The sequence below is a fragment of the Melospiza melodia genome, chromosome 16 (genome assembly GCF_035770615.1).
Source record: "Melospiza melodia melodia isolate bMelMel2 chromosome 16, bMelMel2.pri, whole genome shotgun sequence".
Classification (NCBI taxonomy): Eukaryota; Metazoa; Chordata; class Aves; order Passeriformes; family Passerellidae; genus Melospiza; species Melospiza melodia.
The window spans coordinates 14,173,393-14,242,204 of NC_086209.1; the positions used below are offsets into that span (position 1 = coordinate 14,173,393).

At 41.8% G+C, this 68,812-nt stretch overlaps 3 protein-coding genes across 5 annotated transcripts; 1 reads left to right on the plus strand and 2 right to left on the minus strand.

The window, feature by feature from the left end:
• Positions 1–3,469: 3,469 nt before the first annotated feature.
• On the minus strand, positions 3,470–15,093 carry ZC4H2 (zinc finger C4H2-type containing). The gene is made up of 5 exons (XM_063170729.1): positions 14,879–15,093; positions 12,300–12,471; positions 10,883–11,055; positions 9,519–9,681; positions 3,470–7,735 (listed from the first exon to the last, which is right to left on the minus strand). Exons 1-5 carry the CDS (start codon positions 15,019–15,021, stop codon positions 7,622–7,624), a joined length of 765 nt encoding a protein of 254 aa, XP_063026799.1. The 5' UTR covers positions 15,022–15,093; the 3' UTR covers positions 3,470–7,621.
• A 3,272-nt stretch (positions 15,094–18,365) lies between these two features.
• ZC3H12B (zinc finger CCCH-type containing 12B) lies at positions 18,366–39,839 on the plus strand. 2 transcript variants are annotated; one of them, XM_063170730.1, is made up of 6 exons: positions 18,366–18,621; positions 30,034–30,799; positions 32,069–32,208; positions 32,928–33,162; positions 33,250–33,356; positions 33,909–39,839. In XM_063170730.1, exons 2-6 carry the CDS (start codon positions 30,198–30,200, stop codon positions 35,327–35,329), a joined length of 2,505 nt encoding a protein of 834 aa, XP_063026800.1. In that variant the 5' UTR covers positions 18,366–18,621; positions 30,034–30,197; the 3' UTR covers positions 35,330–39,839. The 2 variants fall into 2 exon arrangements, with proteins under 2 accessions (XP_063026800.1, XP_063026801.1); XM_063170731.1 differs by lacking the exon at positions 18,366–18,621 and adding an exon at positions 19,099–19,381.
• A 1,426-nt stretch (positions 39,840–41,265) lies between these two features.
• Positions 41,266–52,730, minus strand: LAS1L (LAS1 like ribosome biogenesis factor). Of its 2 annotated transcripts, none has more exons than XM_063170732.1 (13): positions 52,534–52,730; positions 51,787–51,912; positions 51,531–51,600; positions 50,317–50,398; positions 49,095–49,286; positions 48,461–48,507; positions 47,988–48,097; positions 47,579–47,664; positions 46,480–46,695; positions 45,125–45,260; positions 44,168–44,547; positions 43,098–43,239; positions 41,266–41,642 (listed from the first exon to the last, which is right to left on the minus strand). In XM_063170732.1, exons 1-13 carry the CDS (start codon positions 52,728–52,730, stop codon positions 41,552–41,554), a joined length of 1,875 nt encoding a protein of 624 aa, XP_063026802.1. In that variant the 3' UTR covers positions 41,266–41,551. The 2 variants fall into 2 exon arrangements, with proteins under 2 accessions (XP_063026802.1, XP_063026803.1); XM_063170733.1 differs by having other exon boundaries at positions 52,611–52,666.
• Between the last annotated feature and the right edge of the window lie 16,082 nt (positions 52,731–68,812).

The following is a 68,812-nucleotide window of genomic DNA, read 5'->3' on the forward strand; positions in this document are numbered from 1 at the left end:
TTAGCTCTTGGGCTCTGAGATGTAATTACAGTGTAAGGAGGTTTGGGAGAGCTGAAAAGTCACCATAGCAACCTCCTGGCAAAAATCTTCACTCATCCAACATAAAGCAAAATTTATTTTTATCTGAATGGCCATAGTGAGCCTGAACGTGTTCTGTGTTCTGGCTCTCTGCTTCATTTCATTGTACTCCTCAGACACAGTTTTTTCCTGCTCTAAGTCCTAAAAAACATCTTCTAAATCTTCTAAATGAAAGTTTTGACTAGAAATGGGTGCAGGATGCTGGCTGTTCAATCGGAGTCTGCCTCTGAATTAAGAGAGAGAGTCCCTCTCGTGGCGTTCCAGACCCTTTGCAGTCACCTCCAGTGAAACATAAACAACCAGTGCTGAATAATTTTAAGTATGGATGATGATGGCATAAATGCCACTGGCTATCAGGTGTGGCTTTTCTCCTTTCAGGAAGGACATTTTGCTGGATGTGTGTTGGGAAGCCTCATATTTAAGCCTCATTCTCCATGGTCTGAACAAGGTCCTTGCCCTGAAGTGAGACAAGGACACTTTCTTCTTAAAGCAATGCTACTGTAGCTGGTAAATCCCAAACTCCTTTACCTAAAACCAGGATGGGTTTGTTTTGGTTTTTTTTTTTTTTTTTGATGGTGGTTTTGTTTTTGTTTGTTTGTTTGTTTGTTTGCTTTTTGGTTTTGGTGGTGTTTTTTTGGGGGTTTTTTTCCCCTTAAATTATCTTGGCACAGCACATCTCATTCCACTGACTTACTTGGGCTTTCACATCCCAGAAGTTTGGTAATTCTGTACAGCGAAAAATAAACTCATATTAGGACAGTTCTAGGTGATAGTCAATGTCAACTAGTGTAGAAGAGTGTATTGAAAACCAGTATATACCATTTTTATATGTATGTACATAGATTTTGGATTGGATATTAGGGAAAATTTTTTCACTGCAGGGGTTGTCAGAAACCAGAAGGGGCTGCTCAGGACAGTGGTGGAATCACCATCCCTGGAGTTCTTAAAAAAATGTGTGAATGTTGCACTTGGAGACGTGGATTAGTGATGAACTAGGCAGTTAACAGTTGAACTTGTCTTAGAGGTCTTTTCCAACCTTAAAAACTCCAACTTCTATGATTCTTGGATATCCTCCAGGCATCTGGTGAGAATGAAAAGGTGGCTAAAAGCTTTCATCCCTTAAGTCTGTTTTTCCTATTGACAAGATCGTTTATGCCAATATTATTTCAGTAATGTTTCAAAACAGAAACCTGGATCATATTGAAGCAGTTTATATCTTCATTAAGAAAGGGTTTTTTTTTTTTAGGACCACTAAAATGCAACTTTTCTCTTGCCTCAAGACTTAATAATTATACAACTGAAAATGGAAATTATTCTGAGAAAGAACATCAAGAGATCTTTGGGGTGGTGGTATCGATTTTACAAATACACAGTGAAATCCTGTTGCTAATTTTAACAGCCTACTTCAGCTAAGAAAGGAAAAATACCAGAAGATGTAGCAAATGTTAAGAGGAAGTACTGCAGAGTGAACCCAGAGGATTGCTCAGAGAGGAAATGACTCAGGCAGTTGCTAAGTAAAGGCAGCTGCCTATTTACAGAGGAATTCAAAGAGTTAAAGGAGAAATCCCCAAACAAAATATCCACAGCGGAGTGTGGATGGCATGAGGATGCACTAAGAATAAATGTGTCTGAATGAAACCACAGAATTGCCTGAGGTTTGCCATGAGGGGCAGGGGTAAAACAGCCCCAGCCATGGGCAGGAATCAGAGGGCACAGGACCAACCCCTCCAGCCTCAGCAGGCACTGGTGATGTGGGCACTGCTGTGCCCTGGTCTGGGTGAAGGAATCCCTGGGGCAGCCAGGACACATCACCTGTGTTAGACAGTGAGCTTCTACTCTAAACCAACCTACAAGTGCCAACATCACAGCAGAAGATGGAGGCCAAGAAGAAGAAGAAGGAGAAAGGCTGGACACACCCAGATTCCTCCATCTTGCCCCCTTGAACCCCCACTCTAGAACCCCAAAAATCTATTTTTCACCCCGCGATAAATTCACTATCCTTAAACTGTCGTGCCTTGCAGATCTTCATCTAAGGTTGATCATTTGCTCCATGGGTCATAATCAAAACCACAGGGTTCTTGGGCTCTGTGCCAGGGTCTCTGAGCCCCTGGGAGGGGTCTCGGCAGTCCAGGACAGCCAGAGGGATGTCCTGAATTCCAACAGAGACAAAAGCCGACTCCCATGACCAACCCTTGAAATGGTTCTGGGAGAGAGGGGGGAGCGGGGTTCTTCCAGCGGTTTCTAACCGGGGGTGGTCCCTCTTTGCCCGGCTCGGAGGGGAGGCAGTTTGGGTGGGTTTGGGGCTGGATTTCTTTACCCGGCTCGGAGGGGAGGCAGTTTGGGTGCGTTTGGGGCTGGATTTCTTTACCCGGCTGGGAGGGGAGGCAGTTTGGGTGGGTTTGGGGCTGGATTTCTTTACCTGGCTCGGAGGGGAGGCAGTTTGGGTGGGTTTGGGGCTGGATTTCTTTACCCAGCTCGGAGGGGAGGCAGTTTGGGTGGGTTTGGGTGCTGGATTTCTTTACCCGGCTCGGAGGGGAGGCAGTTTGGGTGGGTTTGGGGCTGGATTTCCGCGGCTCGGAGGGGAGGCAGTTTGGGTGGGTTTGGGTGCTGGATTTCCGCTGCTCGGGGAGACCACGGTGCGGCCGCGCTGCGGCCAGCGGGAGGCAGCGGCGCTCACGGACAGCACCGTCTCCAGCTCCAGTACTCGAGATTCTTTCTGGCGGCAGCACTGAGTGTAGAAAGGGTAAATAGTGTACAGAGTGTAAAAAGAGTAAGAAAGTGTACGAAGTGTAAAAAGCCCCGGCGCCTCCCAAGTCCCTGCGATGCTCTCGTTCACATTTCTGGGCTGCAGCGCCGCCTTTGACGCGCAGGGGGCGCCCGCGAAGCGTCCGAGTGGCCGCGCAGGCGCGTTCGGGGGCGCGGTGCCGTTCCTGGCCTGCAGTACCGCGCGCGGCCACCAGGCGGCGGCAGCGGCCCGAGCGCTGAGCCCTGCAGCGACACGAAACGCGCGGAGCTGCTCCCGCTGCCTGCACAGAAATCGGGGTTTTTTCTCCCGTTTTCAAGCCCTTTATTGTTTCATTTATATAATTTATATGTACAGAAGTTGCATTTGTATTTTCAAGCCCATATGTATCTTTATTTGTAGGACCAAAACAAAAAATGTGACCCAGAGACATAGGTTAAAACCTGTTCTGTTATCTCCCTTTCTATTTTCTAAAGCCCACTTGAAGGGATCTTTCTTACCCCATATTTATTTCCTTAAAGTTTCTATAAAAGTATAACAGAATTGTGGCTAAGTGTATTCTTTAAAATCAGAGAGCTGAGTTTTACCACCAGGGCTTCTTAGCATAAGCAAATAACAGATGTGAAAGTACTCTGCAGGAAGAAAGCATGACATGAAACAAACATTTATTTAAAAGGACTGTACAGACAAATTAAACTCACACTGTTACTCCTATGAGGCACAGGAGTGAAATACTTAAAACACAGAAGCCAGTGAAAACACCAGATATTGCTAGAATACCTAAATACTAAAATGAAAATGTATGCTGGAGGAATTAGGAAACTGTAAAATAAAAGAATAAAGCACTTTTTAATGTATTTAAAGTGCTAGTGAAGTCTTAATTTCTTGAATAGTATGCTATTTAAAGTAACACATCAATGTCTACTCTTTCAAATTTAGATTATGTAAATTGAAGCCACTGTCAGGTTCAGTCAGGGTCCTGTTTATAAAGCTAAGGTTGAATTCAGGAAGTGCAAGTATTTAAATTTGCCTTACATTTTCTCTGTAGTTAATGTGTCCTTGGCACTGAAGTTTGGACAACTGATCCACCCCAGCTTGGGTGTGAAAATTTCTGTAGCAAAGCATTTAGATGCAGTACAGTGTTTGCATCCTTTTACTTATGAGCTTAGGGTTGATGGCAGGGTGAAAGTCTTGGGATTTTGGTTTTTTTCTGTTTGGTTGCAGAACAACAGGACTATCCTTTGAGGCAAGTGATGAACAAAGACCCTGAAAACCATCTTTACCAAGAGAATCCAGTTCTTTTGTTGTTGCATGGATACCCCTTTTAAAAACAGAACGACAAAGACAGGGTTAAACCAGACTTCAGTAATATTAACGTCTCCTAAGCTTTGAGGAGGGTCTCATTGTGGCTACTCAGACAATTTGACCCAAATAAGAATAAATTTAAGTGAAGTGGAGACATACCCACAAAGACTTCAGGTACAAACGAAGAAGCCATTGTTGCTCCATGAAGCAAAAATGCAGCAGACTTGTGTTAAGAGCTGTACTTCAGACAGCTTCCTCTTCTGTCTGAATAGCAAGAAATCAATATTTCATAATTACTCCTCCAGTCTCTTGAGGGAGTTGCCTGGGAGAAAAGAGCCTGGGGCTGTCACGAGAAGAGTTCTTCAGTTAAACTTCTGTGATTGTTCCATGAGAGAAAAGAGAACTCGTTCCCTATGAGAGACACTGCTTCCCTCCCTGCCCCCACCCCATGGTCCCCTAATGCATAACACATATTTTATCTCCTGAAATGGCTGGAATCATAGAATAGCTCAAGTATGAAGAGATCCGTAAGGATCATCAGGTCCAACTGCCTAGCATTAAACTGTATGGCTGAGAGTGAAATCCAGGTGATGCTCCAACCCTGACAGGCTTGGTGCCTTGGCCACTTCCCTGGGTCACTGGGCCAGTGACCAAGCACTCTCTCAGAGAAGAACCTTCTCCTGGTGTCCAATCTGAGCTTCCCTCAATGCAGCTTCATTCTATCTCCTCATGTCCTGTTGCTGGTCATCAGAGGGGGATCAGCACCTCCTCCTCCCCTGGAGGAAGCTGTAGGCTGTGATGAGGGCACCCCTCAGCCCTCTTTTCTCCAAACTGAACAAGCCAAGTGTCCTCAGCTGCTCCTCAGAGGTTTTGTCCTTGGGGCCTTCTGCAGTCCTGGTCACACAGGTGACTCCAGAGTAACAGTCTGATGTCCTTCCTGCACTGGGGCATCCCAAACTGCCCACCAGTGCAGAGCAGAGTGAGACAATCAGCTGGCAATGCTGTGCTGCATGTACCCCAGGCTGTGGTTGGCCCTTCTGGCAGCCAGAGCACCCTGCTGACTTATCTCCAGTTACACTCACCCTCAGCAATGATGCTATTCGTATGGCAGAATAGCCTTTGTAAAGGATGTAAAAATTGTAAATACTAGTACAGTCGATGCAAACACAGTGTGTCAGATTCACTTTAAAAAAACCAAAAACCAAACTCTAACCTTGTAAACACAAGAGAACATGAAACTAGTTTAAAAAAGTAAAAGTACAAAACTGTTGTACTAACTTAGTAAATGATGCATCCTTAAGTATACTTCAGTTCAGGGATCTCTCAAGAAAGAAAGAACCTGGCAAAGTAACAGGAAAGTGAGAACAACTATGACTAACCCTACCTATTTCAGAACTGTAAGTACAAATCAATCCTGCTATTCACACTACATCATTGCAGACCATTCACCCACTTCATTGTCACTACTTCTTAAATTTATGTACAACTACCATCAAAGTATGCTGCTCTCCTGCATGCACTTTGGGGAAGCCCACATTCTGTCTTTTAACTCTGTGCAGTTTCCCTTCAACTCCATAGGAATTGCTCTGAACAGGGCACACAGCATGAGACCACCCTGACATTTGGAACAGTAAAATCCAGTATTTGTGCTACAAAACATACATAACACACTATTGCCATTTGGAGCATGGAGACTTTCTTCCATTATTGCTATCTCAGAGACCAAATCCCTGTAGTTCAGCTGGCAGAATCTGCTTTTCACATAATTTCAGGGGTAGATAGTTCACATTGTGTCTGCTGTTGACAGATGTTGATTTGTAACATTAAAACATTAAAGATGTTGATTTGTAGCATTAAAAGATATTGACTATGTAACATTAAAATGGGGGAATATCTCCTGAACCTGGTTCAAGTTTTAGGACTATGTTCAGTAAATCACCATGTACTTCGTGGCAGACTTAGGAAATTAATGGCCACGTATGTGATTTGGCCTGCAAAATTGCATCACGTGGATTTATTACAGTTGCCAGCATTTGGCAAAGTTCTTGGAGCAGAGACTTGGGGCTTCCCTGTTCTTCCTGTCTAACAAGCCAAATTCCCAATATAACCACTCTAACATAATACAGAGAGAAACCTGGGCTAAAGAGAGAAGTGTGATCAAGCAGATCCTGCGTCCCAGAGTTAGTGAAAAGAATATTTAACACTTGAAATCAATTTAGGCAACAGAGGTGGTCACAAAACTGGGATTAGAGATGAGTAAATTTCAGGTGCCAGTCCTGTAAGTGGATCATTGCCATCCTCCCCACTGCAAGAACTGTTGTTAAATTACATGAAAGAAAGGGAAGACATACAGGGAGTGATCAACTCCAGATACTTTAGTCAGGGTTCTTTTGGCACACAGGGAATAAGAAAACAGACTGGCCTGAAGTAAAGCTTATTTGAAAATGACCTATTAAAAGACAGAAAATTAGAAAGTTTTGATTGAGGGAGGACAGTGACACCAAAGCTTGTTGGTTCTGGTGAAATACATAATTTTTAGTTGACACTGCTCCTCATGCATGTTCCTGAACTTTCCTATGCTCCAGTGGAGGACATGTCTGCCAGATTTTGGCTGTAGAAACCAGGAACAGAGGACATGCAGAATGGGTGATGTGCAGTCTGTGCACACAGAGATCTGGGATATATCATGCATGTTTCCTAGAGAACCACAGAGCATTGGTCAGCCATAAAGACTAGGAGGACCACCAATACAGTTCACTTCAGCCTTGTTCTTAAGTCAATCAGTCTTTTGACTACTGAAAAGAATAACCCGTTAAGATGTTAAAGCATGACAAATTACATCATTTTTAGAAATTCATACACAGCCAGCACCTTTTCAAGTTTTAAGTCAAGTTTGAGGGAATGGTACAATCAGCTTCAGTAAATCAAAACCCACGTGTGTCCTTAGTGCACTGATTTTCTGTATAACAAGTCTCCTTTTCCCTGAACATTTTCTGTTTAAAAAGAGTTGCATTGGATACCCAAACCTACCCAGTCTTATGAGATTGGAGAACAAATTGTTCTTCAGTGAAACAAACAGACAGTCTGCTCTTTCAGCACTTCAAACAGTCCCCTGTTATCAGGAGAAAACAGAATAATCTTTTAGTAACATCTGTTTTTTAAAAAGGGAACATAAAAGCATTTGTGGTAATCACATTTGATCAAGAGAAATAGCCTGACATTTAGGATACTTGCACAAAGAATTCCAGTTTGTTTAGGAGTACAAAAGATGGAGAAATTGAAATGTTAAACTGTAGCACCAGTAATATTTACTTTCCTAAAACCAAATCTTAAAGACTGGAAGGAATTTAGAGCAGGATCATTGTGCTTACATTGCATTTAAATAGAAAACAATGAGACAGTCATACTTGAGTCTGCAATTCAGCAAAGTCTGGGCAAATTTGCCATTCTACTGGAAGAGTACTGGGACAGGAGCTGGTCACAATCTTCTGGATTTCATTCATCCTGTTTCCTCTTGGGCTTTTTGGGGTTCCGAGAGCGGCTCTTGGCTTTGCACAGGGGACAGATGGGCGCGTTCCGGTGGATTTGCTGGTGACACGACAGACACGCCTGAAATGCAATTGCAGCCTCTGGTTACAAACACCAAAGTGGCCTTGGCACACAGGTTATTTGTTGGGGAAGATGAAACAGGAATGCCTTATAAATATGATTGCCTGGCAAAAGATTTTGAGAATATGGAAACTATAAGCAAGATTGAAATGAAAGCAAGCTTTGAGATACCAAGCCTTAGTTACTGAACAAGTGGAGAACAATGGTGTGGCCAGGTGAAGGTAATCTCCTTTTGATGGAACAACACCCTCTGCTTGCAGACAGGCCCAAGGGTCAGAGCAGACCCTGCCAGCTTGGCAGAAGGGGCCCAAAGAGGAGTTTTTAGGGTTTAAAATGTAACACAGTATAGTGATGTAATGATTCTTATAGGCTGTATGGAACTGCTATAAGATTTTTATCTTGTACTAGATTGGTTAGTGAGAATTAGAATATTCAACACAGAAGAAGCTTTATTGTATTGTAACAGGAACCTCGCTCTCTTACTCTCTTACTCTCTTACTCTCTTACTCTCTTACTCTCTTACTCTCTTACTCTCTTACTCTCTTACTCTCTTACCCTTTTACTCCCTTACCCTTTTACTCTCTCACCCTCTCATCCTCTCTCCCCTCTCTTCTCTCAGGCTGCTCTGAGCTGTGTTTGGCAGCTCCCAGCAGGGCCCTGCACCCAGGCCCTTTGCAATAAACCCCAAGTTCCTGACCTGGCTTCAGAGATCTCTCATCTCCATGCATCCTGACTGTCCTAGAGTTGTTGAGTTCCAGTACAGACAAAACCAAGGCTCCTTGCCTGCAAAGGCAGACTGCTGCTGTAGTCTATACTACCTAGGTTATGTGGATTGTAATTTCAGGCTTACTGAAAAACAGAGCATCTCATTGAGTTAAAACTGCATTTCTGCAGACATATGGCTCACACATGTACCAGTAACTTTAAATTCTATTTTGTGTTAAAGGTTACAGTGATGTTTTAAAGGTGTTTACCTGCCTAATAGCTCACTGAGTCAGAGAAGTTACAGTGATGGCCAACTGCAGTGTCACAGAGTTGGAGGCAGGAGTAGGTGATTGGATGAATTCCACATATTTAACACAGGTACAGAACTCTGCCCTTTTGCTCCAGACTAAGCCCTGTAATTTGTGTTTGACTGAAGCCTATTACTGCAGAATGGCTTTTCAATTGCCTAGCTACAGATAGTAAGTATATTACTTTGGAGTGTACCTACATCAGTTCGCCTTCTTAGTGACTCTGGAACCTGGGTGGGAGGAATACCCCAATGTAACTACTTAACTCTTCTCACTACATAAGGAGCTCAGTAAAACTGTCACTGAAGTGCCTGTGGTTATGTTACATTAATCCACATGTTACTCATGAAGATCCCTAGTGCAGAAGCAATAGCTTTTCCTGGTAATTTACACCATTGGTAATTTCCCACATAAAATATGTGCACTGTTTTTAATATGATTCCATATGGCATTAAATAAGAGCCACTACTTTTTCTTTTGCCAAGTTTTTTCTCTTCCTTACATGCCTTGCTCCCTTGTGAGACACAAGAGGAATGGGGATTGCCTACATCTCTGCTGAGGGTGACTCTTAAGTCCTAAGAGATTCTTATCCTTAACCCTTGATGACTGGTGCTACTACTTTAGTCTACTGCTTGCTCTTGTTTTGAACCACTGCGAGGAAAATCGCAATCAGAACACGTAATTTTTCCTTTTCACAAACGTCAATCACCTTCTGAACACAATGCATTCCAATGACAAAAGAGAAAACCCAGCACATTCCATCTGCTGACCTTCATTGGAGGTGGCTGCTGTCTGAAAGTTGCTGTCTGTCTGGTGTCTTGCTTCCTGGCCACCTGCAGCTGTTGGGCAGCTGCTGCAGCTGCAGCCAGAGACTCTGGGATGGGAGGCTCCTGTGGTTCTGTCTGCCATTCTGCTTTCTGCTTTTCAAAGTAGCTAGACAAAAGAATGACAAACAAAAAAAAATGTAACCACCTTCTGCAGTATTTAATTAGTCTGTAAAGGATATTTGGTGTTAAAATACAGTGGATCACATTTCCCTATCGTGTTCCTCCACTAGAGTCAAACTGCCAAATTGCCTACACATTGACTGGTTCATAAATAGAATATGTGGTGTTTCCTTCTGCATTTCTACACTTCAGCCAGATTCCAGACTGGATGTAAATCCAGTAAGATGAAAAACAGACACACATGTACAGAAGAAAAATAGGCAACAGCTTCAGATGCACCTCTGTCAAACAGTTTTTCTATTTTTTCTGTTAAAATTAATAACTTTTGCACACAACAGATTAATAAACAGATCAATACATTATTTGTAGTGTCAAGGTGTTTGGAATGTAAAACAACATTTCTATAGAAATACAAGGGAAATCTTGAAAACTGTATGTGTGTGTAAATATATATATAAAATATATATTAATTGTATATAATAATAGTACTATAGTAATTGTACTTATACTGTATAGTATTGTAAAAGTATATATATTAATTGTGCTGGGCAATAAGAGCAGTACATGCTTATTAAAACATCCCTTGCATTTAAAACTGGTCTGTTAAGCAAAGGACACTGTTCTTTGAATAGTAGCTAATTCTGCCACTCTGCCCTGCCTAGGTTATATGTAAAAATGAGACTGTGATTTATTATCCAAATCCATTCCACATCTCAGGGAAACTTGTTGACAGTCACTGGTATTTGGCTAAAAGCCACTGCCATGTGCAGGCAGCAAAAAGTAAAACTGACTAGGAGCAGCACAACCCAACTGAAGAACACCTGGTTTGTACCCCTCTCATGTATTGCCTCCTGCTATCGCTCGCTAAAGAAGTAATTTTCAAGGAAAAATAAAAATATAGAAAAAGCAACATAGAGTATAAAACCTAGAAGGCTAACAACCACCCTTGAATGTTTGCATGTGGTATGTAGAGTTTGCAGCCTGGAATAACCTAAATTTAACTTGAAACAAATTCAGACTGAATGTTATCAAACACGTCCTCCACATCCCTTTTTTGTTAACTTGTGTTTTTCATGCTTACCTCTAGGGTCGTTCTTTTCCACCTACCAACAAAATTAAGATGAGAAAATAACCAGTAGAATGGAAAGAAAGCACAGGGCCAGACAATGTTTGCTTTGGAGACTTACTCGAGGGACAGCTTCTCTTCCTCCTCACACAGGTCTGGCAGCCTCTGCAGACCCAGGGTCATCCTCAAGGCATCCACGTGCTCCTTGAGGGGCTTGTACTCCTCGTGCAGCCGGCGAGTCGACTCCAGGAGCTTGTTCAGATCGTTCTCAGACTGCTTGATGGTGTTCTCCATCTGAAACAGCAGGTTGGGCATGCATTTAAAGAACTGCTCCTCTCTGACTGAGCAGCAGATTGGACCAGAAACAGGAGATTTTTCTCACTCAAGTTGGAGGAGATTTGAGACAATGAAATAGTAAAGCAAAGACTTAAGGTATTGGGAGGATGAAAAATGGGCAAAGGAGAAGCAACAGAAAGTGACATATGAGATGCATTTTCATTTTTAAAAAGTGCACTCAACCTATAGGACCCTCTGAACAACAAAAAAAGCAGAGAGACAGGCTACAAATAAAGCTGGCAAGTGAGGAGCTATGGAAGACTCTCAAGAGACATTAAAAAGAACTTAAAGTAGCATAAACTAATTTTCTGTGTTTCTAAGATACCTGAACACTGACTGGCAGAAGTTAATAAACAATCTAAGGAAAGGTTTCTGCTTCTCTTATGCAGCAAGTGGGAAAAGCAGCAAAGAAAAAGACAATCTGATGGCACAAAGAGAGGAGGACGGAACAGAGGCTGAGGTTGTGCAGCTGGGCAGGGGAACAGACATTTGAAGCCATAAATAAATGCAGTCTGCACAGCCAGTACATAGCTTGTACTTTTTCACTTGTTGGAGCCTTTTTCTTCCAGTGCAACACAAATACCTTCAGAGCTAAAACGTCCATGTAAATGCTCTAATATGACATTAAAAATGTATTTAAAAATATATTCCAAATTCAGCCCCTCTAATTGGCTAATCTTCCCTGTTTATAAATTGTTTTTTTCTCTTTTTTGTATTAATTCCCTTCAAGCTGGTGCTTTTTGATGTTTGGTGATTCCACTCTGGGATGAAGGTCAGCTCTTACTATGAATTTAACAAACACTGTATTTTCTCAAAATCTCCTAGTCCCACCTAGCTGCCAGAGTTTCTGTGTGCTAAATGAGAAGGGACTAACAGGAAGAACTGTTTTCTATGGGACAGCTGGTGTGGTATCACTGTGGCTCTGGTAAAGTCACAGCCACAACAGGCTTAGTTATCTTATCTATCCTCTCAGTGCAACAGCTTATCATGCCAGCATTATAAAATATCCTGCCCTACAAAGAGACATAACAATTATCCTGAGGTGTATTTGCTTTGCACTCTCTGCAGGATCCCAGGATGGTGTTGTAAAGTGCACGTTATTGAACCGGTGATGCTTCACTCGTGCACAGTTCCACAAGCTGGGGGATGATTCACGTGCAGCTGTGTCTGAGTCAGAGTGTCTGAGCCGGGCCGGCACTCACCACGTTAATGTCAGCGTGGATCAGCCTCAGCTCCTCCACGTGAGCCATCTTCTCCTGCAGCAGCAGGTCCATTTCTTGTTTGTATTCTTTCAGGTGCCTCTCCTCAGACTCCAGGGCTTCAAATTCTGCTTTCAGTCTTGCCTTTATTTTTTCCATCTGCAAAGTCTTATTCCTGAATCCCAGTGACGATTAAAACATAGAGAGAGACAGCAGTAAGTCACTGACACATATTTGTGTGGGGTGTCAGTTTATATGGGATTAGGTAGAGGAAAGAGGGCAATAGCAGCAATAGACAAGAATGAGACCAAATGAGTCTGAGAGAAGGTGAATACAAGGAGAATACTGAATTCTAATGCCAGCTCTTTTGCTGAGCTTTTCAGTGATAAGAGAATCCTTGCATAGAAATATGAAATTAATAGAATGTTGTGAGGTTTTGACCAGAAGAGCATGGCAGAAAGCATGGTCAGTCACTTGGACAATTAATTATGGCTACATATTCCAAGCCTCTGTCTGTAGAATACATGAAATGCAGATTAAAATAAAGTCTGCTAAATCTATCAAAGGTGAATCTGTAAATATAAGGAAATCTCATGTTTGTTTTGAAGGAAATTCTTCACAGAATGCAAGCTTCAAATGAATAAATAGGTTTATTTGATCAGATTTTGTTAAAGGTGACTCAAAATGGACATCAATGTTGCAAGTAGGACTGGCTTTTCGACACTGATTTTTTTTTATTTAAAATACACTCAAGCAACTTGTTTGATACTTCACTGTACACTAAAGCTAAGCATCACCTTTGCTCTACCTTATACCACAAAATAATAGCAAAAATCCGTCAAGTGCAGTTAATACTTCACCTTTGAATGCGTGATTAGAAAACTGAATGCACTGTAAATTTCCAAATACAGGATACCACTCACTGAAAAATTACTATAAGTGTTACAGTAATTGGACCACACACTGTAGTAGGCTATACTTAGATCTGTTTTCTAAAACAGAGCCTGTGTACCTGTTGAGCACAAAATCATTGTTCTTACACTGTCTCATCTCAAATAGTTTGGGGATACTAGACAGGCAAATATCTTGGCTTGATCTTTGTTCACCTCTGTGGTATTGTGTGAAGAAGGCTGAGGCACATACTCTGCTGCCAAATTCACTTGTTCCATGAATAAAGTGTTCCTTAGAGATGCTGTAACCAGCCACAAGTGCCTGTGATCACCTGGGAGCTGGGAATCCTCTCTGCCAGCCCTCTCTCCTCTCTCTGCAGCCCCTCTCTGGCTGTCATGTCCCAAACACTTCTCATGGCTCTGGGTTTCACAGTCAGCATGCCTTCCACTCCGAGCTGCATTCAAAACCTCTGCTCTCTCTAAGGTGTTTTGGCTCCAACTAAACAGAGAGCTCAGGCCTAATGCTGAAAATCGGTGCCCCAAACCAAGGAGTGGAAACACCCTGCCGAAAGTTATGGAAAAGGTTCCTGATGCAGGAACCCTGCCTGGCTTTTAATGAGCCCCCTCTGCCACAGCATCCTGCAGCTCACCCTACAAAGGACAGCAAATTCCCGGTGCTCTGCACGGCATGAACCGCAGCCCCCGGGCCTTGTGGCAGGAGGGCATGGATGAAAAAGCCCGGTGTGTCCCCCATCCCCGCTGTGTCCCCATCCCCGGTGTGTCCCCATCCCCGGTGTGCCCGGTGTGTCCCCATCCCCGCTGTGTCCCCATCCCCGGTGTGTCCCCATCCCCGGTGTGCCCGGTGTGTCCCCATCCCCGGTGTGCCCGGTGTGTCCCCCTCCCCGCTGTGTCCCCATCCCCGAGCAGGCAGGGACATCTCGGCGGGGCTCCCCGGTCGCTCCCCGCCTTTGCCCGAAGGAAGGGTGGGCAGGGACAGAGAGAGGATAGCACAGAAGCCGCTGAGGCTCAGCCGCTCCCCTCTCATCCCGCACGGATCCATCGCTCCCCGGCGGGCCTTGCCCTACCGCCGCCCTCTGCGGCGTACGGACGGACGGACGGACGGACAGACAGATGGGTGGATGGATGGACAGATGGCTGTCCTGCACCCCGGTGCCGGCAGCGCTGCCCAGCCCTGTCCTGCCCGAGGGCACGTCCACCTTTGGATATTTGGGTGTCAGACTCTGCTGTCCTTGCCATACCCGATTCCTTCTCAGCCCGGGAGCGAGTGGGGCAAAATAACACATTCAGAGCCTCATGAATATGAAATACTAACTCAAAGGACTTAAAAACAAACAAACAAGCAGCGAAGCCCCTGCACAGCCCGACACCACTCCCCCGCCGCCGCTCGGTCCTTCCCCCCGCGCACTCCGCCTTCTCCCGTGCCATCACTCGGGGCTGCGCTCTGCAAATGCTCGACCATTGCCGCCCTGCACTTCGCATTCCAGCCGCGATTCCCAGCAGCAGATGCTCCCTCCCTGCTTAGAAAAATGTGTTTTGAGCTCCCGTCGTGAAGCCAGCGGTAGTTTTCTTTCCCTCAGCAGCACAATAGCTACTTTCGGATGGATGCAACTCCTCGGCTCCCCCGAGGAAAAAGCTGCTTCGCGTCAGCGATGGGGCACAAAGCAAACATACCTGATCTCCTTGATGCTCTCGAGTTTGCACATTATTTCTTGCTCATCTGCCATGCTTTTTACTCCCGGTTTACACCTCCTGTGAAAGGCACAAAATGCCCGGGGGGAAAAAAAACCGAAACCAAACCAAAACAAAAAAACCATACAATAGACACAATGTAGTCACCCCCTGCTCGCATATGGGCTCTGAGCCTGTGCGGCAGAACTCTAGTGGGAGCTGTGGGACTTCGAGTCCGGGCTCCTATTGCTGCCCAGGCAGAGAGGCTGGAAAACGACTACAACACCCACAAGGCAGAGCAAAGCTCGCCTGCCCTTCTTCCTGCAAGTACATTTTAAATCAATTTGTCACGCCTCATTATGCCAGAGGTTGTTAGGAGTGCAAAAAGAGCAGGAGGCTTCCTTCTGAGATCTGTGCAGTGCTTAGTATTTCGTTAGAATATGCACTAAATGGCTCTTGATGGGTTCGTGATTTTGATTAAAAGCTTTGACAAAAAGGGATGCTGTAGGCATTACTACTACAATGCTGTTTTCTCCTGGATGCTCTGAGCTTTCTACTGAATGTTCTAATTGCTCACCAAATCCAATCTTTGCAAGTTTCTGGCACTGATAATGAATAAGCTGCATTTGTGAATAGAAGAGGTTGTCACTACAGGACACGAAATAACATGACACACAGGCACTGCTGTTCTCAAGGTAAAAAGGGGGAAGTTTATTTTCTGACTCCAACATTTATAGAATTCCAAAAGTGACAGTGGATTGGAGGGTGACAGTGCCACCTCTCCGATGACACTGAACAAACGAACAGTCCATCAAATTTCTCCTCCTCCATAAAAGAATGCAAAACAATAAGTTATTTACAGAAAGTGTGTGAGAAAGTTCATTACAAGAATTTAAACATCAGAAGGCTTAGAAAATCTTAAAAAATCATGGTGACATGTGAATAGATGTTTTATTTACTTTCTCCATTATTTAAGGACGTTTCCCTATATTGTTGTGTTCTTCAAATTGAAAAAAGGTAGATGAAGGAAAACAGTGATAGCACCAGCATCCTCTTCATCACCCTACAGCTTTTGCAAAGAAATTAGAACATAAAAGGTCTTATCCTCATGTACTCTGAGTCAATTGCAAACTCTTGTTGCCTTAAAAATTGAAGGTTGTAGGATTGAACCCCAAGTGAGCTGTGTGCTCAGAGGGGACAGGCTTCTTCAATGCATGATTTAAATAGATGAACTAATTGGTTTGAGGGGGTAGAAGACAAGTTAGCTACAGTCAGCCAGTGAGTCTTGTTGCCAAGACAGTGAGGGAGGGAGAGCAGGCAGGGTGAGGACAAGAGGGAGAGAAGGAAAATGCCCTCAAACAGGAGTGATGAGAATCCCAGCCTATTTTTGCACTGCTTATCCTATTTTTTGATTCTTGTTTTTACAAGTTAATCTAAAAGGTTGAAGGCTGAAAATGAAAATGCAAGTTCAACTTGTTCCTTTACTCTGCTTTGAATGACACTAAGAAAACCACTTCACAAACTGTTGTAAATCAGTTGGAAGTTCTTGGGAAGTAAACCCACCCACAAGCCTTAGCAGTTATTTTTCCTCTCCATGTTTTAAAAAAGGAGAGAAAATATTACATCTTCACATTTCAAATCACTGCAAAATAGTCAAAAAGTTTGACACTTGCAGTCCCAGCACATACAAATTAGTAGCATTCAACTTGTGCTTCATGCCTTTGGTCAAGTGTTTTAATGTCTGTGTTTCAATTTTTCTCCTAGACAAAGGGGGTCTGACAGTTCTTTATACAATCTGAAATCACCACACTGGTATGTATTATTTATTCTGGTGCTATTTATGAACTTTGATACATTTTGGATGCAAACAATGATCATTTTTTTCCGGCATATGAACTGGATTTTTTTCAAAGAAAGCTAAGGTACTTAACTGAAAGAATACTTGAGCTGATCCTGAAAAATTCAACCTTCTTGTTGTTGTTTGATCCTTCTTAAACCAAGAGCCAACAGGCAAACAGATTTCAAAATAAGTTGCAGTATTATGCAGAATGAAACCAAGCCTAAAATACTCCCCTACCTCATTGAGCACAGACTGAATTTTTATGGAAAAATCCCCAACTGCTTCCATTTAGCAGTCTAACATCAGTCCATACACTTTAGCATTATGACAACAAATCTAGTTCAGAACAATTCCAATGGGAAGAATTTTTTTTCTCCCTAGATAATTATCCCAGCTACAGCAATTAATTCTAAAAGTCTGGACGTAGTGCTGCAATGTAGGACCCTTATAACCGAACTATTAAATATTAATATTCTAACTGCATTTTTTAAAAAGTGCAACATGTTTTACGAAATAAATAGCATTTAAAGAAATATTAGAGATTAAAGAGTAGTGGAGAAGAGCCCCCAGTAAAACACACAACAGAACTAAATTTGGGTTAATATACTGCTGGATTAGGTACAAGTCACCACCATAAGCAGAACGTGCAGCAATATTGTAAAACCTAAATATCAGAAAATGGATGAGTCAAAGTGGTGCATTCCAAGTCATGAAATTTGCTTTAAACTACTGAGTTTCTGAACTGGAAATAGATTCTTTCTGTATCCCATTGGGGTTTTGAGCTTTCAAAACATACTCTTCACATTTGATAGATTTTTTTCCAATGAGTAGGTCACCCCAATTCCACTGGCCATTTCATATGTTAAGGGAAAGCTGGTATTGGTTTCAGAATGCTTTGGGAATCTGAAGGTATAGCAACAATGAAACTGATAGAAATCAGTTTAATGCTAGCCCTGAGATTTTTAAAGTATCTAGTCCTTAAATGTCAATGTTTTACGCAAAGCCTAAAGTATTTGCAAATTTTATTAATCCTGTGCCGCAGCATCCTGCCTAGGTAAAGGTTTAAGTGCTCACACATGTTATTCTTGGCCCATCCCAAAGCTGTGCCTAAATATACCTGCGTTTGGTCATGTCCTTTATTTCATCCTCCAACCCCGTGACCTGCAGAACTGGGAGAACACGATATTGCAATAAAATAGCATCCATCTGCCCGCCCCGAGCCTCCTCCTGCTGTTCCAGCAGGGATGGGATGGCCGGAGGGGACAGCGCCAGGGGACACATCTCCCTTTTCCCGTTCCCCTCCGGAGCCCGACCGTGGCTCGGCCCCGCCATTCGGTATTCAGCCGGTGCTGCCCGTGCCCGTTCCCATTCCCCGTTCCCGTTCCCGTTCCCGTTCCCCGTGCCCGTCCCTGTCCCCGTTCCCGATTCCCGTTCCCGCCTGCAGCGCCCCCTGCCGTCAGGAGGAGGAGGAGGGGAGGCCGGCGCGCGCCGCCGCGCGCGAGGCTGCGCGTGCGCGGGCGTCGGGAGCGCGCGGAGCGCCGCGCGGAGCCGCGCGCCTGCGGCAGCGGGGGCGCGCGCGTTGCCGGGCGACGGCGGCCGGGCGGCGGCGGCGCGGGCCCGGTGCGGCGCGGGCGGCGATGAGGCGGCGGCAGCGGCCCCCGCGCTCCCGTCGGCGCTGAACTCCGCGCCCGCACTTCCCCCATCCCTCCCCATCCCGTCCCGTCCTGGCTCTGCTCCTCCACGCCCCCTCATCTCCCCTCGCTCCGGCCAGCCCTTCCCCCTCCATGCGGCGGGAGCGGCCGGAGTGGGGCCCGTGCCGCGGCCGCGCCGAGCCCCGCCGTCCTTCACCTCTTCGCCGCCAGACCCCGCAGGGAGCCGCGGACGGTGTCCATAGCGACAGCAGCGGGTGAGGCCCCGGCCGGGCGCGGGGGTGCCGCGGGGGCTCGGAGCGGGGGAGCGGTGGCGCCCGGCGGAGCGCTCCCCTCCCCCGGGGTCCGCGCGGCGGGGGGAGCGGGGCTGCGGGGCGCCCCCTGCCGCTCGTCGGGCGCGGCCCGGGCCCGGCGGCAGCCTTGGCGCGGCCTTGGGCCGCCGTCCGACCGCGCTCCGCTAGCGGGGGGCGCAGCGCGGGCAGCGCCGCTGCTCGGGGGGCCCCTGCCGCTGCCCGGGGCTGCTCCCGCCGCTGCCCGGGGCGCCCCTGCCGCCCTTCGCGCACCGGAGCGGCGGCCGCCGGCGTGGCGCGTCCCTCCGCGCTGCGGGGCCGCTGCCCTTGGTCGCTGCCCGGCCCGCAGCAGCCGCACGCTGGGCTCGGGACGCGAGGCCTTGGCTGGGACCATGGCAGCATCCTCGCCCAGGCTGCGGCACCGCGCTCGGAGCAGGGCAGGTGGAGCGGCCTGGGCACCGGGGGACGGAGCCGGGGAATTCCCCGGCATTTAGTCATTGAAAACACCAAGGAGAGATTGCACAGGCTGCGTTAGCACGCTGTTTGGGAAGGTGTTCCCTGTCTGAACAAAAGAACAATGCAGGAAACTTGCATTAAGGAAGAAAGGTGGTGAAATAAGGAAATTACTTTTGTAGAGGATACCTGATGATTGCCACTTGCATCCTTCCATTTTGCTTTATAATGCACCTGTGAACAAGGAACTGCTCACTCATGCAGTATGCTTGAGGTTTGAGATACTTTTTTAATCAGTTCATTTGAAAATGTTATTTTTTTCACAGCTGTTTGTTTTTCTAATTGTCATTAAATAAATTAGAAATTATATTTCACAGGAGCCGTTTACTTCACAAGCTAGCAAAACAGTAAAATTGCAGCAAAAGCTAGATTGTGTCTTCTGATACGTGTGAATCTAAATTATTTGGGTTTATTGAAATACGTCTGATATTGTTTTACTTTTTTTGTTTTAGTCTTGCAGTGTGTTGCAGTGATTAGCATGTGTTGCCATAAATGGGGAGTAAGAATAGGAGGCATATTAAAATGCTGGTCATTTATGAACTTCCATTATGCAGATCATTAGTTCTGAGTGCTTGGGAATATGCAGCATTCCAGGTCCATCTGATTTTCTATTCCTTCTATGTTTGTTTATTGAAATAGAAGAGCCTGTCAAGTAGTCTTTTTTGTATGGGAAGGATCCTTTGTTGATAAGATGTATCTTCTGCTTGCCAAATGTTGTAACTGAACTATGGTATGTATGACTGGAAGGTATATTTCACAAATTTGGCTAGTGCTACTGATAAAATTATTTTTGCCTCTTAATGGAAAAATGAGTTAGTGGAAATTTCAAGGTCATCTTCAAATATAGAGTAATTTAGCTGCCTTTGGAATATGTAATTTCTTCTCCAATGTCACATGTTTTCTGTATATCAGTCCTGTCAGTGTTGACATTTTCTGGATCTGTTTGCCTTCTAAAATAATCTAATGTTTAGCAAGTTTTAATAGAAGCAATCCATAAAGCTTCCTAAGTCAATTTCATTTGAATGATTGCAATAAAAAGTATTTTAAAAAAGAAAATTTAACTGCTAAATCCAAACCTAACCCAAACTCACTATTTGGAAAGAATGACAAGAAAAGGGTTTAAGATGGATGAAGGGATAGGTAAGTTCTGATTTTCTGTTCTTTGATCTTTCTGGAAACCTTTTCCAATGCAAATTATTCAATTGTAGACATCTGCTGGTTTTGACTTTCCTTGCCAGTGTACAGTTTGCAACTGAAATGTTATTTTCTTGAACACTTATAATTCTACTATAAATCTGTGAATTAGTAGAAGTAAAACAAATTGCTTCTATCACTTGAACTTTTTTTCTGTTTGAATCAAGAGCAGGAGTGCTGGGGCTTTTTGGTAATAAGGAAGGCAACATCTCAGTTCAGGTATGAAAGTAGGGCTCAGAAAGATGAAGAAAATCAATTTATGAATTTTGAAGAAATTCCCAGGTGTTGCCACATTTGAAATTAGTTTGATATATTGATGTGTCCAACTCATAATGTGAAAAAAAAATAAATTAAAAAACCCAAATGGCTGTAATGCTACACATACCTGAGAATGCTGTCCTTGTTTGCATCAAGGAATCTGCTAGGCATAAAGGGCTTTGAAGAGCCATGTTTTCATGGCTGGACAACTATATACTTTTTAATATAGCAACTTTTTGTGTGTGTAATTTTATTGTAAAAGGCTGATTTTTATACATTGTAAATGAAAAGCTTGTTTGAGCCATAATAGTGGTATTTTTAAAAGGCTTTGCCATCTGTTAATGTGGGGTGGTTTTAGTTTCCTGTGAACTGTCCCTTTTTGTTGATAAGCTATATTTTATATGATGTGTACATGGTATCACAGATATTTCACCTTTACAGATCCAGGCTGTCTGGATTGCATGTAGAATTGCATTAGAATTGCATTAGATATATTTCAGAGTTAGGAAACACATTTGCAAGTGCAGAGCTGAGCAGTGTAACATCTCCTGAGATGTAGTTTCATTCTTCTGAGGTGACCAATTTATTCATGGCTATAATAAGAAAAAAATCTTCATTAGTTTGCAATTTTGACTCAAATATATATGTTCTATATTTAAATAAGTACTTCAGCTAAGTATCTTTGACTTGTAAAGGTACCTATTGTAATTTTCTTTCATGGGTTATTTTTGACATGGCTTGCTAGAAAGCAGATTGATTCACCATGTCAAAATAAAACCTAGGCTTTACATCATTTGTTGTAGGCCTTTTCTAGAATTTCATCAGAAGATCATTGTACAGTAGAACTAAAGCATTTTACAAATCCCAGCATTGGTCAAGGTGTTTGTTTGGTACACAGCCAGAATTTAAGAGCCTCTTTCTGCATTTGTTCCATCTGGAGAGAGACCCTCATCAAGATTAATACCTGCTCTCATTAGCTGACACGACTTCCAGTTTTAATTGAATGCTGTAACAGAGCAGAGTATGAATATTAGGTTAAAGCCAAAGGTTTAGACTCCTATCTTTAGTGAAGATATCCACAAGAAATATGCACTCCTTTTTTGAGCCCACAGACACATCAGCCAAATCACATAAAGTCAAAACTAAGTCTGACAATTTCAACCTAAAACCACATGCAATTGCCCCCCTGAGGCAATGCTTTTTCTTTTTTTTGTAAGATCAAATACTAGTTTCCATCTCTTTGCCAAGTCTCTGCCTTTTCTGATTCCTAAGTTTAAATACGTTGATTTAAAATACAAACAAAAACTCCACCCCTAAAACAAAATAATCCATCACACCAGAAAACCTTCCTCCCTCAAGTCTTGTCCATGGGTAGATCTCCCTTTAGAAAGGGAGTGATGAATTTGCTGGAGCATAGGGATTTGCCATTTTAATTTTCAAAACAGAGCGGTTGGCTTTTGGCTTGTCTCCTTGATCATGGCTTTCCAGCTTCTTCACCTTGGAAATGAGCAGTGTTGCTATCATATGAATAAAGGAATCTTAGTGAAAAAGAGTTAGTTTGTGTTGGACCTCCTTCAGGAGATCACTTAGTCCAACACCATCCTTATTGCAGACTTAATTAGCTGTGTACTGACTTTGTTTTTGCAAAAGCAAGGGAACTGGAGTGAAAATATAAAGCCACAAGATGCCTTCAAGCTCCTCTTGCTGCTTTCCATAAAGGTGCTGTTTGATACTTACTGGGTGAGGTGTCTTTCTCTGCTTCAGACTTTTTTTTTTTTTTTTTTTTGGTAGTTTCTAAAGTGATTTTTTCAGTTTATCAGAAAGCTTCTATCCTAACAGGTGAGTCCGTCCTGCCTCCTGGATGGCACAGCATGTGAGGGTCCATCCAGTATATTGAGTTCTTTAGAAACAGCACCCTTTGTTTTTCAGGTTTCTCAGAGGCTGCTTTTGGATGAGAATTTTGGTTAAAGGAGCATTTGGTTTAGTCTGCCAGAGTAGTATTCTAAATATTCAATTACAAATTGAATTGGTATAAGTTAAGATGCATCACATCCTTGATGTGTCTTTGACTTAGCTGCAATCACAACTTTTTTTTTCCCTTCACAGAGCAATAATGAGTCATTTATATCTGCAGAGTAGGTAGTACCAAATGGCCTCCTATCAGAATGTGGAATAGGAGAACTAGTGTATTCCTTTGGTCATAGATCCAAATAAATCATCTCAGTTTAAAGGAACTGCCCACAAATAAGCTTTAGGAGTTACATGTCTGCTCTCATTTTATGTCATGTTGTCTGCTGAAGTGTAAACATTGCCTTAGTAGGGACAGCAGATCTTTTGAGTGGCAATAATGCTAGCTGTAGCTCCTTAAGATTATTAGAAAGAGAAAATTGGTGGGGAAAAGGTACTATATATAATTATTAGAACACCTGTTTTTAAGTCTGTGTTTACTGTATAATTATTTGCCTTTTTTTTCTGCCGTAGGAAATAATGATTAAATACCTAATACAAAAGAAATACTCCATTTTCTTCCCTTCAGAAAGCCTGTACTTTATACTTGTTTTGTGCTCAGCACTACCTGTTCTTTCTAGGTTGGGTTAACTCCAAACAGGAATCATGTAATTTAAGAAAGAACTAAAATGCTGTTTCCTCTGTTTAGAATTCCAGCTATGTCTATCCTGTCCTTTTGAATTCATACTTATGAGTATGACAAAATCAATGAAGTTTGAGGCAAGGTGCTTAAATGTTATACTACTTTTGCATTTCTCTTCAGTTCTCTCTTGATTTATAATTCACAGAATTATAGAATATCCTGAGTTGGAAGGAAGCTGCAAGGATCATCAAAGTCCAGCTCCTGGCCCTTCAGCCAGGAACCCCACCATGTGCCTGAGAGCCCTGAGCTCTGAGGCTTGGCACCATGCCCACTGCACTGGGAGCCTGTTCCAGTGCCCAGCCACCCTCAGGGGAAACACTTCCTCCTAATATCCAACCTGAACTTCCCCTGTTGACTCCTTCACAAGCAATTTCAGCTTCTCTATGTGATATGCTAGACCCAGCTTGCTTTTATGTGTATTCCAATACATAAATCAGTGATCAATGAAAGTATTTCCTGAAGTAAATTGGAAGTGCCTCAAACATTGAGATGTTGCTGTCGTTTTTTAGAATAACTTTTCAGTTTAACAAAACTTCACAATATGCTAAGAGTGCAGTAAAAATGGATACTTTCCCACCAAGTTCTCTATTCTATGGTGTTGTTTCTGTCTTGTGGTTTGAGTTAAATTGTGTAGTCATGAAAACAAAATGACTTCTTGGCAAGTTTAGATTTAGTAAAAGCTGTAGATTTGGGCCAAAGGATTAATCACATATTTGCACAGCAAAGAAAACATTGCTTTATTTAATGTTCCATATCTACTGTGACCCTAGTATTTCATATATTTTATTTTGGGTTTTCAGAAATAGCCATGATTTCTCCAACTTAGAGCTAATCAAAATACTTGTTCTCATTTCCCTGGTGTCTGTTGGTAGGTTTATGTTTTTCTGTTCCTGGCATTTTCCAAAAGTTCTCTAGGTTAATTTCTGAACCCTTTATAAAAGGTGCCACAAATGTTTAGTCATACTGTTGTCAATCTTGCAGGACAAACACCTAGAGTGTTTGTGATGTACAAATCTACAGTTTGAGCAGAGCTAGAAAAGTAAAATGAAGTTCTGAGCACCTTCTATGAGGTTTTTTTCTGATGCAGCCAAGTGCTCTGCTTTTCTGTTCAGTTTCTTGCTTGTTATTCCGAAGTTGAGCAATAACATAGTAACTCAGTACAATTTCTGCTAATCTGAATGAGGAAGTTTTCATCAAGGTCAGCCAAAAAATAAATTAAATCTAAATTTGAAACTTATAGCAACTCAGTTGCAAATATGGGATGTTCTTCTTAAGGTTTTTGGGTTGGATTTTTTTAAAGTCGTGGTCACTAGAAATGCAGTATTTAATCTAATTTTCCTGAAATAAAAAGACCATTAAAAGGCAGAGTTGTGCTTATTACTTTTCACAGTTGGGGAAGGAAGGACAGGCTCTTGAATCTAATTCAGCTGTCTTGTCATTGCTGAAGGATACTGTCACTCCCTGATTCCTGTTCAGTAATCCAGCCAGACACCAGTAACTTGCATTCAGCAGTGTTGAAAAGGAAAGTGTGAAACTTAGGTCCTTAGGGTGGCACTTGCACAATTACTTTTTTACATGACAATGCTTATATGTTTCTGTCTGTCATGATGGTTCTTTCTTGCCTTTGTGTTGCAAGATGTTGTTCCCTTTTGCCCAGCTGTAATTAATCTTTTGAGGTGCACTGCAAACTTGATCTGTGTTTGAAAAACAAACTAATTCCTCCCTCAAAAAATTCCCACCCAATCCATTTTCCAGCTGTCATGATGAGTCCATCATCTTCTTCATACTCCAGGGAGAGTCAGGAACAAGCAGGTTATAGTTAATACTGTGTTTTGGTGAAGTCCATGGCATGATTTCATGGATCTAGTTTTTCATACCCACTCAATTATATTCTCATGATGTTTAAAAATGTTTGATCTGCTAACTCAGGGGCTTACTTTATTCATTTTATTTATTTACTTTCATTTGCAGTACCCTGCATTTCCATTGTTCTCAAACCACATTCATAACTTTCTTAAACTGAGTCAGCCATGATAAAAGGATTTCAGGAACAGTGTGCTAGAGCTTGGTGAGGAAGGATAACTACCAAACTTTTAAGTTTTTGCAGCATTTGGGAAGCAAGAGCTCTATTTCACTTTTCTGAACTGATCCATGAAATTTATTGAGTGATACACTGACAGAATTAGAATTTACATGTATATGTATATATGTATATATCTATCTGTATTTATTTGTGTGTGTTTAGGGTGGGGTTTTTCCATCACTGTTCAGGGTAGACAAGAACTGCAATATAGATTGTAGATCAGAAAGCTAAAGCCTAGTGGTATTTCTGAAATAATTTCCAGTTCTATATATTCTGGTGCATGAATTCCTGAAATTCAGCCCTCTCTGCACAACTGAACTTTTCCTACTATTACAAGTGTTCCATCAGCATTTGTCAAGGAAGAACATCCCCTTCAGGGTTGGGTGGTGGTAACAATTACATTTATCTTAACTGGTGAGTCAACACTGAAAATTTTCCTTTGTCCTTTGCCTCTGTAATAGAGGAGTGCTAAGTCACATTCCTTATTGTTCTTCTCCAAAGATGGTTAAGGGAGGGGGAGAGACAGATGGAGAAACAGAAATGGCAAGTTTGTTTTTCTTTTAAAATACTTTATCTGAATTGACTCAGAAAATAGGAAGCTTCTAAATAAAATTTATTACTAATCATAGTTAGCAGGCTATTTTTCAGTTGATGTTTCAATATTAATTTTAAGGGCAGGATGTTCACTGCTGGTGTAAATAGCTAATACTTTAGATTTAATGTATATTAGTGTTTTATTTCAGAGGAGCCATAATAAGTAGAAAAAGTAAAATATTTTTCTTGACATTGCACTGAGTTTCACTTGATAAAAGACTATACAGTATTAGGCCTTTGATTTGTGTAAATTTAGGGTTTCTCTGTTCATCAAAATGACAGTGTTGAGACTTCCCAGGAATGTGTTGAGACTGCCATTGCATAGCAATATAAGAAAAAAAAATCCATTAAACTGAATCAAAATGCTGTCATTTATGTGGCTCTAATTTATCAAGGGACTGAAAAGCCTGATCTGCCATTTTAACACTTCTGTTAAAAATGCTGCTTGACTTAGCACATATTCTGTGAATGCTACTGTACATGTCTCTAAATGTTTAAGTGACTGTGGATCTGAGCTCAGATCTTTCTTTAGACCATGTCTAATTTATTAGATTAAAAAGTACAAGAACTATTTGAACATGTATTCATTTTAAGCATCTTAAAATTAAAGTATTCCTTTGGCAAGTAGAAACTGATAAATCACCCAGCGTTTTTCTAATTCATATTTTAAAGGTTTTAAGAAAGGTTCTCATTTCATAGGCACTAACACTATCTTGGCTGTTTCCATTCTAAGGTATTGGTTAACACAGGACTCTGCTTACTTATAGCCTGGTTTGAGGGAGCCTGAAAAACAACTTCTTTTTCTTTGGACAGGAAAAGGAAAGTAACCAAGTAGGGTAGGACAACTTGGTTCTTTCTATAGTGACATGCAGTGGATGGTAATGAAATGCAGTGAATTTATAGTATTTGAGCTCTTAATGACTGAGCCTGCTCAGTATTCAGAGCAATTCATTTGTTTTGTTATAATCAGTTTACATATGTGTTTCCCTTTTGAGTGCTTGTGGCGCAGGCCGAGCGCTCGCTGCCCGCCGCACGGCCCGGGACAGGCGCGCGGTGCGGGCACCCCCGCTCACGGCGGCCCTCGGCTCTCAAACAAAACTCGTCATTGTGGAAACTGCCATGGAGTCATTCCTGCCTAGAAAGGTGACTTTAGTTTCCTTGAGGGACTCAACTCTGCCTTTTCCCCGGCTCGGTGCGGCCCAGGAGGGTGAGGCTCCCGGTTCCCGGAGCAGGGGCCGAGCCGGGCCGTGGCTGCCCCGCGCCCGAGCAGGGGAGCGGCAATAGCGGCAGCTCCGGCCCCGGGCCGCTTACCGGGGCCACTCCCATCTCCTGGGCATTACCGGGGCAATGGCAGAGTCACCTGGGCTCTGTCAGAGCCGCTTTTATCTCCTGGGCATTACCGGGGCAATGGCAGAGCCACCTGGGCTCTGTCAGAGCCACTCTTCTCCGTCTGTCACGGGGCCGTCACTTTACCCGGCAGTCCGGGTAAAGGCAGTGCCATAAGGGACCAGAAGAAGCTGTTCAGTCCATTGTTTTACCTGAATTTCTGTTGGTCCTGCCGAAATGAAAAGGCTTTGAATAGAGTATTTCTAGACCAGCTCGAAATAGTAATTGTCATTTGAATAGTGATTGTTGAATAATTTGCAAGTGTTCGTTTATATTACAGTACTTTATTACTGTGCAGATATTTTTTTTCTGTTTTAATACCATCAAAGTTGAAGACATGCTTTCAGTTTGGGCCTTATGAACAAAATAGACATGACTTTGTCTGACTCTTTTTTCTGAATCACATTATCAGTTCTACTAGTTGCTCGTGACTGTGCTGAAAGAGGTGTTTAGGAAGGAAACTTGGTTGGTTGCTTAGCAGCGAGCATCATGAGAATTACAATTTTAAAGCTGCAGTGTCTGTATTTCTGGAATAGCTTTAAATTAGATATTTGTAATAGCTTGCTTTCCTTTATGTGTGTGTTCATGTTTGGCCGTCTTTGGGGGGAATGTAATTTTGCTGGTCAAGGTGACTCCCATCACCCTGAGCCTGGGGCTGCCTGGGCCATCTCACAGACAGAGGGAGTGTGGGACACAGTGGGGATGCAAGGAAAAACTGTTCTGTGATTGCACATGGCTTGGACAGTCTGGGGAGGCACCAAAGGCGTTGTGAGGGTCAGGGAGAGAATGGAGGTTTCAAGATGATAAGTTTAACAAAAGCCAAATTCTTGTGACATTGTGCTTAGAGAGATGACAACTGGCAAAGAAGAATGGAGCTCTTTAAATTTGGATGAACAGAATCATGTTGTTCTTTGGCCAGTGCCAAAGCAGTACAGTCTCAATAATTTGAAAAAAAATTAGTCTTGCCACATGTATTGTACAGCATTCCTTCATTGCAATATTTTGTAAGCTGTGGGTACAGTGTGCTGATAACCTTGTATTTTAGCCTTCTTTTATAATAATTTTTTATATCTTTTTTTTTTAATGTTGGCAAGGTACAAGGTTATGTATGAGACCTAATTAAAATCCATTCCAGGTCAAGCTATTAATACATCTAAGTTGGCAAGTACTTGGGTTGTAAATATACTGCCATTAGTGCTATCTGAGAGAAAAATCACTTGGAATGAAAAGACAATACTGTAAAAATAATACCTAAGTATTTAGAGGGATACTATTTGAATAAATAGCATGAAAGAACAGATGTTTTTTAAGTCTAACTTAAACCTAATTAGTCAAGATTGGAATTTCCATTCAAATGCAGTTGTTTTTATTTCATATGGCATAAAGGACTTAAATTACCACAGAATTCTTTAAGTTGGAAGAAGTCCTCCAGGATCATGAAAAAGTATGGTTATTCTTTTTTAAAAAATTGTTGATTGACTCAAAACTTGACCTTTTAGTTTTTTTGGTTTTTTTTTTTTTTTTTTTTTTTTTTTAAGGTATGAGTGATTAGCACTTTCCTAAGGAAATAAGGCTTTTGAGCAGCTGTCTGTGTGTGTGTGCATTTCTGTTTGCATAAATTAAAGTGCAGTCTGGTAGAATGTTACTGCTTTGCCTGTTTATGGTTATTATATATTACTATATAAAGGTTTTGCAGGTTAATAATCTCAGTTTCACTTTAAGACAATTTTAGGGGGTTGGTTAGGCCAATATGGACCTGTCTCAGAGATCCTTTGACTTTTTTATGGTGTTGCTTATCAAATTTTATCACTCTTCTAGACCTGTTGTTCTTTGAAATATTCCCATAGACAACAGAACTCCACCATTTAATGTAGGGAAACAGTCAAGAAAGAAACTTTTCTAAGACTTACTAGCAGAGCTTTGAACTAGATTCATCAGGGGAAGAGATGTGCTTCTGAGTGTCAGAGAGGAGCCAGGAAACACCAGCACTCCAGGAAGCAGCAGGGAAACACCTGTAAATTGTCCCAAAGGAATTAGGGATGGCCTCTCACAAATGGTGAAGAGGCTGTTCTCTGATTCTGTAAGTGATGTATTAGGTGCTGTGATTTTCTGCATCTTGTTACCTAAAACCAAAAGGATATGAAAAAATGAATAAGCTTTGACTTATATGCACACTGGTGATGCTTTTGATTTTCTTTTGTGGCTTGTATTATTTTTTTAAATGTCTGGTTTGTTTTCCAGAAGACAGTTTTGCTAGGTAGACTTGTTAGTTCTGATAGTAAATCCTTACTGAAGGAGGCTGAAATGGTTTGTGTTAAATTTTATGCATACTGGAGCACTGCACAGTTGTTCCTAGTGTAGACAGGCTGTTCTTGCAGTAGAAGACACGTTTCTAGTGAAAATGGTGGCTCACCCTTTTCTGGGTTATTATCTTTAAACATTACTGAGATAATCCATTCCGGTTCTATGTTTATTGTGTGGGAATTGTCCTTTTTTTGTGGGTAGAGTAACTGAGGGAGGGAAAGAGAGTCTTATTTGTGATTACACAGACAGTGTAATTATATGCTTTATTATAATCAGTTTACATAGAAATGTGAATGACTGGGGACATCTACTGACTTATAAACAAAATCATTGTAGTAGAATATTTTGCAGAATTGATCAAAACCTAATTTTAAATTTTTTTTTCTTTCTTTTTAAGGAACTTCATGTTGGTGTTGCTTATGCCAGAATATAGTAAGCAAGGCAGATTAGCTCCAGCCTTGTGTAAACTTTTAATTGGCCAACATGATGCAATTGGGCATGAATTCCAGGTGGCTTTGGAAATGAACGAGAACTGAGCGCTCTGGCTGGAAGCTGAACGTGATGACGGCCTGGTCTATGGTAGGGAAGCTGAAAATGGAGAAGAGGCACTCCAGAGAAGACAGAAATGTGGAGCAAGATGTGGGAGAATGCAGTGCTGAATCTGAGGAATGGACGAGCTCAGAAAGTGAGCCTGAGCAACCATACTTCAGAGGCAGTGCTCAGTGGAGAGAAAAGGAGGTTTCCACCAAACCGCATCGGCCGCTCTGCCGGTCCCCATGCCTGGATCGCCCAAGCTTTTCACAGAGCAGTATCACACAAGACTTGAAGCTAGATGAATGCAAAACAAATTTGGACAAGGAATACCAAGCTAAAATGGATTTTGCTTTAAAGCTTGGGTATGCAGGAGATCAGATCCAGGCTGTACTGAATAAGTTGGGAGCGGATGCGCTCATCAATGATGTTCTAGCAGAGCTTGTGAGACTTGGCAACAAAAGTGAATCAGAGGGACAAAGCACTGCCAGCAGTACCACTGGTACTCTGGTATCAAGAGGCCCTTGCCCAAAGGAAATAACAAGCCCTGAATTGTCACTGGAAGATGAAGTGGTGGATAACAGTGATAACTTGAGGCCAATTGTCATTGATGGAAGCAATGTTGCTATGAGGTGGGTGTCCCTGGCACAATATTTGAAAATAATAAATCACTAAAATATTTTAAAAAATACTTTTTACTGATGGCAAAGTCATTTTAAGTCATGTAGACTATTACACTGATAATGCATCTATTTTATGGACTCTTTAGTCAAGGCTTTTAATTATGCTGTTACTCCTTTATATGTAATCCATATTCCAGTTCCCCTGCCCTCATTTTAAATCCCAGTTCTCACCTCAAGTCTTTTGTTCAAGCAATCTATTTGTAGTGTGCTTTTGTGTGGGTGGGTTTAGTATTTTGAAGTCCTTGAACAATACTGAAAATTGTTTCTGGACATTAAAGGAAAGTAACCAAGTACTGTAGGAAATCTTGGTTCTTTCTAAAGTGACATGCAGTGGATGGTAATGAAATGCAGTGAATTTGAGCTCATGGTATTTGAGCTCTTGATGATTGAGCCTGATCAGTATTCAGAGAAATTCAGCTGTGTCAGAACAGAGATAACACATGAGCTAAACCTGCTGACCAGCATGGCTGTGCTGCTTGCCCCTTGTGACTCAGGATATTCCATGTACACTTGGCTGCTTCAGTCAACACTAACCCAAGAGATACCTGTACCATACCACTTTTGAACATGTCTGTAGAATACAGAGTTCAGCTAGCCATTGCTTATCATTGAGTAAGTGTGATTTTTTTATGAGGGAGTTGTATGCTGTTCTAGAAACTCCTTTGAGTTTCAGAAAACAAATTTTTGATGGGCACAGGACTTAAACAACTTTTACACAATTACTTCTTTCCTCTAAGAAGTTCTAATAAAAATGAAGAACATTTAGTATCAGAGGAAAATAGTTTATTAATATAGATATTTAAAAGCACTTATCACCCATGGTAATCAGCATTGTTCATTCCTCTTCTTGTGGTAGCATTTTATGGTGCTTACTTAGTTTGTTGGGGAAAGTGATATTTTTCATTAGGTCAGCTAATAAAATGAAAAAAAAATTGAAAACTTCCTGTTTACTTGCTTTTGCTCTGGGGATAGTAAAATTGCATAATTTATAGACTTTTAAGTAGCGTGGTTGTTGTAATCTGATGCCTGAATACCTCAGTACAGTTGTCCTTTTCCAATTATGCAAGGTGGCCTAATAAAACTTTACAGACTTTGTTTTCCTTATGTCCTTTGACCATGGCAGCTTTAGAAGAAAAAAGCAACCAAACCACCACAACAAAAGCCAAAACCAAATGTAATTTTTGTCCTTGCTGTTTCTAAAACTTGCATGTTCTTCAGCCATGGGAACAAAGAAGGATTTTCCTGCCGGGGAATTCAACTAGCTGTTGATTGGTTTCTGGAAAAAGGACATAAAGATATCACTGTGTTTGTACCTGCATGGAGAAAAGAACAGTCTCGACCTGATGCACCAATTACAGGTAACACCAAGATTTTCTTTGACCCCTTGGTTAAAAAGGGAAAAAAAAATATTGTCATGTTTCTGATGGGTCCCAGTACTGGGCTGTGGATGTGGTGATTGTGATGTTGCACTCAACTGTTTGTTTGAAAACACAACAGTTTCATTGGTTGGGAAACAAGCATTTAAATATCTGCATGTGTTAACAATGATGTGGGTTTTGTAACATTATTGGGTGGTTTCAACACTTTTGAGAAGCAGCAGTTGAATTTTTCCCATTCACAAATACAGGAACTGAATCTTATTTGCTGGGTGAGCATGAAATAAGTATTAACAGGCCAGGGACTCAGTTAGTAGGGTTATCTTGAACACTGAAAAGACAGCATGTGTTTTTGCCTATAGAAAGTCCTTGCATTCTACTCTAGGCTATTGTAATACAGTAATACAGAAATAGAGTAACACAGTAACACCTGAATTTCTGATGTGTTCAGGACGACTGAGTAAAGGTACATGGCTACAGAGTGGTTATGAAGTTCACATATTGAATATTTACTCAGTGCTTTGAAACCTCAGAAATAAAATCCACATCTAGGTGGTTTTTAATCATAACGAGGACTGTGTATGAATATAATTGCAAGATACTTTGTCAGACAAAAAAGGCAAGAATTTTCATAATGCAAAGGTTGCATTTCTTTCTTTTAATAAGTTTTTAAAAACTGCTCAACTAAAATTATTTTACAGATCAAGAAATCTTGCGTAAATTGGAGAAAGAAAAAATTCTTGTTTTCACCCCATCTCGAAGAGTTCAGGGAAGAAGAGTGGTTTGCTATGATGATCGATTCATAGTAAAACTTGCCTTTGACTCAGATGGCATCATTGTGTCCAACGATAACTATCGGGATCTTCAGAATGAAAAGCCAGAGTGGAAGAAGTTCATAGAGGAGCGGCTGCTAATGTATTCTTTTGTGAATGACAAGTATGGGTTTTTTCTTCAATAGTAAATGAATTTGCTAGCTCAGCATTCTCAGGAAAAACTGGTCATGTTTAATTTCTTTTCCCTTAGATTTATGCCTCCAGATGATCCTTTAGGACGTCATGGTCCAAGCCTTGAAAATTTCTTAAGAAAAAGGCCAGTTATTCCTGAACATAAGAAACAACCGTGTCCTTATGGTAAGTGCCCAAGTCAGATTGATTTGTTGCACTTAAAGGTAGGTGAAGCTAGAAATTAACATCTTGTCATTATCAGAACAAAATGTACCACTTTTCTTGTTGCCATCCAAGCACAATGTCACTTTTATACCCCTCATGCACATATTTATAAAAACAGTGTAGCAGAAAATTGAGGATTACGAGATACACCTTGTGCATAATACAGCTTTTTGCTATTTTATTCTGGTTTGTATTTAAGGCAGGAGATTTGTAATTTATAAAACTGTGTTAAAGCTGATTTGTTTTTATAGCACTGTGTGTATGTTGTCATGATTGAAATCATAAGTCAGTAGGAAAAAAAATTGTGTGTCTTGCCTTTGATGCAGATAGACATGGATGCAGACAGCAGAGTCTGTGACTGCCTGTATATATAAAAAATACATCATTATCCTTAGAGTTTTAATATAGAAATACTACTTTTGCCAAGTGGTGAAAGATGTAAAGAAAAAAGATAGCAACTGATGGTACGAATGAGTTTTTGATTTATTTAACCTGAAAACCCTTTTCTTTCAGGTAAAAAGTGCACCTATGGGCACAAATGTAAATATTACCACCCAGAACGTGCAAACCAGCCTCAAAGGTCAGTAGCGGATGAGCTTCGAATAAGTGCCAAATTATCTGCTGTGAAAACTATGAGTGAGGGAGCCTTGGCCAAATGTGGCACAGGGCCATCCAGCTCCAAAGGAGAAATCAGTTCTGAAGTGAAACGCATTGCCCCAAAACGTCAGTCAGATCCAAGCATTAGGTCAGTAGCTGTGGAGCCTGAGGAAAAGTTATCAGCAGCCCGGAAGTCCGAGGCCAGCTCTGTCCCGTCTCTGGTTTCTGCATTAAGTGTACCAACGCTCCCTCCACCAAAAAGCCATGCAGCTGGTGCATTAAATACTCGTTCTGCAAGCAGTCCGGTGCCAGGTTCCTCACAGTTCGTACATCAGAAATCCTCACTGGAACATATGTCCAGTGTGCAATATCCTCCTATACTAGTCACCAATAGCCATGGCACCTCAGTTAGCTATATTGACCAGTATCCCAAATATGAGTCGCTGGGGGACCATGGCTATTACTCCTTACTCAGTGATTTCTCCAACTTAAGCATAAGTAGTATCCGTAACTCAGATTATTACGGGGCTGATATGGACCAGGGGATGTATTCTAGAAACTCAAGCCCCTGTCCTGACAATTGCTTAAGCCATACAAGTAATGATTCTTATTCCTCTTACAATGACTTGTATCTGGGTGTAGCAGATGCCAGTCCAGAAGACAATGTGAAGAGCCACAGACTGCCATCGAAAAATCGTCTTCAGCCTTTCCCTCATGGTTACCATGAAGCCTTAAATAGAGGTCAGAGTTACGGACCCGAAGAGCCTAAGCAATCCCTTCGCAAACAGTCAGTTTCCCACTTAGGCCTACATGCCCAGCATCCAGTTGTTGGAGCACGGTCCAGTTGTCCAGGAGAATACCCTGTGCCTCAAAACGTTCATCCATCAACTGCACAACCAAGCCGTGCCTTGGTGATGACCAGAATGGACAGCATTTCTGACTCTCGGCTTTATGAGAGTAACCCCACGAGGCAGAGACGGCCACCTCTGTGTCGGGAGCAGCACGCCAGCTGGGACCCACTGCCCTGTGCATCAGACTCCTACACCTACCACTCCTACCCACTGAGTAACAACCTCATGCAGCCATGTTATGAACCTGTCATGGTTAGAAGCATGCCTGAGAAGATGGAACAGCTCTGGAGAAATCCCTGGATTGGGATATGTGGTGAGCCAAGGGAACCTCACATCATCCCAGAACATCAGTATCAAACATACAAGAACCTCTGCAATATTTTCCCTCCAAGTGTTGTCCTTTCTGTGATGGAGAAGAATCCCCACATGACAGATGCACAACAGCTGGCAGCTATGATTGTTGCCAAATTAAGAACAGGGCGTTAGAGCAGTACAGCCTCTTTTGGATAATTGAACCTGTACAGCACATAGGACCCAGAGGAAAACTTACATGAAGGAAGAGGCTAATCTATTGTAAATATTTTCTACTAAGATAGTATAAAGTTCTGTACACAGTAGCAATCATATATATGCTGAGGCACTATATAAAAGTTGATTGTATTGCAAATTTTAAGATTTTAAAATATAGGGATTTTTAATAGTATTTTATAGGAAATGCATACCTTGCTGCATGGATAGCTCACTAAGAACTATAATGTCACAATCAGTGTCTCAAAGCTGTTACTACAAAATTAGTGTTAGCAATTATATTGCATGTATAAGTGTACACTTACAATTTGCTTATAAATACCTAATCGGCCTCTAAAAGTATGCTCTATACACACCAAGATGACTTTTAGGGTTTCAGCTTTGTCATTTGACACTGCCTAGTGGCATCTTAAGTAGTGAAGAAAAAGTAAATTTGCTAAATTTAAAAATTAAAATTGTTTATAAAAGGAAAAACTGATTTCAGGTTTTCAATGTCAGCTTAGTTGTTGATACTTAAATTTCAGATCTGTCCCTCAAGAGTTTGAACAACTATTATTACATTGTTCAATATGTTGGCTCAATCCAACAGAAGCCAAATACTTTATTAAATTAGGACCAAAACATTAAAGAATGTAAAGGCATGAGTGCCATTCAGTAAACTGAAACTTTAACTGTAGCTTCTCTCCAGAATCTCCTCTCAAACGTGCAGTAAGCAGCTGCTGGCCCAAATAACTAGACAAGCTGAAAATAAATTGTCAGTATTATGTAAACTGGATTACTCAACTTGAAGCAGCAAAAACTGGATGTTAACATGGAAGTTCATCAGTAACTGCAGCCCTTCCTCTGGGAGCGAGGAAGGTGTTTGAGTGAGCCTGACATTCAAGGTGGCTGTACAAGATCATCTTCAGAAAGGGTGGAGGGGGAAGGCTGCTGCTTGCAAAGAGATGCTCCAGTTTGGGTTTGTGGCAGAGCTGTCCTGGTTTTTGCTCTTCACATCCACGCTAAGGTGTGCATTTGCCTCGTGAAGGCTTTTAGAGTTCCTGTTTCAACAGGTGAGCTAATTTTGTGTGGCATTGTTTGCGCAACTGGTATCTTGCTCAGGGTGGGAACCTTTGTAGCTAAATGTCTCCAAAAGAGGCGTTTATTGGTTTTTTTAAGCTGCACTGACTGTACGCCCTTTTTTGAATCCACTGTATATTTCAACATTTTGAACCATGACTAACTCGACATGTCTCGAGCTAGGACTTGTTGACTTCTACTGTAGTTTTTTTCATGAAAGTTGAGAAGGCCTGGTTTATGGCCTTTTGTTTCTTCATGAGAAGGTGTGACACTGCCTAAATGTTTCTTACTGTGAAACACACAGAACGTGAGGCTGCAGTCAGGGTTGTTTCTGGTGTTTTGATAATGGCTTGCATGCTGCTTTCTAGTTATCTGTTTGTCTGAGAAACAAAGTTTATCATTTCCTCCACTTGTGTTACTGTAGTGGTTGGTTTGATTCAGAAAATCTTGTGGGCTCTTTATCACATGCAAAATAGGTTCCTGTCATATTAAAAAAACCCACCAAATGAACCAACAAGAAACCACAATTATGGGTGCAACTACAGTTAATTTACTGACATTTGATAACTGTATCATTTCACACAGGATAAATTTTCTTGTGTTGGTACAGGTGATGTATATAATGACTATGTCATTATGTATCTGAAATGAAGTAATTTGAAAGTGATCCTGTACTTACAAATAACTTAAGTTTCAATTAGTTGGTTATTCTCTCTGTTAGTGGGGAAAATGATTCAGACACTTATAACAGCTGGGGGAAAACAGATTTAACTCTTGACCGGTTTTCAAAAACATTTCATATTTTTAATTTGCAATTAATTCTTATTCTCTTCTCTTGCATGATATAAGCAGCTGAGAGCAATGCCTCAAATAACCAGAAATGACCTTTTGTTTGTTGATACAAATTGTATCTCTTTTTCTTGATTGTATAAAAACTGTGTATAAAAAAAAATAATCTCTAGATTAACTTCAGTATTACATTTTCACCACAACGTTTGTGACACCATGTGTCACAGGGAAGTAGCCCATGAATAATTATGGATTTTTTTATTTAAAATGGGCACTTGTAGTTTATAGACAAACAGGGACAACTTTTGAGAACCAGGTTATTATGTGCACAAATACTGCGTGTACACCTCAAAGCATTACATAGGTATCTTCAGTCTATTTATTAAGCAGATACATTCTTGCACTAAACTTTATGTAAAAATGTTGCTGTTAACTCATCTGCATGTGTTTAAAATGTAACAGTAATTGCTATAGACCCTATTTTATTCTAACCAATTAATTTATAAATTATTTAGGTATGAGATGAAGTTTATTGTGCACTCATGTTTTCCATCTTGCATGGAATTAAATATTTGTATGCAGAAAAATGTTTGTTCCATTTTTCTCCATTTATAAAGATAAGCTATTTTAAGAGAGGATCAGTAGGTGATTTTGATGTTTTCTAATGTGGAAAACTCAACAAAGATTCCTGTATGAAGCGCTGGGTGGCTTATGGAGATATCCATTTTTGTTGGATCTGTCCAGTCATTTTAATTTTCACTAACCTTTGTTTTACTGATGGAAGAATTCCTTTTTAAACATTGGGAATGCTGTGAGAACACAAACCCAGCATACTATTTCCCTAAGGCACTTCAGAGGCAAATTGTCTTATTCTGAGAAGCTATTGGCATCTCTCATGCATAGTTACAGAATTGGCAGTGCAGCCTTGTGGAAATAACCTGCAAATTTTGTGCTTGTTTAGTCCTCCTTAGAGGTAATGCAACTTTTCTATGTGATGTAGTCTTTCCTGATCAACTACTTTAAGTGATAATTTGGTCATCCACACCTGTTTTCAGCTATGTTTACAAGACAGTTCAGGACACTGACACGTTCATTAATCTTTAGCGCATAAGCTTGGATTTCTTCTTACATGGAAGAGTTGATCTTATTAACACCTGATCATAACTGTCTATATTGTAAATATAAGACTTTGTATAAATGCTCTTTTTTAGAGCATGGTATTTAAATGTTTTTAAAACTGTAAAAGAACAGTTCTAGAAACTATATTTTAATAAAATCCATGAAAAAACAATTCTAGATGAGGGGGGAAAAAGTGTGAAGGTAAAATCATGGACTACTGCAGTTGATAAGAGTTGAGCAGTAGATTTTAGTGCTTTACTGGGGCCAGAGCATTCTCTGGGAGTTCTGATTTACTTCTCTTTCATCTTCAGCTATATTACTTTCACATAATTTGTCACTTAAAAGTGTGTAACTTTAAATTCATCAATCAAAAACCAAATGCTTTATGGGATGTCAGTCTAAATTATTTCATGTTTTTTGTAAGAATTACATGTCAGTAATATAGTAAATTGTACATTATTTCACTGCTGTTAGTCCTGTTGTTGTCATATTGAGCTGCAGTAGTTGGCTTTATTCATTTGTAGAATTAAACATTACTGTTTAATTGTTGTAAAATTTTATAAATCTCTTTGGGTTTTTTTGGTTGACCCAAATATAATGTAAGTCTTAATGACAAAATGAGTGAAAATGGATGTTAAACCAGTATGTGGTATTCTTAAATCTCTGTAGTGGTAAGTGGGCACTGCTCTAGTTGCTGCAGCATGTAATTTATTTACTAGCATGAGTCTGTTTAGCTTTTGTAAAAATGCTTTAGCTGTAAAGTTAAAAATAGGTGTGGAGTATGGTTGCTTAGAACAAGCAGAAGGAGCTTCATTGAAAAAAAAAACCAAACAAAACCAAAAACATCTAAGTAGGTGAGTTTTCCCCTACATACTTCTAATGCCAGTTTGTCCCAAATTATGCATTTTGGCATTTTGTTAAAATAATAAAATTAAAAATACTTGATGACCTGTATGCATACCTGATCTATATCAATCCACAAACAGGAACATTGGATTATTGTAATTTTTATAACTCCACACTAAGGGGAAGGAACGTGCAACATTTCTGTGAAACTTTGTTCCAAAGTTGAAGTATTACTTGATCTTGACTTGCCAAAAGTTTACCTGAAGCATCTGTCCCAGTTACCTCTCTGGTGAGCATTCAGCTTTCACACTCCTGATGTACCTATTGCTTGTTTGTGTGACAGAGCCCTCATTAAGTGTATTCCCTGCAGTATTTCAACTGGAAAAATACAATTGCACCATCACATAAATTATTCTTATGCCAGTGTTTGGTTAGCCTTTCAAGAGTCATTATACAATATTGCTCATTTTGGTCTGTATTTAAAGTTTGTAAATGTATTAAAAGAATTGCAAGAATCTAAAAGAAGTATAGGCTATCACCTGTTCCCCTCCTGCTCTATGTAAATGTTTTGCACAATTATTTAATAATATGAAATATGTTATAGTTTATATATATAAAAATTTTTGCTTATTTAATAAAACTGAGAGCCATTGGATTATTTGTTTTTAGCTTTTTATTTTTCAACCCTCTTTAGACAAGACCCCCAAAAAGCTTTTTTGCTCAAAACAACTGTTGCAGTCTGTCCAAGTTATTTCTTGAGGTTTTTTTAGCTGATTGACTGAAAAACTCCCAAATTCTCTGGGTGGGGTAATGGCAGATACACAAAGCAGTAACTACAGCTGATCAAGGTCTTGTAGTAGTAGATGTAGCAGCACATGATTTTACCTACCAAATGCACTTTCTCCAATGAGTAAAAATATGTTGCAGATGGCACAGTATGTGTCAGCACATCCTTATTTGAACTGTTATGCTTGTTTGCAATAGAAAATACAGTAATTTAAGTAATTTCATACTCAGCTAAATGCAGTAATAAAGGAACAAATCCCTTTCACTCAGAATTTCCTAAATAAGCCTAATTAACTACTGGGTAAAAGAAGCATTTCTAAAAATACTTGAAAGGAGAAGAGCTTCCATGAAAAATCCCTCAAAACAAAAAGCTTATTTCCTTTTGCATTGGCACTGCTTGCTTTTATAGAAGGAAATATGGAATGTATGTTCCATTTTTGGATGTGTAGTAACAACCAATTGCAGTAGAGCAGGAAAACAAAAAACTAGAGAAGAAGGAATAAAAAAATGATATTTACATTCTGGGCATCTAGCTAAGCCTTTATCCACGAAGCTGCTGTTCTAAACATGCATTTCAACCCTATGCAATGTGCTGCTAAAGTTGTATGTCCCTTTTTGTATCCCTTCCCTTGATGTGTTATTCCTTCTGCTCAGTAAAACCCAAAAATTACTAGGACTCAGAGAAAGCCTCTGTTTTAGCCTCTAGCAGATGCACTTAAAAAAATTCATACTGAGGAGTCCTGCAATAAATATACACTTAAACTCCTGGGGGTTTTGACAGGTATCTGCAGAAGCCTCTTAAATTCCAATAATACAGGTAAAGAAAACTGAATTTAGGAAAAGCTATCTGGAAGCCATTTTTCTCAACAACTTTGCAGCAAGTTACTTGTTCAGTCCTTTTCTGCAGTGATCACACCAGCTCTCAGCAAACACCACAGTATTGGTTATGAATATCAGCAAAATCATGAACAGAAGTAACATGAAGCAAAACACTTCAATCAAAAAGAGACAGTAGTGGCTTCAAGACTATCACTTGAAAAAACATCGTGACAAAAACATTTCAAAATTATTTTACATATCACAATTCAGCCATGCTCTAGCTAGGATTGATCCCTGAAGCTTCATGTGAATTCAAAGACGGGTGAAAACTGTAGCACAATCTTATCCTGGCACAATCACTCCTCCAGGACAGTATCAGCATCAATGAAATAAGAATGGATCAATCAATAGTCTCACTACTGGGCCAGAGGACACTTTCCAGAGTGAAAACTGAGAAACAGCAGCCAGGAGCAAGGTTTGCCTCCAGTCAGTTGTATTTATTTATGAAAAAGGTAAGGAACATGGAGGGATTCCAAAATACTCTTAACTCTATTTGGCAAACTTTAACTGGTTAAGCAAGACAATGGTCACTGTACATGCAACTAAAAGCACAAGACCTTTATAAAACATTGATTTTACATGGTAAAAATCAATAAATCACAGCAACAACTTCTCCTGGAGTGACTGTTTTCCCACCATCATTACTAGATCTTCCATGCCACTTGTGCAATACTAAAAGTCACAGAGCTCTCTGCTGCTGTCTCAGAAAAGTTGAAGGCCACTTTTTATTTTATGGAAGTCGTTCTGGGTCCATAACAATCCTCCTGTCATGGGAATATTCAATTCTGCAGAGCTGTGAGGAGGAGAATAAAGCACATTAGCAATGGGCTGGTTTCTACACAGAAGAAAATGTAAGCAGTCAAGAAAATCTTCTTCCTTCTGCCTTGGGGAAGCCAGACCACCTTTCTAACACCACATGTCCTTTGGCAAGTGGAGGAGCTGCTATGCAAGGGAAATAAGAGTAATGAACAAGCTGCCATTGTAGCACTCCTGATGAAACCTGGACTGTTTCCAGGCACAGCTACAGGAATAAATTAGGTTCTGCTCCTTTCTATTTGTGGTAGCAACAGGTTTTCCTCATGTTTCTTTCTAAGATTTTTTTTTTCCTTGGCATCCTGCCAGGCTGTAATTGAGTGGAACAAACTGTCTGCCCCTTTCCCTACACAAAGAGGTGCAGAAACAAACACATGTTACTTTTGGCCTGGTAGGTGCTTTCTCATTTTCTACATGAGTATTTTCTAGTAATATCAGTTGCATGACACATTACACTGTTCAAAAAACAGCCTGAAATTTACAAATCTGGCTTGTAGCTTTTTAGAACTAATATACTATCAATCCTTACCATTACTAAATCATATTTCAAAATGCAATCTAGGGCACCTTCCCCCAAAGGAACAGGATGTTACTGATAAGAGAAGGTCAACAATTTGATGCCAGGGATCTGAACATAACTCTGAATATGTGAAAATATGAATATGTGCAAGATGATTTCTTCAGTGAAATACCCCAGGCTGCATGATTCTCAGTCCTTCACATTGCTACCAGATTGGGCCCACCAAGCACAGAAAGGAATCAGTGATTAGAAGGTTGTCAACCAAGTGTTAAGGAAAATAACTACAATTCATTTACATTCTGAAGCATCCCTTGGATTAAAATAACAGGAGATGGGTTAATATGTATGTGGTGAAACTGCTTTGACAGCTTACAGCATTCAAGTTCCTCTGACTTCAAAGTGTGAAATAATGACCCTATTAAAACATCTCCAATGAGCTTCATTTAGTAACAAAGGTGATCTGACTAAAGCTTTATAGAATGCCCCTGTTAATTCCAGAACAATCTGTGTTTCTTTACTGAAATCAGATCTGCTGCTCTGAATTACTAATTACAGCTCTAAAAGGTCACTGGGCACTGCCAACATATTGAAGATCAAAGCCCCAGCTAATAGAAACTTCAATTTTCAAGCCTGCTGGGGCTGTGCTGATACCTGCTAAATAGCAGTATTTCATAATGCTTGGAATGGTTTCTTTAAAAAAGAGCAGCAGGAGTGAAGATAGCAATATTAGAAGATGGTGTGCTCAAAGGATACCAGCAGGGTTAGGTTTAGAGACAATAGCAGATATTTGGGGCAAACTATTTAAATAGAAGTAAAAAGGAAATCTCAGCCCTAATTTTTCACATGGTAAAAGGCACAGAGAGAGAAATGCATTCCATGGTTCAGGGGCAAAGTCCCACCCACACCATTACTCACTTTGTACTGAGAGGCTTCCACTCCTCCCTCACTGGCTGATCAAGCAGGGACATCATAGAATAATTATCCAACATGAGACCATCAGGGTCATCTGTCTGACCTGGGAGTTTCCCAAGAGGAAAGTCTTTCCATCGTACTTCATCTAGATAAAAACAGTACAAAACAAGAGGTCTGAGTTTCCCAAAGAGATTTTTGAAACACAAGATCACCCTCTCCCAGTCCACAAATACTGCCCCCTGCAACTCAGCCATTCAGCAAATGATCTGCCCAATGTCACAGAAGCAGAAGACAATTTTCCTTCTGTTCTCAAAACACCCAGTTCTAACAAGCTGTCCACATCAGCATATTTAAAATGTCTCTTTTTTTTTTTCTTTTTTCACTTGAGAAAATTTCCCAGTGAATGAAGTACAACAATTCAGTTTTCTAGTGGTTGCTTTTTTTCCTTTAAATGTCATTTTGACTCCAACTCCTCTCCATCAACTTCCTCCTCCTGTGTCTGAGTCCCTCCATGACTCAGAAATCCTTAGCTACAGAGACCTCCAACCCCAATGAGAAAGTACAGCTACTGTAACAAAGCTCACAAAACACTGGACATGATGTTTATTCCTTCCAAAACCCTGTCTTGCTCCTTTGTTTGCCACCATGTCACAACAACCATTTTCCCAGAGCATGGAACGTAGGTTCACAGACAAACTGTGTTTTCAAATCCCCCCAAGTCTGACCCACAGAAGTCCAAGAATCCATATTTTCTTCACCATTCTCAGCTGGCATATAGGCTGCCCCATCAGCTGGATACACTGAAATTTTAAACAGTTTGGAAAAGCTTCATAAAAATTAAGTAAGACAGTAATAGCATGCTCCTGGAAAATACACTCGCAGTGTTTTATGAGCTTAAGTGAAATGACTCCTGAATATAAACAAAACACTGGAAAACCCACATTTTCCAGTAATTTGGCATTTAGATGACTCTGAAGCACAGTTTAATTGTGGCAGCCCCAGAGGGCTGGGAGGTGTTTGCACTTCAATTAACATTTGTCAGTGATGAAGATGGTCTGAGAGTCACTTTTTACCTGCAGTGATCTGCCAGGCAGACCCTTGCAGTGCTGCCCTTTTCTCAGCAATGGCCACCATGGTACCAGGATGAGCAAGTCCTTCCAGAGCATTTGCTTCAGTCACCATCTCTTCTTCCTCCTCTTCCACTTCCTCCACACCATTGTCTCTCTCTGGCACATCTTCTTGTTTCTCTACAGCCTGCCCTTGATTTTTAACCTGATTTTCTTGCCTGGCTCTCCACTGTAAGCTCTCAATAGTATAAATTGGCTGTTCACTGCCATCTGAAGAGAGGCCTGGACTGGACAGAGGGGCCCCTCCTTCTGTGTAAATGGAAGCAAGGTAGAGCAGGTTCTTCCGAGAGGAACGTGGCAAGCGAGGTCTCATGATGGTGAGGATCCTAGAGAGGAAAAAGGGCAATGGGAAAGTCTTAAAAGGGTTGGTAAATCTTCATCTGGGGGCTTTTTTGCTTTTAATTGTTTGTTTTCTCTAGAACAGCTGCCTCACATAACTCATCTAACAGGCAAAATATGATTATTCCCTGGTCAGTGGATGCTGGAACACTCAATCTTTGTGATTAAAATTAAGGACTTGGGATACTCCTAACTGAATTACTGCTTTACTGTTTTCTTGTATACAAGTTAGGAGCTGTGGTAAATTCCTATCACCCAAATAAGGTCACATCTCTACCAAGTCACTTTGCTTCTGAACAGGCTGCTTCTATAAATACCTCCACAGGTAACTTCTGCTTTCATTTGGAAGGTGCAATCCTTTAAAATTATTTTCCTTCTCTGTGTGTGCAATCAATGGGGAGGTGAATAGCAGCAAGCATGGCTTTATATGCACCTGTTACAATTTCTACAAGAGGCAAAGAAAAGCAAGGGAATGCAGCTATAGCTCAGCACATCAGTAGGGACCCAAAGCTGTCACAGAGCACTGTTTGCTGTCCCTTTTCTAGGTCACAGCATCACACTTACAGCTGAAGAAGATGTGGGGTGGCCCAGCAGGGAGCTTGCAAGCAACAGTCAGTCAGTCTTATCCACTGCAAAGGAACTTTATGGAGGAACAGCTCCTTCACAGACACCTGCTTGTTGCATTGTTGTTTTTTCTTCCCTTGAAAGAAGATAATGAAAACAACAGGGTGTTCAAAACTCATCAAAAATATACCCTTCATCCCTCTGCATTTTTACTGGAACCCATTCTCAAATAAGCTGTCATTTTAACCCAAGTGCACATCCAGATGTGCCAACCAAATACAACATCAAGGTTGTTATAAAGGACTTGACAACACCTGGACAGCTCAGGTAGCTCCACCAGACCTGAGCACAAAGCAGTGCAGACATTCCCAAGCTGGCCCTGTGCATGTCACAACAGACAGGAAAGCCACAAAATGTTTTTGAACAATATTATCCCAAATAAATGCAGTGTACTGCATCTGGGACCCAGAATCATTCCAGATAGCTCTGCAAACAGTAGATTTAACAGCTGGGAAGCAGCAGCATTCAGGGATCTTGGTACATCACAGATATGCTCAGCACTGACTGAAAGCACCAAATATAACCTATGACTGCCTGAGATACTGCCAAAATCTTTATGCAGACCAGAGCAAAATCTCTGAGCCAGATCAGGAGAGGATAGAAAAGGCACCAAAATTAAGGGGTGCAAACCTCTGCAAGGATACACAATGTCACAGTATAAAAACCCTGTTAGCAGAAACCTGTGACACTGAATAATTAAGGCCCTTCAGTGCCCATCTCTGGAATGAAACATAAGGTCTGCCAATTTTAACAGTTCTAAAGAGTCAGGAACTGAAAACAAAATATTACTTATTACATGTGTGTAAGTTCAGAAGGCATAAAAATCCCGTGATAGGATCAATAAAGGACAGCAACACTATTTAATATCTTATAAAGGCAGGCTTCTGTTAAGGGAGAAAAGAACTGGGAACAGGGATCTCATAACACACCACATATAACAGTAGCAGATAGCAAATAAGGATGTTATTTCCTACAAGTATTGATATCTGGAGAAATTAGCACTTAATGGCTTGGTCCTTCCTGTGAGAGATTTGCTTTTCTTATACTGAGGAGGCTGCAGCAAAGTTATCAATAACAATTTCAAATTTTTACTAAGAAATACATGACATGCACAAGCTGCAGGTGAAAAGTCTAAGAAATGCAACAATAAAAGCTTTATGCTCACATGACAAAATGCACTAATTATGCTACTGCACTTTATGTATAAAGGTCCCACCACTTTACTAGGATAGTTTTACACAGTACAGAAGAAACTCTTATGCTTTTTTAAACACAGAAATTGCAGACACACTCACCAGCATTTACTTTGGCAATGCCAGTCAGCAACTCAGAAATCCAGTTGATCAAGAACTGAGGCCGGAGTTCTGAAGAGTCAGAACATTCCTTCAGCTCTATAAACATTTTCTCTATTAGGATCTGTGTAAAACTTCGTGAAAGGAGGCTTGACAGCAAAGGCTGCCAAAAGCAGTAAAATGCTGGGGGGATTTTGAATTGCCATACCTCTTTATTTGCTGCAATGAGAAGAAAAAAACCAAATCAGCCAAGACAGAAATTGGTGCTTTGTAACGTTTTTATGAAATACAGGTGTGACACTTGCTCCAAACTAAAGAGGTTTGTTCTCAGATCACAGATTCCAGGATATTTCCTGAAGTCCTCACTGAAACTATTATTTTTCTTATGCTAGGGAAGTAAAATAAGTAGCAATTTGATAATTAGCACAAAGAAATTATTAACACAGAAAGATCTGTTTTGTCAATCCCTTTCCAATTTCAGCTTATTTCAAACATAATTAAAAGCTACTCTATCTAAAAAATATACTGCAAAGAGAAAGTTCATTGAGCAAAGCAACAAAAAAATGAAAAAGCTTTTAAATTTCTCTACTGTTATATAGTGATGGAAATTTGAGAAACTTTCTTGGAAAGTTCTTTGGCTGTGAAATAGGGAAGTTATTTATTTTCATTCTCTAGGTGCCTAGTTCTCCTGCAAACAACAAATGCAACTCCACACATATGGGCAGCAGCTTGGAAATAAATGCAGCTGGTGAATGAGGCTCAAAAAACCTCATCCATTTTGACTTGCTTCAAATCTTCAGTGTAGAAGAGAAACACTCCTGAAATCAGCAACTATTGCAGAAAAGGGTAGATGCAAGCTTTGAAAGATGTTTTGATATTCAGTGCTGAAGAGCTATCCTTTCATCCCAAGAGTTTTATGCAAAAGCAGTAACTAAGCATGGCCCTAAGAGGTCTGGAGAACAGGGCAAAAGATGTTGAAGGACCCAGACATACAAAAAATATGCAGCCAATTAGAGATTCCAATAAAATGAGAAAAAATGAACAGACTTTGTCATAACACTAGCTATGCATTTTCTACTTGGGTGATGCATAAAGCACTCACCTTCATACTTGATATTCAGCATCTTCAGACAATCCATCTTTGGGATGAGAAAGCCATCACTGAGGAGAGCTTCAGCCACTGCTGCCCTAGAGCAGAGAGTTTATAAACTTATTACTGCCACTTATTCCTTCCTGTATCAAAACACCATTTGCCCCAGTTCTGAAACAAGTCTGACTGCCCAACACCTGGAATGGTGTTGGAAAATGCTGGAGGGAATGGAGAATATTTTGTTTGAGAGACCTGGTAATGCTGTTTTTCTATGGCATATATATTTATATATATATAAGATGCTTAAGAAATTGACTAACTGCTTTCTCCATGATCAGCTACATGACACTATGAAATTTCATAGGTCTACAGCCCAGTTCAGCACCATATCTTCCATCTCAGTTCTTTATCAGAGACATACCTGTTTTCCTGCATCAGGTCTTTGATCTGAGCCAAAATCCAGTCCAATTCTGAAGAGGAATCAGACCACAATTCTCGAGACTTTGAAAGAGATGGCATAGCCTGCATAACCTGAGTGAAGGAAAAAAAACAAGCATGAACAGAAAATACACTCACATCACAAAGACATTATTGCTATGACAAGAAGATGCACGTGCCACCTGTACTTCATCACCAGCACCTGAAAAAGTTCACAAATGTTCCCCTGTCTTGGAATCTCCAATAAGCACAGATCATCTTTATAAACCTGAACAAAGTGTCCACAACAGGAACTGTCAGAGCTCAAATTACTTGTTCTCTGTAGTGAAGTTTTCCTTTGACAAGCCATGTATGACAACACCAGCAGACCAGCCTGAGCAAAGAACTAAGACAACAAGGAAAACATATTGCCCAAGAAAGAATTAACCAAAGTGCTGATCATCAGAGTGCACTTACCCGGAATTGCTCATTCTTGTAAGATAGCAGAACATCTCTGACTTTTTCTAGAAATAAACATAAATATATCATTTAAGCAGAAGATCAACTATGTGAGGGAATTTTGTATCTAAGGAAGCTGCTTAGTTTTGCTAAATTTACACTCAAGGAAGGCATCAGTCAAATGAAGCCAGCAATTCTGTTGAGGCAACACACTGAAGGCTTCCAAAACTCCCAGACTTCTCCAGCAACATGAATTTTCTCAAGTGGGGTTGAACCATGATTTCCATATTTTATCACTAACAGTAGCCAAAGACAGATAAGTTGGATAAACCCAGACAGCTCAAAACCAAATTCCTAGATCAGTGCAGAAAGAAATTTTTTCCATATGCAGTTTATGTTCTGATGCACATTTGTATTCTTTATACTTGCATTTTGCATCAATTGCAGCAGCACTACAGCTATTCACAAAGTGCTAAAAATTTGGAGAAATACTACCAAACCAGTCAGTCAACACCAGGAATCCACCAAGACCCAAAGAGGAATCCCAAAATCTGAGCTGAAGGTCTCTCTTTATGCTAGAAGATGACACATTTAATCTGCTTTCTTTAGCATATCCAGTCCTTGTGTCTGCTGTTGCTCTAGGAACACCTACCATGGAATTCCTTGTGTTTCTGACAGGCCTCACGCTGTGGGGTTTGAATCTCCCATGCATCACCATCCAAATCTGCATTTGCCTCCACCTCTTCCTGCTCTTCTTCCTCATTCTCATCTTCCTCACACAAGTTATTGCCCAGCTGACGGTTCCAATACATCTTTCGTAGCCACTCCAGCACGACATCACAACCTAACAGAGAAGAGAAAACATCTGCTCAGGGAGGATTTCTTTGTTGTGGCAAAAAATAGTAAGTGGCATATTGCTAACTTGAATTATGAAAATAAATGCTATTAATCATTTGATAAAAATACAAAATACTCCATTAATGAAAATGTGAACAAGTTAAAAAAACCCAAACAAATAAAATCCCCAAAACAAAACCAAAACCTCCAGAAATAAACCAGGAAGAAAAAAAACCCAATCCATGATCAGACATGGTAACTACCCATCATATTTTTTGGGGGGGAAAAAGTTGATTGGACACTGCTATGGCACTGCACCTTGCTCAAGCTAGGTCAAATTTAAGCAGCAACTAAGTCCCTGCAGTAGCATTCAGATGAGAAAATGAGTCAATACTTTAGTATCACCATGGTCAACACAGCATCTACAACAATAACAGAATTATTTTTGTGCAGGGACTACACTATGCATACATGAAATAGAATGGAAAGGAAATGCCTTTACTTTCATCAGCATTTTCCCAATTCAATCTAAGGACCATGCTGAAGATTATTTAACTGGATTCTCAAGCCTTAACCCAAAATTTCCAGAGTCTCTTCAAATGCTATGAGCTGGTCATTCACTCAGGCTTGGAGTATCCACATTTCTCCCTAAATGGGACTTTTTAAGAGTTTTAGACATCACTAAACCATCAGAAAAAGCTTTTACCTATTTCCCCAAGATGAACTTCCTGTGCTGTAAAAAAGCAAAAGCACCAAACTGTTGCAGCCAGCTGCTGTTGCTTCGAGTAATTTTTTTCAGGGACAGGAGAAACTCAGAACATTTGCCCTGTGAGGAACCACAGGACACGGCTCAGCTATCCTGACAGGGCAGTGGCAAATCCTCCCAGAGTCTGATATCACAACTCTTCCACCCCAAAACGGAGGCAGGCGTGCTCCCCTCAGGGCCTGCAGCTCTGGCACTGCCACCCCAGGCAATGTCCTCAGGCCACCCCTGCCAGTGGCAGCTGCAGCTGGCACTCCCTCCCTCCCTCACTCACCCTTGCGGCACAGGGCCAGGCGCGGCAGCTTCCCGTGCGTCAGCTCGTGACGGAGATCCACGACCCACACGGGGATGTCCACCTGCAACAACAGCCAGCAGCTGACCCTCTGCTCCCCTGCAGCAGCCCTGCACGGCTGCTCAGAGCCTCCACCAGGTGGGAACAGCACCTTCCTGGCCATTCCTGTGCTGCAGTTCCCCTGCTTCCCACTTCAGGAGTGAGCCAAGATGCCCCAGCTCTCTGATGCCACTCCTCCTGTGGCCTAGGATCCATACAAACTTGCATTTTACGGTTTAAATCCTTCAGTATTACATGCAACAAGAGATTTCTTTTTAGACAGAGGTGCTACATGTAATCTAATGTAACTGTCTCATCCATTTAAATACAGTTTAATTGCTTCTTATTCTGGATAACTATGTATCAAAGACACAAATAATATCACATATAATACCGAAATTTACACAGTAATTTACATGCAGTTTTTTGTAGCTTTCCTGAGGACAACTACCTTTAACTATGCAGGACCTTTGCTTTTAAGCTTGATCAGTTTTAAAAAGTGAGAAGCAGAACTTTTCTCAAAAACCCAGGAAAAAAAATAAAAATCAATTCATCATTCTCACACAGGGGCCCAAACATATACAGAAGAGTCTCAAATACTGTCTGTCCTTCACTGTCAAAACTTGTTCAGTCCCAGGTACGATGCTCAGTGCACCTGGCAGTTAAAGGACTCAAGTTGGTGCTGCTACATCAATTACAGCTTGAACCTTTCCTCCTCCACACATGAGTGGAAAAGCTCACCTGAAGAAAAAGAAATGAAAATACCTGCAAATGTGATGGATTTTACGTATAGCCTTGCTTGTCAAAGACTAGGCTTTATAAACCACAGATTTATCTCTTTTTCCTATCTCAGTCGCCAAGAAAGCAAAACGTGTGACAGTATGTCAAGTGGGACTACACACATGTAAATCAAGACTTTTGATCACATGTGATGCCAAAACCTTTAATGATCATCAGCCTTTGTGACTCTTATTGTGACTTCAAAGAACAAATTTTATATCCAGTTGCAATAAACCTGTTTAAAACTTTGCAGCTGGAATAAACAAGCATCTATATCTATTATTTTGGTTACACAAAGGATGATCACCCCACAATTTCATTCACTCAGTGTCGTTAATAACCTCTAAATTATCAAGCAACTCCTATTCAATAGTTACCTCTCTTGCTAATTGTCTCAGAGGAATGCTGACCGTCTTCTGTTTCCTTTCTGTGATCAAGTTGACAAATCTACATGGAGGTTACAGAAAAAAATAAATTACTATCAAGAGCTGCAGAGAAACTTGGAACTCCTGAGACAAACTCCCCATGTACTACACAATCCTGTGGCCCCAGAGATGCAAAGTGAATTCAGTGGAATAATGACATCTGTCCAGGTGTTTCTCTCAAAAGCAAAAGGGTCTCGAGAACCCTCACCTTACAAGGGCCAGCCCATAAGACAGGATGAGCTCGTGTGACTTCAATCTGCCAGATGAATCAAGGACCTTGCAGCGAATCAGTTCTGCCGTGGAGTCCACTGCAAGAGGCATTTTTGGACCGTACCTGGAGGCAAAGGAAAACCAGGTGAGCAGGTTCACACAAATACACTCACCCTGTAAAAAGAGCAGCTTTCCCAGTACATTTTGTGCTCTGTGGTACATTACAGCCTAAGAAATGGTATGCTGAGACAGCATCAAAGGCTCTTTCCAGAAGGGTTCTATTGGAACAGAGTGCTTACACGGTTACTCCTAAGCACATGTTAAGTGAATATTTACTGATATGCCAGGCACACAGACAAGATGCTTTACCTAGGCGGATGCAGCAGAGGCAATGGATATGCACAATGCCAGGGAAATCAGCCCGTGAAGTAGCGGGCATGCAGGGTTTGTGCCTCCCCTGCTCCCACAGGGCCACCGTGCTCCTGGCATAAGCTGCGTGCCCGGAGCCTCCCGCAATGCAGGAGCCCTACAAGACGGGGCCGCCAGCCCTGCTGCACCGCCGGCCTGCCCACACGCCCCGGCCGCGGAGCTGCTCCGGCGGGGAGCTGCGCTCGGCTCCTCGGCCGGGCCCAGGACCGCAAGGGCCGGGCACAGCCGGGGCCGAGGGCACGGAGCGGCCGCTCCAGGGACACAGAGCCGGCCCCGAGCCCCGCATCGCTGCCCGCCCGCGGCGCGCGGCCCGTACCGGCTCTTCCACGCCGAGACGCGGTCCAGCGCGTCCTGCTGCAGCCGGCTGTCCCCACAGTACAGCCCCACCATCACCTGGTCCCACTCCGCACGGCCCCTCCACGCCACCACCGTCCGCAGCGGCATCAGCCGCTTGCGGGCCGAGGACGAGCTGGGCTGGCCGCGGCGCCCGGCCGGGCCCGCGCGGGCCGCCATGCCGCCAGCGCCGCTCCTCGCTCCGCCTCCCCGGCCCGGCCCGGCCCTGCCCGCGCCGCTTCCGCTTCCCGCGCCCGCCGCCCGCCCTGGGTGCGGCCGCCTGAGGCGAGCCCGGCCCCGCGGGTGCTGCAGGGGTGCGCCGGGGCTGGCCCTGCATCTTCTGCCGACCCCAGGGCTCGGGGCCGGGACGTTCTCTCCTTGTGCGTGCGGGGAGCTGAGGGGTGGCGAGGTGTTCTGAATCAGAGCGAGGGAAGCCTTGCGAGAAAGCACAGGAGCATCCCCAACAGCCCCACCGTGTGCCCCACAATGTTGTCCAAACGCTTCTTGAGCTTTGTCAGCCTCGGCGCTGTGACCGCTTCCCTGGGGATTCTGTTTCAGAGCCCAACCACCTTCTGGGTGAAAAGTCTTTTCTTAATAGCCAGCCGAAACGTTGCCTGACTCAGGTTCATGCCATTTCCTCGAGTCACTAATCACGAGAGTGAAGAGATCGGTACCTGCCCCTCCGCTTCCCCTCGTGAAGATGTTGAAGAACACAATGAGGTCTGACCTCAGTCTCCTCCAGGCTGAACAAACCAAGTGACCTCAGCCACTCCTAAGGCTTCCCCTCCAGACCTCCCCTCTTTCTCCTGTCCCTCCTTTGGGTGCCCAAAACAGCACAGAGTGCTCGAGGTGGGGCAAGCACACTTCTTGGTCAAGAGCTGTTTTCTGATATCCTAAACCTCCCCTAAGACAATGTCAGGCTGTTCCCTTGGGTCCTGTCCCTGGTCACCAAAGGGAAGAGATCAATCCTGCTCCTCCTTTTCTCCTCATGAGGAAGTTGTAAATTGATGAGGTTTCCCCTCAGTTTCCTCCAGGCTGAACAGACAAAGTGACCTCAGCCCTGCTCATCCAGGTTCCCCTCGAAGCCCTTCACTAGTTCTTTGTTTTCATGTAACAAAATACCTACATCGGGTTTTTTGTTCAAAAAGAAGTACATAATCTACATTGCTCAATACCATTTTAATGTACTTTACTTTCTTGAGGCATAGATATAAATTAGGAATATTCCCCTTTTGACTGGATAGTCTTGTTATGTATGTTTAATTCCAAAATAACTGAAGTGTTTGAATTATAAAAAAACCGGACATCCCATTGTTTATATAGCAGTATGATGTGCAAAGATTATTTTGTTTAGGAAGTAAAAAATTCAGTATACAATAACATTTAAGTATTTAAATTTCATTAAGGTTGTATTTTTATTTCCATTTTGATTAAGTTTTGTCTGCATGTGTGATTTTTCTGTTCACAATAGAATTTTAAGGCTGCTTTATTTTTCTTGAAACATGAGGTAACTTCCCTCTATTCCAGTGCAAGTGAAAGAAAACACTGCAAACATTTCAGGCACAAAGCTCATGACATGTTTGAAGGCAATGATAGTTAGTAATATGTTTTTATTTTGAATCAGAATAAAATCTCAGAAACTGGATATCTCAGACTGTCAGGATGCAGTGGGGGCCAGCAGTTCCTGTCAGGTCACTCAGTGAACCAGAAGCCAAGCCTGAAACCAAAACTGCCAGAGCAGGGTCCTCATCAGCCCAGCCCCAGCTACACAGCACCAGATGAGGGGTGCCCAGGGCACAGCTGAAATGCCAGAAATGGAGCCGAGATTCAGCCAAGGCTCCTCATCCTGAGGCAAAGCTGTGCTGATGAGCAGGAACTCTGCAGACCCTGATTAGCACCACATCCAGTGACTGTTTGCCACAGTCACCCAGACCAGTGACCACCAGTCACATCCAGAGGGAAGCAATCACTTTGATAAAACCACAAGGAGACATTTTGATTGAGTAAAACCATTCGGTTGCAATGGAGACAAGAGAAAACATCTACATGTTTAACATGAAGATACAATGGTGTATTGATTACAGAAGTAATGTCCAAAATAAGAAAGATGTGATGAAGCCTTTTCAGCTCATGAAAATATTTCCATGTTTATTGGTTAGAAAGTAAAAGCACCCCACTTTTCATAGAACCATAGAACATCTCAAGTTAGAAGGTATCCATAAAGATCATCGAGTCCAACTCCCTGCTCCTTGCAGGACTATCAGATGACACTAAACCATATGGCAAAGAGCACTTTTGCCTCCTGTAATGAAAGTATCAGTAAAAAGAACATATTCTTGAAAATGGCTTAGGATTTTTCAGTAAAGAATTACTTCATGCATACTGACCAGTCCTGCTAACTTGAACTGACCTGCAAATCAGCATGGAGTAAATACAGCTCCCCCTCCTTTATCATGTTCCCAGCACTCCCCAGTGTGGAGGCATGAGGAGTTGCTTGTCACTGGAAAACATCAACAGAGCTTCATCCAGCACAGAAGTGATGGGGAGATGGGGCCTGTGCTTGGCAACATGGCTTTGCCAAGAGGGAAAGAGTCCTTCCCTTCTCTAGACCATACTTCTCTCTCATGGAGTCCCTTAGTTGAGTGTTTCCCCAGCAAGAGGAGCACTATGAGGCATTTTGCCTCAGTGAATGATAAGGGAAAAGCCCTGCTGCGTGATGGTATTACCCATCATGAGAGCAGTTTGTGGTGTGGTTCCCTGGTGACTCCAGTGCAGCCCAGGGAAGGAAGTGGCTTAGGCTTATCTGTGCTTATGACTGGCTCCTTTGGTCCTGCTGGGGAGCGAGTAATTATAGAATTATAGAATGCAGTGAGTTGGAAGGGACCCACAAGGATCACTGAATCCAACTCCTGAGATCATTGTCCAAATGAATTTTGAACTCAGACAGGACTGGTGCTGTGACCACTGCCCTGGAGAGCCTGGTTCCCAAAGATGAGCTTATTGATCTGCACAATTTACCAATGGGTGAACCCTTACAATCTATCTTTGGGATTATTAAAGAGAGTAAAGTCTCAACCCCTCATTTAGCAAAGCATGTGAGATTGCTCTTCATTTTGAGAGTGTCTGGCATGTGAAGTACCTATTTGAGTGGCCTTAAGATCCCGGCTACCTGGTTGGACCAAAATCTTCTTCTTTATTCTGGACCAGGGTAGACTTATGCTGGGAGATAATAAATGTGTGAGCATTTCTGTGATGGTGTTTCTCTCAGAGCCCTGATTGGATGCCTCAGGTAATAACATCATTAGTAATAATGATGAAGCCAAAGCACCCATGGTGTTAAAGCAGTTTGTATCAGCTTGTCACTGACCATAGATAACTGTTTGAGTAACTTGGAGTGGTGAAATCACATCTTCGTGGTTCCCGTTCCTTCTGCTAACTGCTGTAAATTGCACTTTACAGTTGCATCATAGATGCAAGGTGTAAGTCCCTCTGACTGTATTTTTTTCTAAAAGGTTTCCTGTCTGCCTGTTCTTGAGCTTTAGGAACTGGAAACCTGCAATTTCTAAATGCACTGAACAGAGCCATGGTACTCTTAGAAAGACTTTCTATATCCTAGTGGTTTTACTTTAGTGAGTGTCTCAGGCTCATCTCCATTTGGGAGATTTCTCAGCATAATTTAAACTGTCAATCTTGCTGATGCTGCATAAATAGAGAAAAAATAGACAATAGAAATAAAATTATTTGCTACTCTCTCCCTTCCTACCTTATTCCTGTCTAGACTTCCAGAGTCATAGAATCATAGAATATGCTGAGTTGGAAGGGACCCTGAAGAATCATTGAATCTAACTCCTGGCCATGCACAGGACCATACTCAAGAATGCCAATAAATGGAGTCAAACTTTCCTGTAAATTTCATTTACAGAAAACTTCTTCAATATTTGCAGTCTTTCTCATCTGAGACTCCCTTCCACACTGCTGTGAGACATCCTCCATAAGCTGCTGTTAAATGCTGATATCTGCTGTAGAATTGGCCCCTTCCAGGTACTCCTTACTGTTCCTCCAACTTGGAGCTACTTGTGTGCACTCTGCTAACCCAGTGCAATAGCAATGAGCTGGAATTATATCACAGAATCACAGAATATTCTCAATTAGAAGGAACCCACAAGGATCATGGTGTCCAGCTCTTAAGAGAATGGCCCATTGGGGATCAAACACACAACATGTTAGCACCATGCTCTAACAAATTGAGCTAATGGCAGGTTCTGTATGGTTATGGGGACATGAACTACCCTGGAGCCAATTAGTCTGTGTAACTTCATCCCTTGAATTCTGGATACCACCCTACACCTTCCTCCTCCTTGTCTTTGTATTAACAGGTTGGGAAGGACACAATGTCTAACATTCATGCTGTGCATCACTGGTACAAGCAGGACCTGAACCCTAGCAACCTCCCTTGCCTCTGAAACTGAAACTGAAAACTGATGTTTGCTACAGATTGTGACAGAGTCTGGGTAAAAGTCACTTGCATCCTTGCTTTGACCCAAGCCCTGAAAATGTGGCCTTCTCCTCCTTGAAATCCATCAATCCATGGCGTATATTTTTAGATGTGCCTGTGCAGGAGGAAAATTCAAAGAAAACCTTGCCAGGGAGATCTTTTCTTCTTTTCTGTGACTCATCTGTTCTAGGAGGGGAGAGTTTCTTTTTCATGTCTCAGTTGGGAGCGGTCCATTCTCCAGTTCCTCAGCAGGCCAGTTTCTGACGTGTTTCTGAGTCTGTACTACCACAGAATGTGCTGGGCCGGGGAGGGAGGACTGTGCTCTCTGTCAGTGATTTGAGGGGAATCATCCTTTTTTAATATATGCCTTTCTGTCTCCCTCCCCCACTTCCCTTTTTCCTCCTTCAGTGTTGCCACCTTGTAGTATTTTAATCAGAGGAAGCAGATATATCAAGGAAGTCAATGGCAGGGGCGAGGTGGGTGGGGGGGGGCAGAGAGGAAGAGGAGGAAAATCACATCACAGCCCAGTCTGCCAGTGTAAACACTTGATGATTTCCTGTTATTGTAGCCTAAAATGTACCATGACATCATTTGCAGGCCTCCCAGAATCACCCAGAAGGAGGAAAAGCCAGCATTCCCAGCCCGCCCCCAGCGTGAATCCAGGGGATTCAGGCCCTATAAGGCAGTGAAGCTCTGCAAGCAGCAAAGATAGTGTTTCAAAAGCTTTCTTGTTCTTGGCAATGTGGAAATTTCACAAACAGGAAAAACTGCTTTTACTTTTCCTAAAGGGGAACCGTTTATGCCTCATGAAATATTAATGCCTTGAACTACAGTTACTTTAGAGGCAGAGCTGAAATACGTGAAATGTTCTTAGTTGAGGACAAACACAGGGAAGCCCCTCACCAAAATCTCATCAGTTTATCATTGCTAGACATCTACTTTTTTATAATACCCACATTCATTCCAAATCACTCTACACACAAAGCAGTTAAGTCAAAAGTTGTGGATTATATAAAACAGTACAAAATTAAATTAATCTGATAATTTTGAAAGGTGAAGCTAAGTCTCAATATAGCAGATATTGTCAGTGAAATGTTCTTCCTCCATTTCTAAGCATTAAATTAATTCCTGTAAAGTGAAGAGCCAGGCTCTGTGGAGCCTAGCTACACAAACTATCCTAGAATTTGACTCAAAAAGTCAGATTTCTTCTCAGTTACAGTTAATCACTCAGTCTGCACCTCTGTAGGGAAGAACAGATTCAGGTTCAGCAAGATGGGCTCGGCTCTCATAACTTTTTTTGAGAAGGACAATACCTAGGCTGACTTCACAGCACATCCTTCAGCTGCAATCTCTTTGGGCAGACTTGCTTGTGACCACAGAGGGATATCTGCAAAATCTGGGTTTTTTTCCTAAACAAGGTTTAAAACTTCATAAATACAGTACTGTATATGTAATAATTTGGACATAGTCTCCTTTGTAGACCTGCAGTAATTGCAATGTAACTTTTTGTTATTGAAACATGAGAAACCAGTGTTTTCATGTTATATGTAAGGAAAATGAGACACTGAGATTAAATGAACCTGTGTTCTACAGAATAAAATGAATTATCTTCATCTGGTTTTAAGCCAATCCTATGCCTCCAGATAGTATCAAAATATTAGATTTGTTTTACCATAAAGTAGACTTGAAATTCTGAAGAGAGTCAGCTTAGAGAAGAATACAAGCAAGTATAATAAATAAAACACACCTGAAACTGATATTAAAATGAAACAGAATGGTCTTGCAGTTTACTGGACAAAAAGTAAAATAATGCATAAATTTTGCTGGGTTTGGTTTCACTTGGACTTACTGGAAAACAAAAGTGGGCTGTTCCTCATGAGCTATTTTTGGAAAGGAAAACCAAGATTCAATTCTTCACCATGCTGAGCTATTTTCAAAGCTATATATACAAGATTATTATCACTCATTAAGTAGTTTGCTCTTCATTCCCAATGCTGCAGGGTGCAGCACTAGGAACTGAAATGAATTTATGCAGAGCTGTGCCAGCACCCTGCATCCAATGGAGTCAAGTGCTAGGTTCTAATGACAACATCAGGATCTTTCAGATTTACACCCAGCTGTGCTGCAGGAAGGGCCCCAGGACAATCAAGTGCTCAGGCACCCCTGTGAGAGCTGTGGGATGTTGAGGACTTGAATTAACTTCTGTTACTCTGTGTCATTAGAAGGCTAAGGTAATTGGGTGGGCTTGGCATGGCAGGAGAGGAGATTCTTCTTCTAAGCACTGAACTTGCCACGTCCTTTGTGCAGTTCTGGGATTTTTGCTGAGTATGAAATCTGGTAGCCTGCACACTGAGAGGGGAGATGGCAGCAGGGCTGTACCTGGCAGAGGATGGGTGGGCACAGCTTTGGAGTGGGGCACAGGTACCTGTGGAGCTTTGTGAGGTGTCAATGTTCATTTAAGATACTGGTTTGTGTCTTTCTAGGATATTGATCTGTGTTTGTGCTGGAGGAAATCTGGATCATGTGCTGAGTCTGATTTAATTCCCACAGCACAGGGATGACTTTCCACATGAGGCTGCTTTCACTTGGTGCTTACACACTGCAGGCTGCTTCACTATTCTGCATGGCAGGTTTTCTTCAGGTGATTTTGATATAGGTAATCTTTGCTGCTAAATGTTTCCCATTTTGGTTGTATGGCATGATGTGATGCCATGTTTCCTGCATCTGAGCAAGACAAAAATGACACAATACTGTGATGCAGTATGATTGGGATTTATGAGAATTCTTAAACCCTTATGACAAATATGAAATAATACAGAGAGAAGATCAGAAAAGATTACAAAGTAGAACTTATGGAAGTTTAGGTTATGATATATTTGGGAGAGGAGCAAAGTGTGCTTGATTCCCACTGTGTACAGGATTATCTCTGTTTATAGCCAGGGTAAATCACCCAGGAAAACAGGCAAACTCAAAGTGAAAGTGGAAGAGCAATCATTCACCAGGGCAGTAAAGCCCGACTGAGGACTGAGTATCAGACCAGAAACAAATCAGTCTGGTGATACAAAGAGCCAGTCCAGAGGTGGCTTTCTACCAATACAAATTTATTAAAAAGCATTACTGCATTTGTTTGTCCCAGGAAGACAGATCAGACATCACCTGTCCATGTACCTATAGACTTATGCCAGACCAAATCTCATCCCTGCTGAAGTGTTTTAGCATTAAAGCATGAAGTCAGCAAAACTCAAAATGCCCTAGCTAGTCAGACAGAAATGTCCTGTCTGCTTCAGACAAAAAGTTTTCTGTCAGCAATACAGAACTGTGTGGATACAGTATTAGTGTTCACAGAAATACAGCTTGTGTGGAAAAAAAATCTTCTAAAAGACAATAAATACCTTATTTGTATTTCATTGGTCTACTTCCTCTAAGTTCTTTAAAATGGAAATTGCTGGAAAATTCAATTGAAGGGAAACTGACAGAGTTCACATCTATGGTTTGGCATAGATTCAGATAATCTGGACATATATTCTGTCCTCACACTTGGCTTTTACATGCCCTGAAGTCAATAGGCAAGATGGGTTGGTGGTGGTCTGGTCATGTACTTCACCATTTTTTTATGTTGCAGTGGGGCAATACAGGGTTTAAATTTTGTTCCAAGAAAGCTCAAGCTGCCTTGGCAGGCTGTGCAGGTGGTGTCTCACCCTGTGTTGGTTAATATGGAAGTGGATCTTCTTGTCTGTGTTGCTGAAATGAAATATTTACTGAATTGACATTGCCTGAAATGTTTACTATAAATTATATTTTTATTATGTCTTTACTATAGGAACACAGTATTGTGCTGTATTTGTACTATAAATTGTGGCATTGTAAACATTGAGTTGAGGACATGATGACCAATGATAAGAAGAAGTTTGGTTCTGTGGTAAGCTCTGCCTTGCTATTCTGTCCTACCTTACACCATCCTGTTCTATACTTATTATCCTTCTGGAAGCATTCAGCTCCTACAAATGCATCAGGTAATAGGGTTAGTAGAAAATAGGAATGGACTTTGAAAAAACCACCTAGTACATATTCCTGTCTTTAAAGCAAAGTTAACTATCCAACTTCATATTTTCTGACAGTGCCAACCACACTGCAGCAAATTAAATACTAAGGTGAGCCAGTGGAGCTCTATGGCAAAGTGAGTTCAGTTTCTAATTCTGTCCTCCACTGTCTTTGGTGATAGTGACAGGGTCTGGGTGCCCAGCCCAGGATGGGGCCTGTCTCAGTTTCTCTGTATGGCTGAAAACCTCTCTGGAGCAAATCAGCTCCAAACTCAAGCAAACTCATAGTGCTGAGGTCCTGTCATCAGGGAAATGCAGGGAATATGTATGGTGGGGAAGGGGAAAACTCCTGGACTTGGAGATCTCAAAATATGTTTGGGCTTAAAAAACTAATTTTGACATTAGTAGCTCCTTGTCATTTTAACTCAGGGGATTTTCTTTTCTTAAGAATGATGAAATAGAAATGGGTTAAGTGAGAGAAAAAAAAAATTGTAAGACAAAGCGAAAAAGTCATGGCTGTGTTTTAAAGGTAGAAGTGTGTGTATCTTGTGAAAACAGAAAAATTCTCCTGAAACCAAACAGACATAATTGGGACTGAGTGCCTACTTATTTGTGTCTGTGGCTGAAGACAGGAAATTCTGTGACACAGAACAGCCAAGAACATAGTATGTATCTATATGTCTTTATATGTGCCTGTCAATCTGTGATATCTATCTATCTATCTATCTATCTATCTATCTATCTATCTATCTATCTATCTATCTATCTATCTATCTATCTATCTATCTATCCACCTGTAATTCCTCTTACCCACTCGCTCTGCTTGTACAAATATCCTAAATGCCTTATTTCTCTGCATTTTTTTCATCAGAGATACCATGTGTTTAGCAAAAACCTAAGAAAAATGCATGATGTCATCTCTCATGCCTTCATCTGTCTGGGCTGGGTGTTCTGAGTAGTGCATCATTGTGTTCCACTGTAGGGAAAAAAATGCTGGGTGCAGAGAGTGTGTGTGGAGCCAGGCTTGCCCAGGCGTGCACACCTTTCTCAGTCATGTAACCCTGGCTGTGTCACACCCTGTGGTGTTACCAGGGTGGGAGGGAATTCCCTTCCCTTGGGAGTGTACCAGCTGAGTGGGAGAGGTAACATCAGCAGTGCCAGATTAGGCTCCTGCTCTAGGCAGCTTCTGCACAGTGAAGTTCTGGCTTTGAGTCCCCTTCGTGTTCTAGCATGAAACATGCAGCACTTACCTAGAGGACATTGCCATGGGTCAGGGCTTGGTGTTCACCTTGAAAAAAAGCTGATATTTGAGCAAGAGCCAGGAGTAATGCCATCAGTATAAAATGTTCCTGCATTGGAATAAAAATGGCTGGCAACTCCCTGTATATTTTTAAGGTTTCCAAAAATAGATATAAGTCACAGGCAAAAATGAATGGAGCTGAGGTTTAAATGGAAAGAACTGGTAAAGGATTATTTGTCTGAAATGGTTAGTGCTGAGATCATCTTCCACATTACATGCCACTACCTGGAAACATGGGCCAGATTTCTTTTCCTTTTTTATGGCTTTCTGAGCCCTTTTTTCCAATGCATTGATTCACTTGACCAAGTTTCAGTACAGTGGAGAGAACTGACTTATTATTATTGTTGAGACTGAGAACCCCACCCCTGCTCTGATTCTGCTCTGTAGGAGCTGGAATTCCTGGAGAACAGAGTCAGTCTTGGAGCCCTGGAGAAGCAGAAGAAAGTTAGATTAGAAGCAGTTGCTCTGTGTGTGTGTGAGAGAGAAGGTTTTTAAATCACAGTGTCAGGTGAGAGGGAAGGTCAGGGATAGCTGAGTAGGAGTAGGGGCTGACTGGAGGGTTAAACCTCTGAGGAGGAGCACTCCTCTGTTCCAGGAGGAATTTGATGTTAATCAGTGAAACCTTAATGCATGGGTGATCCTAGGGCATTTTGTGGAGGGGAGAAGGAGAATTTTGGAGAAGAAGGAGAATGAAGCCAGCTCCAAAACTGCAGTTTGGTGCTAAACCCACCCATGTCTCTCAGGCAATTCTGGGCTGAAGGTACAATTCTGACTGCATTTGAGACTGTCTTTCTTGGAGGTTACTGTCCCCACAGAGGTGCCAGCAAATCTGCATATCTCCTTGCTTCCTAACTTACTGTTTGAACAGGTTCTATTGACACACAAGCAGGTCTGGATCATTTTGACAGGTAAACATGCCTACAGTAACAAGGAGTGTGGTGTAATGAGAGCAGGTATGGAAAACAAAAGAGCTGGTGCTGACTGACATTAACACTAAATGTGCTTCACAGTGAGATGATTTTGGAGTTGCTCTGTTCTGGTCCAGTTAACTGAATGCTTGCCAACAGCTGCAGCATGATAGGAACAGTCCTGGAGCACATCCAAAAGGAATTCTGTTCACCAGGTATGAGACTGCACCATGATGGGAAACAAAATGCACTGAATTCGGAAATTAACTTCAAAACCAACCTCCTGGTCTGAATTAAAAAGCCAGTGTAAATGTGACATTCTCATGCAGTTGGTGGCTGAGAAGCTGGTAATCCCCAGGAGACCTAGAGGATAGTGATGATGGGGATGTGTGAAAACTTTTAGCAACTCTTTGTACACTGGCACCAGGTGTATTTCTATGTGTGCAGGCTGAAAATGTCAAATACATGACCCTGACTTTCCAGCTGTTCTTAACACCTATTCAGCATGGACATGGACGCTTTCCAAGTAGAGGGGCATATTTTACACCATTACTGTGCCTGAGGACACAAAGCTTTAAGATATGGAGAATGAGACTCCATATTAATCTGCACCTGTTCTACAGCTTTGGAGGGATTTGGATCAGATTTTTGTGCAGTTTTTCCTTTCTTATGTATCATAGAGCCTGGACAAGAAAAACAGCTGTTATTCTTGTCCTGTTATCTGCCTCTCTAGCTCTTGATACTGGCAGTGCTCTGCAGTACTTGAACTGTAACACCACAAAATGCTTGAAAAATAAACTCTTTGCATTGACAGCTTAAAAAAAAATATCCAGGAAACTAGTCTCTTAAATTAAGAATTGAGATTATATGTAGAGGAATTTATTTATAAACTATTAACATAACATACAGAATTTGCACTGTTGCCTGAAGCCTTAAGGTGACAACTTTGTCAGCCCCCTCTGAGATAGCCAATCTTATTAAATTACTTTCATAGCTAGTCAAAAGGAGTATAAAACCATCCAGTCACCCACTGACACAGCTTGTAGGACCAAGGAGAGCAATCTGCTAGTCTGTTTCTAATCTAGAGGACACTACTGCCTCCACTATCCCCTGTCATAACTGGATTTTCTTTGCAGCTGAAGCTTCCTTTGCAGCTCATTGAGAGTGTTGGTGACCCATGTGCCTTTGGGGGCAGTTTATTTTAAATAGTGAGACTGCATGACCTGAAAATCCCTCTCAGAAGTGTCTTCTCCCTGGTTCTTGCTCAGTAGCACTGGTTTGGTCATTCTTTGGCCCTTTCCACCATCAGAAAACCCCAGTGTGAATGGATGCCTTCCATCTAGACCCCTATGCAGTGGTCACCTGTGTCAGAACCATCTGGAGCCTGGTTCTCACCCCCTGAGGTTGGACTGGCCACTCCCATTCTCTGGCAGGCACAGAAGGAAGAGCCTGGTGGCCTCTGGTACAGCCTCCAAGTTCCCAATCTCTGAGTCAGAAAGGCAGTGGCCCTACATGGTCATCACACCAGTACCATCATCTTGGCTTCACACCAGCCATCTGAGGAGGCAGAGCAGGAGAGAGGGGGAAGAGAGGAGAAAACTCCCTCAGAGCCTGTTTCTCTGGGGCACTGAAACTGTGAAGATCTTGGCTGAAGATCCAAGTCTCCCTTTCTGCAGCAAAGCCTGTTAGTACTGCATTAAACTATTGGCAGTCTGAGACCTATTGAATAAAAAATTGCTGGATTTTATGTCTACAAACAGAATTGTCCTGCTAAGAAAGTAAAATGGGTGAAGAGAAGAGCATCAGATTTTGTTAGATCTTGGAGATTAAATTGTTGGGGTTTTTTTGGTCATGGTTTGTTACAGTGAGGCTTTGCTGGTCAAGACAGGTCTGGTGGATGTCCCACAGGTGTTGTGGACTGCCTGTTGAGGAACACATTTAGTGCAGGTAGCTCAGTGTGCAGGCTCCAGTGCAAGCTGAGGATTGAGCTCAGGGACAGGAGGTCATGGACTGGCAGGGGTCCCTTGAACAATGGCACGAGGGCCTGTGGTGCCAGCCAGGTGACAGACACTCAGAGCCACAGCAGGAGCCCATGACTCAGAATCCCAGGCCATGCCAGCACAGACTGTGAGGATGTAAAAGTGCAGGGAGTCCTTTGTTCACAGTCCCTCCCTGGAGGCTCCAGGACAAACTGTGATTCTGTTGCTGCCCTGTGATAAAATTACTTAAAACAACCAGAGGCCTGAGACTCTGCTATGGGAACCCTGGGGTCAAGCTGGTGGGGAAAACTTGTCTGACTGTCTGAGAATGGGGTGTGCAGGGAGTCAAGAGAGACCCCTACCAGGTCACTGGAGCTGCTTTTTGAGAAGGGGCTTTGGTCCCAGCATTAAAGTGTCTGGTGGTGTCAGTGTAACTGCCAGAGGCTGCTGAATGGTCAGATAAGGAAATTTTCTTAACATGCCTCAGGGGGATAAAATGCAATGGGTAATGTAGGTGTTTTACATTTTGCTTTCAGTATGTTTTTAGTTGGCCATGATTACTGTAAATGCTTAATGGCCTCTGAGGAATACATGTGAGTAAGCATGTTTCCTTTTGGAAACACATCACACCCTCAAGCCTATCAGAAGAAATTCCACTGGGGTTACTTTTAGATTAGATACATTTTTCTAAAACTGAAAGCCCTACCGTGATTCGTCCCATCACCCACAGGAATAATTTTTCTTCACTGGTTTGAGGTGGAACAGAGCAATGGGATTTACTCCACCTCCCTATTCGAAGGAGAAGGTGCCAGCATCAGTCTCCAAACCTTTCATTGTTCCAATTCTGCACAGATTTAAGGGCATTTCTACATCAGTACCTTTCACGCAAACTGGCAAAACATATTCCCATTATTTTTTTTTTTTGGTCCTTCCTAGTGATGTTATCTGCTATTTGGGTTGTAAATACTTGGAGTAAAGTCCCAGAATATCCATTAGATTTCCCTTTATTTCCCACAGTGCTGCAAACAGTACAAGATGTAGAAAACGTGAGCATTTGCTCCCATATGGTAAAAACAAAGCAAAAATGAAGATGTGACAATTCTAGCAGATGAGTTGTTCTTACATTTTTTAAATATGATCATCGCATTCATTGCACACCTTTTGTCTGGTTTGGATCCCTCCCCTTTAATCTCCCTCTGCACAAACAGCATAATCCCAGCACATCCCCAGACATACAGGAAGAGATGAGTGGTGTGGGCCATACAGTGAGTCATTGTTCCTAGTAAAGCCTTCTCCATGTTCCTCACAGGGCTGTCACTGCCCGTGGGGGATTTATGTGCTGGAGGGAATGAGGAACTAGGGCTTTACAAAGCATCTGGCAGACACAAATCCCTGGGATTTCCAGGCAGTTTCAGCTATTTCTGCCCTGGTGAGTGGACCATGGAGCTGGGACCATGTACTGCAATGATTTCCTTTTCTTGAGGTGGAAAAGGGATCAGATAAATGGGATCACAAATCCAATGGCCCCATCAGCTTCTGCCCTGTCACTGCAGCTGCATGTGAATGGAATTATTTCCAGCTTTTTCAAATCCTGCCTTCCTGAATGTGAAGTGCTTTCCCCTTTACTCCTCTCATCCTTCCAGCTTGAGAATCACTGCAAAAGATTACCCCAATTCTCAAGACATAACGGTGTGAACGGAGTGAAATTTGTTTGGGAGGAAAGATGCTTTTAATGCCTAAATACAATTAAACACGAAAAGGATCCAAGATCATCACTGGGAGCAATTCATTGTGAACCTGTAGGCATTAATGTCTGAGCAGAAGGAAAGCAGTAAGAGCAGGGGAAGAAAGTTGAGCTGCCATTCAAAGAAGACCTCAGAACCAGGCTGGATAATTTTAAATAGAGTCCAGGATTACTGTGTATTAAAGGTGCAGTTCTCATACTATAGTAACAATTTCATTTTGTGCCTTCCTTTAGTTATGTGAATCAAATTAAATTTAGCCCTCTGAAGTACATCTCTAGTATGAAACACTTTTGGCTTCTATCTTTTATCAAAGCCATGCAAAGGGGAGCTCAAGTAATTCCTCATTAGTGGAAAAACCCATATGCTGTTAAAACAGGCCCTTTTTTAGTGCTCATGCTAAATAATTCTGGTATGTCAGACCAAATTATTTACGTGTTCTTTCTGCTTAAAAGAAGCTACTACAAAAGGCTTGATGAAAATAAAACCAAGACAATAAATCAGCAGTGAAATACCAGACCTCTTCCCAGGAGAATGCTTAATGTCATCCTGGTTTAATCTAATTCTGAAATACTTTAATATTATTTAAGATCTGAGCAGTATGGGAGTAACAGCCTTTTTGAAGCCCTGGGTAATGTTACTCATTTCTCCAGCCTCCTGCAAGGAGGACTTTTAATTGGCTGATACTTTTACCCCTTGGAATTTCATCCTGAAGTCAGAAGGAGATGTAACCCACCTGCAATTCTCAAGGAATCCACTGATATGGTTGTTCTCACACATGGCCAGGCCGGGAGGGCTCAGCAAAAGTCTGCTGGATGACACCATTGCTCCTCAGCAGCTGCTAAAGGAGAGGTCTGCAGGGAAGGGCAGGTCTTGGTGCATCACCTCCACCACAGGAATTCAACATGGAACTGTGAGTTCCATGGGAGTGCCGTGAGGTTCAAATTTCAGATGTCTTGTTCTCCACCTCAACAGTGAAGGGGAAGGGGAAAAGAAGAAGCTGGGGAGGAAGTGAGGTATAGAGACTCATGTGCCTGTCACAGGATACTCTTGTCTTTCAAAGTGGCATGAATGGTATTTTGTTTGGCTATTGATAAGAATAATAGGGAAGAAGGACAAGAGAAGTGGCTGGGGTCAGAAACAAGTGTATGTTATGCTGAAGCTTTGTCTCAGCCCTTCAGACTCTTTGGGACTGTTTGATATGGGGTTTATGACTTTCTGTGGACATGGCCAATGCCTGGCACACTCTAAGTGGGAACACAGTTGCTTTGGATCTGATTGTTTTACTGGCATGAGGATTCATTTGCTTCATTAGCACTCCTGTCATTAGCATTATGAAGAAAATCTTGGGTTCCTGAATGTTAAACTATGGCCCCTTAAATTTGGCAAGGGATAGCCAAATAAGATAAAGATAGCTAGACTTTTATCATATAAAGTTTTATCACCTTTGCAAAAAGATTAACAGAATTCTCCAAACAGTTACCTAAGTTTTATGATGAAATGTTGGTATAGAAGTTTCAATAGAAGCAGAATTGGGCTCTCCCCATCATATATGTTGCTAGCATAAAAGAAATCTCCACAGAGTCTCTTGAATTTAGGGAGAAATCTCACACCTAACATTTCTGGATCCAAATCTGGCAAAAAAAAAAATCACAAGCAAGTGACTTTATTATTCTGTATGTCTTCTGTCAGAATCTATTTCTGTAGGAAAGCTGTGCAACCAGTGTTGTTTGACCTTGTCTGAGAAAGTCTCAATGTAAAAGGAGATAGAAAAGGAAGAAAACTTTGTAAAAGAGTC

Bases quoted from the DNA above. Each gene is read 5' to 3' on its own strand.
- LAS1L (XM_063170732.1), bottom strand. From the start codon at position 52,730: ATGGCGGCCCGCGCGGGCCCGGCCGGGCGCCGCGGCCAGCCCAGCTCG. The intron at 49,287-50,316 runs GTGAGTGAGGGA...CTTCTCTGTTAG, and splicing joins CCTGGCCCTGTGCCGCAAGG to GTTGTGATGTCGTGCTGGAG. The intron at 47,665-47,987 runs GTATGTCTCTGA...TCTCTGCTCTAG, and splicing joins GACCTGATGCAGGAAAACAG to GGCAGCAGTGGCTGAAGCTC.
- ZC3H12B (XM_063170730.1), top strand. From the start codon at position 30,198: ATGACGGCCTGGTCTATGGTAGGGAAGCTGAAAATGGAGAAGAGGCAC. The intron at 32,209-32,927 runs GTAACACCAAGA...ATTATTTTACAG, and splicing joins ACCTGATGCACCAATTACAG to ATCAAGAAATCTTGCGTAAA. The intron at 33,357-33,908 runs GTAAGTGCCCAA...CTTTTCTTTCAG, and splicing joins GAAACAACCGTGTCCTTATG to GTAAAAAGTGCACCTATGGG.
- ZC4H2 (XM_063170729.1), bottom strand. From the start codon at position 15,021: ATGGTTTTTTTGTTTTGGTTTGGTTTCGGTTTTTTTTCCCCCCGGGCA. The intron at 12,472-14,878 runs GTATGTTTGCTT...ACTGGGATTCAG, and splicing joins GAGAGCATCAAGGAGATCAG to GAATAAGACTTTGCAGATGG. The intron at 11,056-12,299 runs GTGAGTGCCGGC...CTGCTGTTTCAG, and splicing joins TCCACGCTGACATTAACGTG to ATGGAGAACACCATCAAGCA.